General features: G+C 40.5%; 2 protein-coding genes across 4 annotated transcripts in view; both read left to right on the top strand.

Annotated features, from left to right (window-relative positions):
• Positions 1-1839: 1839 nt before the first annotated feature.
• LOC118213148 (anthrax toxin receptor 2-like) lies at positions 1840-31897 on the top strand. Its single transcript, XM_035391872.1, has 17 exons — positions 1840-2564; positions 4808-4879; positions 5421-5492; positions 5755-5836; positions 5927-6040; positions 6146-6214; positions 6601-6681; positions 9930-9990; positions 10091-10186; positions 11468-11537; positions 14276-14354; positions 14499-14594; positions 17919-17963; positions 19088-19183; positions 20825-20995; positions 21184-21264; positions 30070-31897. Exons 1-17 carry the CDS (start codon positions 2419-2421, stop codon positions 30106-30108), a joined length of 1470 nt encoding a protein of 489 aa, XP_035247763.1. The 5' UTR covers positions 1840-2418; the 3' UTR covers positions 30109-31897.
• Positions 31898-60532: 28635 nt separating this feature from the next.
• LOC118213177 (progestin and adipoQ receptor family member 3-like) overlaps positions 60533-62547 on the top strand; it is a 7092-nt gene continuing 5077 nt past the window's right edge. Inside the window, exons 1-3 of one of the 3 annotated variants that reach the window (XM_035391935.1) lie at positions 60533-60736; positions 61414-61639; positions 62239-62401. In XM_035391935.1, coding sequence (XP_035247826.1) covers positions 61455-61639; positions 62239-62401 — 348 coding nt within the window. In that variant the 5' untranslated portion in view covers positions 60533-60736; positions 61414-61454. The other 2 variants (XM_035391937.1, XM_035391936.1) reach the window with 2 other exon arrangements.

Raw genomic sequence — 62547 nt, 5'->3', positions numbered from 1 at the left:
CCACTGGGGGGAGCGACGAGACCGGGGAAGGGACGACCACTGGGGGGAGCGACGAGACCGGGGGAGGGACGACCACTGGGGGGAGCGACGAGACCAGGGGAAGGACGAACACTAGGGAAAGGGTGACCACCGGGGGGAGCGACGACACCAGGGGAGAGACGACCACTGGGGGGAGCGAAGACACCAGGGGAAGGACGAGGGAACACTGGAGGACGAGGGAACACTGGAGGACGGGGGAACACTGGAGCACGGGGGAACACTGGAGCACGGGGGAACACTGGAGCACGGGGGAACACTGGAGCACGGGGGAGCCGAGGCTACAGGGGGCGCCGGAGCTACAGGGGGCGCCGGAGCTACAGGGGGTGCCGGAGAACCGGGCAGGGCAGGAGAACCGGGCAGGGCAGGGGAACCGGGCAGGGCAGGGGAACCGGGCAGGGCAGGGGAACCGGGCAGGGCAGGAGACAGGGTCACAGACCCCAGCTGCAGGGAACCCGGCTGGGCCGGAGACAGGGACACAGACCCCAGCCGTAGGGAACCCAGCTGGGCAGGAGAAATCTCCTGGGCGCGGGACGAAGCGTGAGGCTTCTCCAGGGCGCGGGGCGAAGCAGGAAACTGCTCCCGGGGAGGGTCGGCGGGCAGAGCAGGCGACGAAGGCCCCTGCGAGACGACAGGCAGAGCAGGCGGCGAAGGCCCCTGCGAGACGACAGGCAGAGCAGGCGGCGAAGGCCCCTGCGAGACGACAGGCAGAGCAGACGGCCCCTGCGGAACAGGCAGACCCTGCGGAACAGGCAGAGCAGGCGTACCCTGCGGAACAGGCAGAGCAGGCGGCCCCTGCAGAGGGACGGCGGGCCGAGCAGGGCTTGGCTGTCTGGGCTGGGCAGGAGACAGGGACACGGACCCCAGCTGCAGGGAACCCGGCTGGGCCGGAGACAGGAACGTGGACCCCAGCCGTAGGGAACCCAGCTGGGCAGGAGAACTCTCCTGGGCGCGGGGAGAAGCGTGAGGCTTCTCCGGGACGCGGGGCTGAGCAGACAACTCCTGCGGAGGGACAACTGGCAGGGCAGGCGGCTCCGGCGGGACGGCGGGCTCCGGTTCGCTAGGCGACGAGTTCCTCTCTACCAGAGGGGGCATCTCTGCAACCCCCCGGAGGTACTCGTCCCAGTGCAGGGCCGTAGCGAACAGGACTTCGAAGTCCCCGCACTTGTCCACACCAGAATACATGAGCCCGCCATGGAGGGGGTCCCTCATGTTGTCTTTGAAAAGCTGGCACACGATTGACTGGGGCAGGTTGGCCTTAGCGGCCACGGCACGGAACTCACCCACGTAGTCCAGGAAAGGGCGCGACCCCTGGCATGTCTCGAACAGCCTTTCCGCCCACTGGCTACTGGACAGGGGAGCCTGCCCAACGGCAGGACCCGGGCCGGAGGCCTCCCCAGCCACCACCGGCTTGCTCAACACTGGTGGCATGGCCAGCACAAAACAAAAACCCCGAGGAGGAAAAAGGGGGAAGAGAAAAAAAAAAAAACTCTGCTGGGTCCAGATCTGGCTGGATCCTCTGTCAAGCGGGGGGACGGGAATGGACCCAAGTGCAGAGTAAAAACACAAAAGTCCAAAAATGGGGAAAACAAAAGACTTTAATAAACTAAAACGGGGAACAAAAAGCCTCGCAGGGCGAATTCTACAAACAACAAAAATCTTCAAGAAAAAACAAAAAGAAAATACAAAAACCCAAAAACAAGGGAAAACAGGGCAGGCACAGAAACAGTGAAACACCAACAGGGAAACACAGGGGGAAGACACAGAACCCTGACATTTTGTTTGCATTAAGCTACTTTGCTAAGTTTAGATATCAAGGAAAATGTTCTTTCTTTTAAAGTGCATATTCAGGGTTAAGCCATGAAATAAGGATACCGATGAGACCAGAGTTTTAATTAGCTTAAAGGTGCACGTCATATATTCCGCTGTCCAGTGTGTTTCTTCTGCGCAACAGCACCTTTCGAATACTCCCACGGTCTGAATATCGATCATTTCCTGGCGCATGCTCGAAAGAGAGGGTTCGTGCAGCTTTCATGATCTGTGTGGGTGTGGTGGTCGTCCGCTTAAAAAAAAAAAAAAAGTAGCCAATTTATGGGCACACTTCATACGCTGCACAGTAAAACAAGCATAAGGGAAGAGAAGTCATTGCATCGACGTCAGTTCGGTGATTTCCTAAATTTCGCAGGAAGCAGAAATAACCTTTATATTGTTTCATTGCAGCAGTGGTTCACATGTATGACACGGGGCGGTGTGGAAACGGTGTTGATACTCGTGGTACTCGGCTTTATTACAAAGCATTCATTGGTTCTCTTCGTACTGTATAAAAACGCGGCTTTGCAGTTATCTGCTTAAAATCAGTGATCTCTTCAATTAACGATCGTCATGAGCGAGAAAACAATTCGCGAAAAGAAAAGATGGACTAGAGCGACAGTGGGACTGTTGCTTGTAACTTTATTAAATGTGTCGTTTTGTATAGCAGAAGAAGCGTCTTGCCACGGAGCCTTTGATCTATATTTTGTATTAGACAAGTAAGTACAAAACCCACGTGTTGCTTTGTTGAAAGTAGTAATATGTTTTATATTTTGAACACCTCAAGGCTATAAGCATTAGTGTTTGGAATGTTCGCTGATAATATTCTTTACTTCCACTGCCTTGTATGTCATTGTTGCTTCAGCAGAGAAAAGGTTAAGCCTGAACAGCATTGACTTCCGAATGCCCGGATATGCTAGTTCAATTAAATTAGACGTTCAATACGTCATTGTTTAAATGGAAGAGGATGCTGAAGTTCAAGTTCATGTTGCGGTCGAGGGGAAGTTAAGAATAGAAGTACAGCCAGTAATAAACAATCGATTAATTAATTAATTAAAATAATATTAATTCCTTCGTTAGTTTCTCTAACCAGACCATAACATTACTTATGCTGCTGTTGATGATGATGATGCTGATGATGATTATGATGATGATGATGATGATTATTATTATTATTATTGTAGACCAATATTACCCCAGTAAACTAATTTCTAACATTATGTGGGCTGTAGGGCTACTTCGTGCATATTTCATCCATATAGAAGCTCTCCATATAGATCATAGTTATCCTTACTGTATGTTGCTTCAGAAAAATTGCTTTTATAACCCTAACAGATACTAAATGCACGAGAGGTTATGGTCTTCATGATCTTCTAGTTATGAACTTCTAGATTGTCCATGTCTTTTTGCTGTTCAAAAAATATGATTTTGTAGATTTGATAGATTTTGTACAAGGTATGGAATACCATTAAAAAGTAAGCTTAGAAAATATATTGTCCAAATGACTTAGACATATTTTATTGTTCATCAAGCCATTGTTACTCGTTTTATTAACTTAGTCATTACCCCAATATCATATTTGATATGCAATTCCCTGTGTAGCACCCTGTGACTAATGGAGTTATGAGTGTGACAAGCTATTTCAATAGCACCTAACCTGTCTGTTGAGATAATAACATTGCTTCACAGTCCTGCAATGCTTTCTTATGGTATTCATTCAGTCTTTTACAAATTATTTGAATGAGTGCCGTTTCTTTTCCGGTACCAGGCTTAGCAGCAGTGCATGCAGGTGTTTGTTTTAATACTTAACAGGTGTAAAGTCAGGTGTACCAAAATCATTCTGAAGCCAAATGTGAAATAGCAGCCTTAGCACTTTTCAGCTTGTCACTGTACAGGACTGGACCAAACACTGATTCCTGTGGGAGTCCTTTGGAATGACAATGTGAAGCTGAAATTGAGCCATGCCTGGTTATCTGATTGGAATACCCCTAGATCTATGATGAGATTGAGTTGAAAGCAGTAACCCTGATCTCTGTGCTCTATCTGCGATGATAAGAGGACCTCCTGGTTAACTGTGTTGAATATACTATGCAGGCAGTAATGGGTAAATCTTGTCCTGCCAAGACATGGGGTGTGCTAATTTGTTTTCACCTTAAAATTGGCCACCGATTTCGATCCTAGAAACCAGGTCAGTTGAATTAACTGTGTCAGTATTAACTGCTTTAAGTAAAGGACACTTTGAAAGTCTTTTTTCTTTTAGAAAGTCAGTGCACTTCAAATAGAAACCGCATTTGATTGGTTATTGCTTGTATGTATGTGTAGCAATGTAAATATAGCTTAAATTGTACCTTTTAAAAAAGGCTGTCATGCTCAGCAAAACCAGTCTTCCAATTTGGAATAGTAATTCAGTTTCCATAAAGCGTTTAAAACCAACATATCATAGGCTTGATAATAAATGGCTTTGCAATGAACCATGGGAACTTGAGGAAAGGAAACAGAAATGCCTGTGTAGGCTTTCCTTCCAGAGTTTTATCGATTGTTTTGACAGAGGACAAATTCATGTAAAATAGATTATTTATTTTTAAATTGTGGCCAAATAGCTGGTTGCATGACTGTTGATGTCGATTTTTTTCTATTAAATGGGTGCAGAGATATTTCCACTGACGACATTGTCTTGTCTTGTCAAACAGGATATTACACGTTTTGTGCTCTGAGTGTTGGTCTTGACATCTGCAGATAGAGCAGCAATTGCTCAGCACATTATTTCATTTAATGCACAACAAACTGTAAAAGTTTCTTCTGTATGCTCTCCCAGAGTAAGAGAAGTACATTCGGATTTGGATTGGATTTATCAATCTGTAACACACAGTCTGTCTCTAAGAAAATCTTTGAACAACATATAGTTCAGGTCAAGCCTCCCATTGTGTCACACACTCTGTATGACAGTATCAATGTTTTCCAGGTCTGGAAGTGTTGCAGACAACTGGGGGGAAATATATGGATTTGTTGAGCAGCTGACCAATCGGTTTGTGAGGTAAGCGTCTTCCATTTTGAACAGATACAGGTGCCCGTTCTGAGACATTATTTGGAAAGTACCATTTCCATGTGAGACATTCTATACTATTAAATGTGTTGATTCTGTGTGGACAGAAAAGATGGTGACCACAAATAATAATAATTTTAAAAAAGTTATGTTATTTTTTAAGGTAGTCATTTGTACCAGGGGCACATCCCATCTACAGTACCAGGACAGTTACAATACATTCTTGAACCCAGTAATCTCTTCATTTTTAGTGTTTGGATTGAGTATTCCAGCATAAATTAAATATCTTTGTGGTTTGTAATTTTTCTGTTTTTGTGTCACACAAATGTACGCAAATAAATAAATAAATAAATAAATAAATAAATAAACAAACCTTGACTACCGAGTGAACTGTTTTCACCTTTTGCCAAACAGAAGCTGTCTTTGTAGTTCTCCTGTGCATTTAATTGAATTCAGGTATTGCACAATAACGATAATAAATGTCTAATTGCTTCCTACTGAATGATGTACATGTGCTTGTTTTATTTTCCAGCCCCAGGATGAGAGTTTCTTTTATAGTTTTTTCAGTTCGTGCAGAGGTGATGCTGCCTTTAACCGGAGACAGGTACTGAAAAGATTTCCTTTTGTTTATTTGTCTGATGTTTCTGCCATGTTTGATCACGTATTGTAACAATGGAGCGCACCAATTGAATTGAATGTTAAATGTTGCCTTTGCAACACCTAAGGCGGAACAGTTTTTGCCCGTTTAATCTGGGAAAGTAATGACTATTTCGCAGTGCCTGAATTCCAGTATCAACCGGTTGCTTGATTAAATGTGATTTAGCCAGTGTTCATTTATTATGCTGTTGCACCTCTGTGGTCTGCAGTTATGAAATAAAGCAAGGCCTAAAGCGACTGCGTGACGTCAGACCAGCGAGTGAGACATACATGCATGAAGGATTTAAGAAGGTAGGCCACCAATTGCGGCGAACAATTACTAATTACGATTCTAATTATGTAAACTCTAATCACACTTGAAATTTTTTGTTTCTTGTTTAGGCAACAGAGCAAATTGAAGAACAAAAAAAAAGATCCTCAAGATCATCAAGCATCATCATAGCCTTGACTGATGGACGTCTGGAAGGACATCTCTTTCTATACACAGTAAAGGAGGTACGGGCATGCATATTACTAGTCTGATACGTTTTTGCATGCTTTATGCATTCATTTTGTGACTTGACTGTGCATTTTTATCCGTGTATCTTCCATGCACTATAGGCAGACGTTGCAAGACAACTGGGTGCACGAGTGTACTGTGTTGGTGTAAAGGACTTTGACGAGAAACAGGCAAGAGACCTTCCAGAGTTTTCATGTTTTATCATCTGTCATTTACTACTGTAAAGGCCGCATGTTTGAATGTTTAAAAAAAATTAATATATATATATATGTGACACTGTATATATGATGAGGGATTCCTGTCTGCCCCTTTTGTGAAGGGAGTATCTGTCATTCAGGCTGGTTGTTTATCTGGGTCGTACCATCTACACTTCCTGTTAGTGTTGCATTAATTTGATTAAAGCTTTAGATTCCGGACAGGAAGTTGTTATGTAGATTTCAGGAAGTCTCAATAGCACTTTTCTTGCTTTGGCAAAAGTTCTAATGCAGGTCATCTGAAATATTTCATTTTGTTCTTAGTTTTTAAGGCTAATATTTAAATATTCACTTTTCTACAGCTTGCAGCGATTGCTGACAATAAGGATCAAGTATTCCCCGTTTTAGGTGGATTTCAAGCTCTCAGAAGCATAGTAAATTCGGTAAGCATATACAAGACCCTCCATTCGCACATTTAATACTGCACAGTTAACTAATTCTGAAGAGTTTGTTGACATCATGCATGTTGTCGTACTCTACATCACATTATTAGTTAAACACATCTACAGTCACTTAACCTGAAATAGATCTTTTTTAAGTTTATGTTTTCTCTGGGCAATGCTTTAAGATGTTGCAGAAGGCACAACGCATAAGGAAAAAAGGTCATTGCCCTGCAGTTTATTTTTGTTCTAAAATAGATTTTATTACCTTTGTTTATCTTTAAATGACTTTACAGATAGACTCTCTCACAGCTTTTGAATATGGGTTTATGATTTATTAAAATGAACAAATCTATAAAAATGAATAGTCTTGGATTATACACTTTTTCCATGCTATTTGATCCATGGGGCCTCCTCCTGGCCATTGTTGCTCTGCTTGTCAGTTTTTATAAATTTCCCTTAGTGCAGATTAATCACTTAGGCATTGTTCTCTCAGTTTTTCCAAGCATGTCATGAGGTTAATCTACACTAGAGTCCTGCAATGGAGACCTGCTGCAGATTTGCATTCAAAGGCTAAACTTATTCTGCTGAGAGTGGGAACTGGAAGCATACTTCAGAGAAGTCTTGGCAAAATAAATTCTGCAATGTATACAGTGGATATCAGTGGAATTATATCTTGTAATGATATTGATTCTTCCTTCATCTTTGATCAATCAGGGTAACCTACATTGTGTGTTGTTATATAGTCTCTTAATGTAGTTGAACCATATCTTTTTATACATTCATGAAAAATCATATGTTTACCAAATTCAAGTATGTTCAATACTGCTGAACATAAAGTCAAGACTGCAAAACTAAATTGTTTTGGTCCAACACTGCAACGCCCATTAGGCTCCTTATTTTAATATGGGAGTATATCAAGACTGAATTTCCCAAATATCCATAGAAGTAGCGAGTAATTATTAGAAATGTATCTTTGCTGGGATGGAGATGTAGTGCAGTGGGAATATTTAGCAAAATTCTTTAGACGCAGGTGGGAGCAGGACACATTTGCAGGCTAGGCAGATGATGGAGTGGTCTGGGTGTAAGGCTGAAAAAATGTCCTCAGGGCTCGACTGTATGCCCTATTGCCCACAGAACTCTATATGTACAGAATAAAGATTAACTCTGGCATAGAGTAGCATTCACAATGTTGTATTAAAATGACCATTTTCCAGCGTAGGGCCTTCAAAAGCTCTGAATTTTCTTTTTTTTTTAAATCAACACCTGTATGATTGATTGGTTTTTCAGTTTTGATTTTTTCAAACTTTTTTTTCCATGTTATGCTCTTTAAATACTTACACTTTTTCATGGCACACCATTGATTTATACAGTGCTAACTGTGCACATGGGGCAGTGCAAGGCAGCCGTAAACTTTGTTAATACACATTCCCTAGAGGTAGGCAGTAAAGACCCCACTAGTCATACTGAAAAACATCGCTGAACTTGCACACAAGCACCCAGTGTTTACAGTGACTCTAACTGAATTAAAATCTGCTACAATTCTGTGTGGTAGCCAAACGCATTGCAAGCAGGGAAATTATACATCCGGTTGATGATACACTAAGGTTTGCAATGCTATGATCGTGCTAAGATTGCTATATTCTGTGAGAAAGGGATTTCACTCATGCAGACAAAAGTTTACAAAATACAGCTTTCATGCTCTTAGTTAGCATATGGTATCATTTTACATGGAAGCTAATATAACATACAGTATAGTGTTTGCTGAACCTGTGACTATTTCAGAGCTGAGGTTAATGATCATAAAGTTATACAGTAGGGTTGCAGACCTTGATCCCATGCTTGATTGTCTCCCTACTGATAACAAGGTAATGGACAGTAATTAAGCAGTGATTAATTAGGATAGATCAGACATAATGAGTTTCGTATGGTTTAATAAATTATCATGTTGACTGGACTGGGCAAGGGAATTTTGACTGTGGTATGTAGTCGACATGGGTGTTTTTTGTTTGTTTTTTTAGAGTGGATATCCTTAATTTTTCCATTTCGAGGGATTTGGCAATATCTGTGGTGGTAACAAAAGTTAGTTTTCACACTCCAGATATCAGAGTTCCACTCAAAACAGTGCTGTTATGAATGCATTGAGTGCTAATGGTTTAGGAGGTTGAGTTTATGGCATTGTTTGTCTGGATGTGACCTGGATTGACCCACCCAAGTCAGTCTTAAATCTCAGTGGAGAAGCACCCTGTTAATCAGGAGGTGGATTGCACTCCGGGCCCCATTTATTCTTGAGCAAAGCATGTTATTTAAGTCTGAAATGAATGCAAGGCGTGTTCTCTGTGTCAGAGGCAAAATAATTCAGTCTTAAAGTGATTATTGAAATGCCAACACCAGAACTAACTGTTGAAAGATTAGGTTGGAAGGTTCAGAGGGAGTGTGTCTGATTCAGATCCCTAGAGATCACATCTGTTTCAGCCTCATTGAACAATGTGATTTGCTTTAACTTCAGACACAAATGAGTTTTTCCAGACTTTTTAAAACTTGAAATTTTGCTATGACAGATGTACCCAGGAAAGGGCATCTAAAGTATAGACACCATCTAGTTCATGCATATTTATTATGAAGATAAATAAGAATGTATATGTTTTTTGACCCTTTTGACCAAAAAGCACATGTATCTGATTAAGACTAATATTGAGTGCATGCTCACTTGGTAATTTATCACTTAGTGGATGAGTTTCCAGGATTTGAGATCATTTATGGGCAAGTGTACTGTAATACTTGTACATGAGATATGACCTTACATTTCTGTCTGTTTGATTATTACAGAGTATTTCAGTTACTTTAGTTCATTACAAATTATCAGCCTGGATTTAGTTAGTATATGTCTTTATCTTGAGAATAAATAATATTCTGTCTCTTTCTCACAGTTCTATCAAGGTGCATGAAAAAAGGCATTAGTCCAAACACAATGATTCACTTAATGTAAATGCAAGTTTCACTTAAATACATGTGTTTGTTTCAGTGTAAAGGCAATTGTTTTCAGTGCTTATTTACACCTTTAAAAAGGCTCTTTTCAGCTGTCTGGCTTAATGCTCTCCAAGGCCTCATTAGGGATATTCAAACATGTAGGTAACAAATGTACCACACACACACACACACACACACACACACACACACTCAAGATCATATGCTTTTTATTGTAATATTACTTGATGTTTTACTTCCTCTTTCCATCTCTGCTCTCATAGATTTTAAAGAAGTCTTGTACAGAAATCTTAAAAGTGGAGCCCTCCAGCATCTGTGTGAATGGTATGTAAAAAAAAAAAGCTGTGATTCTTTCAAAGTTATTCATATTTCTACAAATAGTAGATCCTAAAGTTTGGGTATTTGTTATGTTTTCATCCTGCAGAAACCTTTGAAATTGTGCTGAGAGGAAATGGATTTACACTGGGCAATGGCACAGAGGGAGTGGTCTGCAGCTTCATCATCAACGAACAGACCTACCGTAAGCAATTTGCTTATATGGACTGGCCCAGATTCATTCTAACTGTAGTGTATTCTGTCATTACACTTGTGACTTACACAAGTATTGCAACAAGTGTTTTGTTGTAAAAATGAAAAAAAAAAAAAAAAGAAGCCATTTGGAAAAGTAAGCCATTTGAAAAATAAACCGTTTTTATAGATATTATTTTAGAACATGGACTGATTAGTGTGTATGGGCCAGCTTGTTGGGTTCAAAAATGCCCACCCATCCTGGATGCCTTCTTTATTAGTACATGATAGGCTAGTGTATTTGTGTAATCATGTCGTTATGCCATTACTGTTACTAGCGAATGTTTATTTTAATCAAGAATTCCGAGTCTACTTCAAAATGGGTCTTATAATGTACAGTGTCTTGAAAGATGACCCGCGTAGTTTGGTATAGTAGACAAAACTGCTTTACCTCATTGCTTGGCATGAATTTCCTTCCCTATAAAAATAAAATTAGACCATTGAAAGGTGCAGGCATTTGATTTATTTTGGACTTGGGCTTATTATTGCTCTTAAAATAAATAAAAATAGCTCACTTTTAACTATTTCATTAGAAGACCACATGAAACATGGACATTGATCCAGATGTCTTTCTTTTAATTCTATGTAGTCCCACAGCCTGTGTTTTAGATGCTAAAAACAGCCTGTCTGCTTGTGCCCGCATGGGTGTAGGGATCCTCCCTGGATTTGTGGTTTTGAGGGTTCCTTATAATTGTGGACAGGCCACACTGTAACTGTTAAACAAAAAAAAAAAAAGTTTTTTTAAAATTGCAATGTGGTGATACGTGTGGCATGGTGCAGCTGACTCCTAGGAGGGTGGGGGTGCAGTCCCTGCTATGGCACATTCTCAGCTTTGGCACTTTCTCTGTTACCTTCTCTGCTCTCTGTCTCTGTCTGAAAAAAAGCAAAAACATATGAAAGGAAATATGAAAGGACTGTCCCACCCTTTAAAAAAATATTGCATTATATGAGGAGCATTTTTTTTTTTTCACTTTTCATTGGAACCATTCCTCGAAAGAGTCCACAGCACTGAAGGAAAAAAAAAACCCTGGCAGGTCTGCTGGGAAGGGGGTGTCTACTTGAACCTGCGGATTTATTCTTGGAGTGCTCTCATTATTTGCATTATGTACGTCAGCACTGTGCCACGGTTGACTGGCCCTTACTCGTGACGAGGTTCTCAGCTGTTTATACGTGTGGGAAGGTGACTCATTAGGCAGTGAGGCACATGGAGCCCATCTGATCTCTTATTTTCCAGATGAGAAGCCACGCGTGGTACAGGACGATTACCTGCTGTGTCCGGCACCTGTGCTGCATGAAGTCGGACAGTGAGTACCCATTGAGACCTCTGTTTCTATGGCTGTTACTGGGTGGATGTCACAGAGTATATCTGAGTGGCAGCTGTGCAGGCCCTGGACCACAGTCATGACATGTTTCCCCAAATAGCCGACCACGTGCACCACTTCCTTCCTCTGAACCCACGGACTGTGATGGAAAATGCCCATAATGGGAGCATTGAGCCCAAACAGACACTATTTCATTGCACGTCCCATTAAATATGTGACCTTTACTGACCCCATGGTGTGTTCTGGTGGATTTATTCCTCAAGCTGAGCACTACTACAGTGCTCGGGTGAAAACTGGACAGCGCAAACGCTTGCTGATTTGATTTAGTGCAACTTCGTAATCTGAAACATCGAGTCGAAACATGATGCGGTGGTTGAGGTCGTTTCAAAATATTTCCTCTGTATGACCCACTTAAAAGACTCCCCTCTTGATCAGGCACTCCAAACATTATTTTACCTGCCGTTATTTGTGATTCCTTTATTCCCCCAAATTCGGCAATTCGGGGAACGTCCAGTTCGCGAACTATGGCTAAGCATGCTCATGCACGCCCCCTGCTGCTGGCTTGGGAGATTGAAGACGGCTCACGGTTCTCCTCCGAAACTCGTTCGCGTTCCCCGACAGCCGCTTCCTTTCACACCGCAGCCACAAGCCGCGCGTGTGCAGAGCGGGGGTGGTGGAGACCCAATCGTACGTGTGCCCAGAGACCTCCGACATAATGGCTAAGCTTAGTGAAGAGCCTTTCAGTTCTGTCACACGTAGAAGCTGCCGTAAAATGTGGATAACATTTCTCATCTCTATTCACATCTCTATTCACTTAGAAAATATCTTCTGTTTGTTACGTCATTTTACATCTGTTTTGGTTTTCAGTGCTTCGATTTAGGCTACAGATTATTCTCAATTGATTCCATCCAGGAATAGAATGAGGTATACATCACACTATGAATGTTCTGGAATGGGATCCTCCCGTAAATTTGTTACGCTGTGCACATCACATTGCTATGTCTGTGCTGACTGCTGCTGAATCACTTTAGGGCAGGGGTGTCAAACTGAATCCCAAGGGGGCCACAGTGTCTGTGGATTTTTTGTGGTTTCCTTTTAGCCAGTTGCCAGTTAAAGCCTCGAAAACAAGGTGTAGGGGTTCCATAGCTCATCAATGACTTGAATGAAACACTACACCCCAAAAATTCAGAGATCACCCCGAAGACCTGCAGACACTATGGCCCTCCAGGACACCGGTTTGACACCTGTGCTTTAGGGTCTCAGCCATGTTGTTGGCACCATCTGTCCACAGATTATGAAATTTGCACTCCTTTAAAAAAAGAAAACAAAAAAAAAAAAACAAAGTTTTCCAACATTTCTTCCCCTCAAAATTATTACAGCAGTTGTGCCCCTCAGGTAATCTGAGAAGAGTTGCATCTCTCACTGCTGATAGCCTGTGGGTACATTACTTTTTTGTTTTGTTGCAGAAATAGCCATTCCTGTACACCTTCTTCGATTCCATCCAGATTTTTCATTTTGTCACGTTTCTTCATGTACAGCATATAAACTCCCTCCATACCAATGTAACATTATATCTGAGGATACCTTCTGTGATTCATTATATGCACCGTGTGCATTATATCATTAAGCTAATCTTATATGTAAGTGTTCCAATAGAAGGGGGCATTAAATCTCTCCTGTGTCCCTGCCTGTTTTTTTTATTTTTATTATTGTGTCTGGGATTTGGAGTGTTCCACTGCTTATTAAAGGTCCATTTATGGCCTGTTCCTCTCAGACTTCATTCCTTTCTTATGGTACTGGTGACCCACCATTTCAAGCAGAAAGTCACGTTGTTATACTGGATGGTTTTTTTACTATATAGAATACTGTATCATAAAAGGGAATTTAGACAGGCATTGTCCACAGTGAATAGTGTCCTCTTATTGGACTTAGCAATAGATTGTTTAGAAAGCCATTAATATTAGTCAGTGTGTTTAAAGATTACAGCTGGTTGACTGTCTTTGTGGCCTCTGTTGCCATGCAAGTGGTTGGATGACTGACTCCCGATCAGTCCTTGACCCCAGTGCATCAGTTTATCACCAACCATTATCACAACGCAAACAAATGCTGAACAAGAAAGTCTAGGCTTTGGACTCACCTATTTGTGATGTTGTGTTCCTGATGGTACATTCAGTGCGTTGACTCGAGGACAGTCCAGTCATAACTGTTTGCTTTCCAAAGCTGGTGTGAGAAAGTTCCAGTTAATCACTTTGCCATGTCATCTTGACGTAGAGTGGAAGATACAAGTTGGATTTACATGTGCAGTTATTGCCAGGAAACCACATAAACCATAAAATCCAGTGATGCAGGCCAGGTATTAAGCTATACACCTCATCTGCCACTGAGCAAGCCCACTGTTGGGGAACATTGTTTGCAGTGATGAAGTGCACTTACAGCACTGTCCTTATTTGTGAAAAATAATAGAACAGGTGATATATGTATTTTTAAAAAGGTTTTGAACAACCAAATGCAGGAACCTCTTATCCATCTGTTTCAAATGGACCTCTTCCATCATCCAATAATGAGGGTCTCTTACATAGAATGCTGGGATACAAAACTAGAGTACGAACTAAGTGCTTCCTATAATAACTTGGAATACAGTAATATGAACATTTTCATTTACTCGTTGTATGTTTTTCAAAGTAATTTCAAAGTATGTACTGTTTTCTCACATTCAATAGGTCAGTGGATGTTCTGATCAGCTTGAACAATGGCCAGTCCTTCATCACGAGTCCCGTTACCATTTCTGCCACGGCATGCGTAAGTGATGCACATGATCTTCCTGTATTTGATGGCAATGACTTCATTTCCTGTTGTGCTCGCCTTGCAGTGAGACTGTGGAGGTCTGGTGTCTGTCCTGTGCCAATGTGACCTGTCGTTCTCTCTCTCTCTCTCTGGTGTCAGTCAGACGGCACAGTGGTGATAATCGTGTTCCTGGTGCTGCTCCTGCTCCTGGGTCTGGCTCTCATGTGGTGGTTTTGGCCACTCTGCTGCACCGTGGTAAGTGTGTCACTCGGTCATGGGGGTGGGGGAACCGTGGCAACCCACACCGACACGCCCATCTCTCAGCCCTCCTCTAGTTTCGGAGTGCTCCCTGGATTTCTATCTCCATTTTTTTTTTTTTTTTGCCTCTGCATCTGGTACGAATTCTTACATATTTTAACATGTATTTCCTATCTTTTTGTTTATATTTGGTCTCCTTTCTACATACATCTCGTTTTGCAATGTCCTGACCTGGAAATGCTCCCAGTTGTTTCGAAACTTGCCAAACTCAGTACTTTTGACTTTACTTTCACGTCAAAAACGAACGTGAAAATAGAATAAACAGTTTTGACCTAAAGTTCACGATCAGGACGCTGCACATAAAAAGCCCATAAGGACATGTCTTCCTCTGGCTACACCCTACGCAAGCTTCGCCTCAGTCTGCAGTGTGATAAGAAGTAGTAGTGACACCAGTCAAAGGAGAACTGTGGATGTATAAACTTTCTGAGTTGCCTGTGGGGTTTTGAACCTGAACCTGGCTGCAGTTGCAGATAATGGGGAATTCTAATATTAGAGTGGGAAGTTGTTAAATGTAGCCTGGTGTTGGGTGCCAAAAAAAAAAGATTTTAGGACAGTTTTTTTATGATGGTTTGGCATAGTGTTTAAGACAAAGGATCAGGCTCCATGAAGACAAGGACATGGCTCTTAGAGCATTTTCCCTGTGATTCTATTTTGTCTGGATTTAATCATGAACCCAATATAAATTCAACACCTCTTAAGTCGGACAACTTTACGAGCCACCAAGGAATTGAAATAGCCAATGTGAGAGGAAAAAAATACAATAGCATTTTGGCCTATTGAAAATTTGTATATGCAGTACGTTACATTGCACATGTGGATTCTTAATCTCAGGAAAGAACAGAATTCTTAGCATTTAATATTTGTCAGAATTTTAAATAGTGAGAATAAATAACTAATGAAATTGCTGAAACTGTTCTGAAAATGTTTTTTGACACTAGTCGTTTTTGAAATCCCTGTAATCGTGTCCGTTCATCATTAAATCTCAAAAAGGATTGACGAGGGTGCACATAAGGAAAGACTTAAGGAGTAGCCATAGTAACCACCCTCACTTTTTGGTGTGTCTTTATTAGATTACAATTTTGGCAAGGATAACCTGAAGGAATCATGTGAAAAGTGAGGACTTGCTCTCTGGAGAGCTCAATTTTAGCATACGTACCTGATGCAATCGATCATTTGGTGTCATTGGGATTTTCCTAGATAAAACTTTTTAAAAAGTTTTAAAAGTCCTTGGCTAAGTTTAATCACAGTTACTAAGTTTAATCACTGTTACTCTTCTCCAAGTAAAAGTTCATTGTATGAGTTTTGAAATATGTCAAATATTTCAAAATGTTTGCATGTGTAATAGAAACAACTTTAAGGGATTGTGTATTGAATTTTTGACAGTGGCTGCATAGAAAAGGGTATCAGCTCAAACAATTAATAGTCCAGTGTTGTGTGCAGCTCTGTATGGGTTCTTGCCACCTGTGCTCATTAGGAAAGGAGATGTAATGCAGATAACATTTTATGTATCTTAAAATATGTCCTGGTGATTTGACTCAGCTGTTTAGTTACTTTAAACAGGAAATTTTTCAGCTGAACAGTTGACTAAGAGTGCTAATGTGGATCAATTTGCTGAGCATCAGCTGGAAGTCAAATTAATTCTCTAACTGATAATTCTCTATTATTATAATATACATTATAACAGCAATATATCAGGGGTGTGACAGGATCCCCGTTCTTTAATGTGAATGAAACAGCTGTTCTGCCTATGATATGTGCTCATTCTCTGCCAGTTTCAGGAAACTAATTTAGCAAATGCACACCTCAAACTGATGGAATATTCATCTTTCACCAATAAAGAACTGCATCTCATCTGTGAGTGCTTTTCCGGAAAGTCGGGGATCAAAAGATATCGCCAGGCCATCTATATGAGAAGCAGTTCTGTTGAACGTAGTAATGCTGCAGTGTAAATCACAGGATTAAGTGTGCTGAGTATGTAACATTAGTACGGATAATAATTGCTGTATCCATTTCTCCATCTTAAATCAAAGACATTATCTTCGCCCTTAATGATACTATACCTTAGTTTTTTATGGCAGCAGGGTCATTTTGTGGTCAGGAGACTGGGCCAAAAAGTTGCAGGTTTGATCATTAGGTGGGATTAGAACTGCTGTAGAGATCACTGATGCTCTTGAGCTTGGTGCTTAAGGTTCTTTAATTATTATCCATTTGGGTAAAATTGAATTGCCCTGGACAAAGATGTCTGCTAAGCACAGGAATAATGTAACAGCTCTGTGCTACTAGGAATCCCACCAGTGCTGTTCGTGACTTTGTAGCCTGAAATAAATGAACAGTTTACTTACAATGTCAGGGGGCAGTACACACAGTGCATGCAAGTCTGAAAATAGATTTTATGGATATTACATTGGATGAATGTAAGGACCCTGGCAGAGAACCAGTTATTTAGCTGGCCTTTTGGTCCTATCAGGCAAGGTGTTCTTACCACAATGGAGCATGTGATTGGCAGAGAAAAACCCAAGCCCCTCCTCCATGGCTGATTAAGGCTAAATATCTCCTTTGGGTGGAAACAGTGATTCTGGTCCAGTTATTTAATGATTCAAATGGACTGCGAAGTTTACCCTGCAGAATTTGCCCACAGCAAATGCTGGCTGGCTTCTGTTCTCTCAATGGGGGCCCAGTGTAAGTGTACTGTACCATTAGCTCTGTGTTATCCAGCCTGTGCATCTCACTGCTTCCAGCTGTTACAGTGTCCAGGCCCCTTAAGGCAGTCATCACTATTGAAAAATGCAGATTAAGTTAATAGTTTTAAGATTGCGGTTTAAAAACACAGGCAAAGCATTTACATATTTTTCAGAAGTCACATGTGTAGCTTTTTACAATAGAATGTGCAGCAGATTGTTGATAACATCCCGGGATCATACATTACCAGAATAGGCACAGAGGGCTGACATGAATTCTGAGATATATGGATATCTTTACATAGACACAAAATTCACTAACGACTCACACATTACTTCACAAGATGGTATAAAATGCACTTGTTGACGACATTCTCTTCAAATTTATTTCTTTTGCCTCTCAAAATTGAAAAAGAATTGCAGAATCACTACCCGAGCAAGGTGGTCTAAATAGCTTTGACCAGTAAAGCAGGTTCAGGAGACAATCATAGAGAATAGCTTCTTGCCATATTTGTTGTTCTAGCGTTCTGCATTATTCTGAGTTTTCGTGATTATTGATCCTGTTTTTTTTTTTGTTTTCCAGGTTATCAAAGACCCACCTCCCCCGCCCCCGCCCGCCCCAGAACCCGTAAGTAGACCGGAATCCTGGTTTTCATTTTTACACTACATTTATTTGGCAGACGCTTTTTTCCAAAGCGACGTACAAAAAGTGCATTTCATGGTCATAGACAACTACTAAACACAGGTTCAATAAGATACAATACTTATTTTGTACAGCTATTTCTAGCCAAGAACACAGTTTAGTTCACACAGTGAACACTATTCTGACCTAACCTCTGCAAAGCCAACTAGGCAGAAGAATAAGCTACAGTATTAGGACAAATACAAATTACCAAAAAGTGCTGGGATGGGGCAACATGTAACAAGTGTCATAAAAAAGGGGGGGGGGGTGGATTTAGAGTGAAATATACAGCGTGGTGGTAGTTAGTCCATTTTCCCATCGCAGCTGTGGCTGAAATCTCCTTTTGCGCTTCCTCTGCTGTTGACTTCAACTCTTTTTTTGGGACGAAAATCACTCCGGAATCCCCATTCCCCATTGTCTAAGCCGCGTAGCTTTTTCCATCTGACGCACAAGGCGGCTATTCATCTGCCGGGCCTCAGGCACTTCAGCTCAGGCTGCTCGGGCAGACAAGTTCAGACCGTTTTCCGTGGACCTCCGAGGAATCCCGTCCCAGCCTCGTGTTTCAGCTCTGTGTTTACTCCATGTCTCTGTGACATTAGACCCTGTGCAACCAAAATCGCCATTTTAATAGATACACATAAAGAGCCAAGCAGGGTTTTCTCAGTATGAAACATTCTGGGGGGGCTGATATCAAAAAACCAATATCTGTCTTGCCATATTGGGCAGTGCTTATGCTTCTGTGATTTAAATTATAGTGCAAATTCCAACTGCAGGCAAGTAACAGAAAGCAAATAAAGCTATTGTACTTCCCACTACAGGAGGATTTGGTTTTGATCATCTCTGGGAAACAATGTTACATACGTGATTAGTATTGTGATTTGCATTTTAACCAATCTGCAATGCAACCGTTGTGTGGGTTGTCAGTCACAGTTTAACTAACAGTGCTGGAACAGTGCCATTTCAGACTTTCAGATGTGATGTTTTAGGAGCTGATAATCGTATGTTTCTCACACATTTTCATCTTCATCGTGAAGGGCATTAAGATTCCATTTCATTATCTTTAACTGAAGGAGCCTGAGGAGGACTCTCTACCTAAGAAGAAATGGCCCACCGTGGATGCCTCATACTATGGGGGAAGGGGAGCAGGAGGAATCAAGCGTATGGAGGTGAAGCCCCGTGTGTGTGTGTGTGTGTGTGTGTGAATGTACTATACCGTACAGTACAGTACAGGCCAAAAATATTTTTAAAAACTTCAAGTAGAGAAGAATTCAGTTAATTCATGACTGTTTATTGAATAACAAACCAAAGTATGGCCTTTTTTCCATTTCAACCAACAATAACACAAAAAGATGAGATTTAATTTTTTCCTCAATTTTCCTCAAAATAAGCCTTTAATTTCACTTAGAAACAAACAAACCACTTGTTTTTCTCCTCCGGCTGGCATAGCTCATAGCGTCAAAGAGATACACAAGCCTCCTGATCACAACAGGGCGAGAGTCTGCCAGGAGGAAAATCTGAGCTATCTACAAAAATAGAAAATCAAATCATAAACGATTTGCAATAATATGGTGTCCTCAGTCGCTATCACAGTGTCCTTTATGCAAGAGTTTGCCGATAAACAAACTAAGCTCTGATAAACAGTCATAAAGTGTGCGCTAAGCTGCCACTCGTGCGCTAGGCAAAACCGCAAAGTGAAAGTAATTGGGTACGCGGCAGAATAGCTAAACTGTAAATTCAGCTAGAACAGAGCCGTAAACTACGTTCGAAAGCTATGTAAATGAGCTTGAAGAACACAAGGGTTATATGGGGTTTCCCCCAGGCACACAGCAAGGTCTGTATAGAAACAGTTTTGTCGAGATCGCTGTGAAAGAACTTGACTGGCCTGCACAGAGCCCTGATCCAAAACCTTTGGAATCAATTGGAAAGCCAAATGTGAGCCAGGCCTAATCGTCCAATCCATGCCCGACCTCACTTAATGCTATTCTGGCTGAATGGAAGCAAATCCCTGCAGCAAAGCTCCAACATTCAGTACTATAAAAAGCCATTCCAGAAGAGTGGAGGTTGTTATAGCAGCAACGGGTGGACCAACTCTATATTAATGCCCATCATTTTGGATGAGATGTTGGATATCAGGTGCCCACATACTTGGCTATGTAGTGTATATATGTATGTATGTATATATGTATATCTGCACAGTGCTGAAATGCCACAAGGCCATTTGTCAAGTTTTTGCGCAGTCCGGTCAAAGTTAGGCTAAGAGCAAAAAAAAAGAAAAAAACAACAAAAAACTTCCACCTGTTACAGTGTAAGTGGTGTTGAAAGGTAAACTTTGGCCTCAGGGTCCAAACCGTTAAGTGTTTCAAAGCTATGCTGCTGCAGCTGTGGTCTTTGATGATGGATGGCATCAAGGCACAGCGAGGATGAAAGATTGCAATGGCTCCATAGCTAGCTTCATGCATTCAGTTTTACAATTTTGCGCCTGTCACTTCTCAGTCCAGACAACTCTTCTGGCTCCTGACCACAAAGAGCATCAAATCTAAGCAGTCATTCATCTGTTGTTCCACCCGTCCCCATCCCAACTGGCATTGTTAGGACTTTGAGGACTCTAAGAACAAAAGCCCCCAAGTTTTCCCACCAGTTTTTTTTTTTTTTTTTATAAAACTTGACACCAGTATGAATTTAGAATTTTTAATAAAGCAGTTATGTTGTTCATGAATTATTATTATTATTATTATTATTATTAATAGGAAGAGAAATGAGCCATAAAGCATTTGTGATCGTCTCCTGTTCCCTGGGCACCATGGCAGGTCCGTTGGGGAGATAAGGGCTCTACAGAAGAAGGAGCGAGGCTGGAGATGGCCAAAAATGCTGTGGTCTCAATACCAGAGGATGTGGAGGAGCCCATGATAAGCCGGCCTAAACCTAAACCAACACCTATGTACCAACACCATGAGTCCAAATGGTACACGCCCATTAAGGTGAGTCCCAGTGCCATACCTCTGCTTACTCTGCTTATCTCATTTGAGTCCAAATTATATGCTCCAGTTGAATCCAAATAGTGTACTTTTCAAGTAAACAAATCTAAAATATTTTTTCAGTATTTTCAGGTTATTAAATTCTTAAAATGTCACCCCCTTTTGAACTAGTGGTGTGTTTTTGTTGTCAGGGACGCCTTGATGCACTTGGGGCTTTGCTACGACGCCAGTATGACCGAGTTTCTGTCATGAGACCAACAGGAGAAGACAAGGTGAGCCACTTGAACATGGTGCTCAGTGTAGTTAGTCTGGGAGCGAGCACTCTTCAGTATCCTCCTGAGCCATGTGATGGCACATAAGCAATCATGCACACAAATACCTACCGTGAGAGACTGAAATAAAAAGGGGAACACACTGTTGACATGTCAAAACACCGCTCTTCAGCGTGTGCGCTGCGAATGACTGCATTTTAATTTTCGGTAAGAGCAGCCTGGATGTGTGCGCTCAGGCAGAGCTCCCTGCAGTGTCTGCAAACTGCAGAGCCCAGGCCTTCACCAGCAGCGCTGTCATGCCTTGATAACTCTTTTAATAGTCCTGCAGCCAGCAGCTGGAAAGGCTCAACACGCAGTGTGGCAGGCAGGACCTAATATGGGGGTGGAGACCTTGTCCTCGGAGTAGCCAAAACACGATTGCCGCAGCCTTATCGGTGCCATGAAAGGGAGCGGTAACGCTGAGGCACTGTGTGGCCTCCGCTTGGCCTTGACCTCCTGAATGAAAGGTGGAACACTGTGGTCTCAATGACATCCAGCTCCACAGGGTGAAAAACCCGCAGAGCAGGAGCAGTGGGCAGCGTGCTCTCTGTAAGACAATAATAGTAATAATATTAATAATACCAATGATAATAATAATAATAACAATAATAATCAAAGTGGTATTATTGTGCTGTTTCTTATTGCATTAAAATAAAAATGAATTGTCTGTCCTCAGTATGAGCCCACCTTTTTTGATGTGAGCACAAATTTAAATATTTATAAACCGCTACTCCAGTTAGCTCAGCACAGGCCATGTAAGTGTCGGAGGGCTCCCGTGGGTTCCCCACAGCCGAGCCAGGGTAGGCTGGCGCGAGAGCCCCAGCTGAGGGGGTGGGGGGGGGGGGGGTGCCTGCAGTGGCAGACAGGGCCCCCCCCAGGGTCATGAATATTTCAGCCGCCGAGCCGCGACGCTACACGCGCTCGTACAGGTGTAGGGAAGCGGAGCGCTGCGGACATCTGTTCCTGGCGGAGCCCCTGGGGGGTGGGGGGGTTAGGGGGAGGTGAGGTCCTGGCGTAGCCCGCAGCCAGACTGCTGGATCGCCAGCAGACGCGGCCTGGAGCCGCGGAACGGTCCGGGCCTCCCGTTCACCGCCCCGGGGCTTGCCACACCAGAGGCAGAGCAGCGGGCAGAGCAGCGGGCAGACGCAGCTGCGCAGCCAAACTCGCCCGAGGCGCGGATGAAGAGATCCAATGGGCTTTGACCGTGGGAGGGGTGGGGGGGGAGGTATGGGAGGCTGAGATGGAGTGGTGGAGGGGGCGGGGCTTGGGGCGGGGATGGGGCTGGGGGCACCGCAGAACCAGGCAGCATGTGCTTCCCTGCTTCCAGGCAGCAGGTGTAGACAGCAGGTAGGGAAGGTGGAGGCAGGGAGGCAGATTAACAGAGACCCTATTGAAGACTGTGGGGTTTTTTTTTTTTTTTTTTTTTTTTGCATGGCTTCTCAACGCAGCCTGCCAAGCGGCTCAGCGGGAAGTGCTATTGCTTGACAATGGAGCCAACTGCAAATTGTGCTAACAAGCCAATTTATAAGTGATACATTATCATACATTTACTCTCTGTGCCTTTGTGGAACAGCAGGGAGCAGAGGTAGGATGGAGAAGAGCGTCCTAGCCTGTATGAGTGGTCAGAGGGGTTTCTTTTGTGCCTCTGGGTTTGTCTTTTAAGGCCTGAGGTTTGTGTGAAAGGCATAATATTGTGATCTGATCGATCTGATGCTGATACAATCATTGCTGGATCCTGCATATGTGTGAGATCTTTAAGAAACAAGTTTTATTGTCAATGGGGAAAACTGCTTGGAGAAGTAATAATTGAAACAATAAAGCTTAAAAGAATTTACCCAATCCAGCTCCAAGGCAATGCAGTTGGATTGTAAATAATTTATTTTCATGGCCTTAGAATGTATTTCAAGCGGCGTTGCTATCTGTTAGATCTTATGAGATAGACAATCCTTAGCACATTGACAAATTATTCAGATGATAAAGTTTGGTGACTGATTCAGGAAATGCTGTATTTACTTTGCTCTTGTTTGCCTCTGTGTGCACACACTGGTTTAGTCTGAATTACCCCAGCTATAAACTCGTAGTCCTGTCTCCGGAGTGTGCAGAAGGTGTGTGTGTGTGTTGGGGCAGGGTGAATCAGACTATGGACACTGTAGCCTTTGTGCAGTGGGTTGTCTATTGATTGTGGAGTACCTTGTCCCTCCGCACAAAGTATGAGGTAATAGTCTCCCAATGTTTGTTTTCCTTCCCCTGAAGGGCGTGTTGAGATTGAGCGTGGGCTAAGTGAGGGCAGCTCTGAAAGACGTGTAGGGTGTTTCTGAATGGTGGAAACCCCCTCCGCAGGGGAATAAAAGCACGTCGGATGTTATCCTGCTGTGTGCTTCCTCCAGATTTTGTTTGGCTTGCAGATTTAAAAGGTAGATGTCATCGGCCACGCCCCCTGTATTGTAGAAGCACTCGGAAGCCCTTCCCCTGTCTGCTCCAGGACAGTGCCGCTGCGTGGGGCAGACAGGGTGGCACCCTGGCACGGAATGTAGGGCAGAGGGTGGAGGGGGAGGGTTTGTGAGGCGGTGATAGACTTGTCCTGGCAGTGTGCCCTGCGTCGGGTCACGTGCTTTGGAAGGTTGCCATTGCTGGGCCCATGGCCCACAAACTTTTTCTTGGTCTTTTTGACACACCTAACATGTCACCGTGTCATTACGTCTAATCTGTTTCTTAATGTTGAAGGAATTTCCCTAATTTTTGTTTAGATTTTTTTTGTATTCGTCTGAATTTCAGGCTTCAGCCTGTGATGCAACAACATGTCTTGCATGTGTTGCAGTTTGTTTTATGTCAATAACAGGATGAAGGTTGTGTTTCGTGAGAAGTGTATATGAGTCAGTATTATTTTTATTATTTTGCAACTCAGTGATACACTCTGCAGTCTGTGCTCTGATTCATGTTTTACTGAGGTATCTTATCTGCGGTATATTATTTTGCTGAGGTTGAAGAGTGGGTGATCCGTAGTCAATGGGTTAGGCTAGTCGTGGAGAAAAAGAAGCTTCTTATACGTCCAGTTTGCACACAGGTCCTTCTTATGATTTTTGTTAAGGTCATAATTTCATGCATTGTGTTTCTTTAAAATAATTATATTAGTTGTGTTTGTTATGGCATCCTGCTGTCTTTCATTTAATAATAATTTCAGTAATAGGGGCTATTCTTGTGGAGGTTGACAGGTTTCCTGATGATTGTCATCATACATTTGTTTTGCTAAAGTTAGTCCTATGCACCTCATTGGCCAATCACAGAGGGGGCTTGGGGTTCACCCAATAAGCAGAAAGTGGGCAGTTCAGTTTGGCCCTTCTCTCCCCAGGGGGCATGTGACAGCTTTAGCTGTCTACTCGAGTCCCTGCCGATTTATGCAGTGGCCCTGTGCTCTTAACCAGATTAGTTCCCGTTATATTAGCTGCTGAGAGCGGTGCAGATGTCCATATGCCCAGCTTGTAAATTCAGTAAAATAGGCTGTGTTAATCTGTCAGGCTCCCCAAACAGCCAGGCCCTCTGGTAACAGGATTACATTCGCTGGTCGACAGTGACAGGTGTGCGAAGGCGAGCAGGGGTGGGTGATGCGTTGGAGATGCAGTCTAGTTGTGAAGTCCGCAGCGAATCACATTATTCAGAAGAGGTTCTTGTAATATCAATGCAGAATGATACCTGTTTCTGCGATGTTATTCTGCTTGTCGTTTTCCCTTTGGGGAGCTTAGATGACAGCCTTGTCATTCCATTTCCTTTTCCACGCATGCAGTCAGTGTAGCTGGTACCTGCACCCTGATCAGGCTGTTTGCATGGAAGTATTGTTGGTTCTTTGCTTGTGTTTATGTGGATAATTGTCAGTATGGATATTTATACATGAAAATTTTTTGTCACATTTTTGTTCAATGCAGTCATCCCGATTTTCCTTGGATATATAGTACAGTATATTCTCCATTCTGCTTCTGTATTCTGTTCCTTTCAGGGATGGGATTTAAAAAGCTCGTAGGCATCGTTTGATAAGCATACAAACTGCACAAATCAATCTTGCTGCATCAACACTAAGACTACCCACTTTTTTTTCTTTCTTCCTGGTTCTGGGAGAATTAAAAAGGTACTCTTTAATGGGTATATTATATATATATATATATATATATATATATATATATATATATATATATATATGGTGTTGTAATCTGACTGAAGGGCTATATTGCAGATGGGAGTAGCTCTGATTAACTTGCACGTAACTTAGAAGAGCAGTTTTGCACTCGTGACACTTCCCCTGCGCTGACAGCGGCCCTCGTTTAGATGTGAAACCGTCGGCGGCGGGTTTGTGAGAGCCGCTCTGTCACCGGCTGGTGGAAAGAACAAGGGAACGGAGTCGGCGATGACACCCGGCGCTGTCGCAGAGGATGATGCAAACGGCTGCTAACGAAGGCAGGGGGCCCAGACAGGAAGGGGTGGGGGGGGGGGGGACCAGCCAGCGGACAGGCAGGGGGGGAAGAGAGACGTGGGGAGGGTCCCATCTGAGGAGGGTCCCATCTGACTACCACTCGGCACTGTGCAGGTCATCAGATTAGCGGTGAATAAAAGACATTGTACAGATTAAAGACATGGCAGGGCACCGTCTAATACAGTGACTGTTTGATAAATGGTAAATGGACTGCATTTATATAGCGCTTTTATCCAAAGCGCTTTACAATTGATGCCTCTCATTCACCCATTCACACACACACCAACAGTGAAAGGCTGCCATGCAAGGTACCAATCAGCTCGTTGGGAGCAATTAGGGGTTAGGTGTCTTGCTCAGGGACACTTCGACACACCCAGGGCGGGGGATCGAACCGGCAACCCTCCGACTGCCTACAAACCGTTCTTACTCCTGAGCTATGTAGCTTTACGTCGCCTCTTTAATCTGTAAAAAGAGGTAGACTGTGAGAAGGAATGCTGCAATGCAAAAAACCTTGTGCCTATGTTTATAAAATAAGCTTAATATAAAGATGTCATACACTAGTTGAGTTTTTCTCACCCGACAGTCTTTAGTGACCCCGGGGTACAGTTAAAATGAAGAGGCCATGCGTGCCAATGAGCAGGTGATATTAAGGTGAGTTCCTCCGCTGCTCGGAGGCGGGCATCGCCTCCCTCTCTGGAGCAGGGTAGCGTCCCAGCAGCCCTCGGGAGACGCTCTGGGCTTCAGGCCCGGTCCACCTGGGAGGGAGGGAGGGAGACGGCCGCTGTGGCTGAGCCCGGCTCCTGTCAGCGTTAATAACGCGCGTGTGAAGCCTCGTCCCAGCCGCTCCCCTATATTCCCATCCGCCGCATTCCTGACCGATTACTCCGCGTCAGCCTGCATTCCGCGCGCCTTCGCACAGCGCACTGCCACCCGCCAGGGCGTCAAAGCCTGAGTCTACTTGACACTCGCCTGCGGCTAAATGAGTAGCGTTTATGCAATTTAAACATGGTGTAAGGGGGGGGGGGAGGCTTGCTCTGGTTCCCCACACGCATCGATAGAAAGTGAGGCAAAAGCCAGTCATCGAAGGCCTTTCTTTTACACGTTCTTCATTGACATTTTTGTGATTACTTTGACATGTAATCACTGAAGTGTTCCTCGTGTAACATAAACAGCATTGATTTCCCTGCCTTTGGGAGGCAGAAAGTTCCATGCTGTAATGTTCCCAGTGTTTACCTTCTTAAGATACTAGGAAAAGGCTTTCAGTTCTGCAAAAGCAATGGGAGACATAACTCACACTGACAACGAACCACAGCCCCCCCCCGCCTTGACGAAATGTCTTTTTAATAGAAATTATAATAGAAACAGGGGTGTGTGCCCATTCTGGGGCACTGGGGAACTGAAGCGCTGCAAAAAGCCAGTTTGAGTTTGAGATTACGGGTCTCTCATGAGAGCCGAGGCCAGTGCAGTCAGGGCTGGTGTCAGCACGCAGAGACGCTCTCCTGTCCTCACCCTCCAGAAATGAAACGATGCCTGGAGTCGTGCCCGCGCCGTGTTTCGGAACGCATTCCAGGAGTGACTAATCGCTGCCTGTTTTTCATAAGGACCCAAACCCACCGCGGTGGGGTCCCAGTGGCCCAGCACACACGCAGCTTTGCAGCTTCGGGCCAAGTCCGTGCATTCTGGGAAATGTTTTCAGGCCTGGTGAAAATCCAAGGTTTGGCCTGATGCAAGCAGATATGCAAATATTTAACTTTTTTTCCACCAGTATCAAACAAGGACGTGCACCGCACAGTACACGGTATTGAAACACATTTCATTCTTCACATGGTTATTTACGGTACATCCAACACACAAGGAAATAATTCGTGTTCAGCGCAAAAATCCGTATCCAAACAGCTTTTATCCATTTAAAAGGAAAGCAGAATTAGTTACAAAGAGTTAAGGTCGTAAAAGGCCATACAGACTAGTTGATGTCTGTGGACCTGTTTTATACTAGAAAGAAAAAAACATTATAATGAACTGGAGTTACATGACAAAGCAATAATACTTTCCCAGCATGATAATTTATTGCGTATTTCCTTCACTGTACATAACAACATGAGTTGCAGTGTGTGCTGCATGTTTACATTTGTATGTATATGTATTTTATAGCATAGCATAAATGCATTTTTCTCTGCTGAAATCCAAAGTTTTAAGTGTACCTTAAAAACATATTGCAATAAATCACAGGGCATATGTATAAAATAGGAAGTACTGTATGCATTTTTCATGCATTTTTGTTGGGGTAATTCAGTGGAAGTAGTTCTCGGTGAAACCGTGCACAAGTTACGCTCTGTGGATGTTCATGAGTAACCATGGCATTATATTTGGAAAGAGCATAGCTCTGAGTTTTTCTAATGTAAATTTTTGGCGCTCAGAGTGCCGCAGAAATATGGGTCCCTTGAGGTTCGTTGTCTCAAGATGAGCTTCAGTGGATATCTAGAAAACTCATAAAATCTCACGGCCATTTGGATAGTACGCTGGGTAAGTGGAAACATACCTCCATTTCATTTTTGGGTGAACTGCCCTCTCCTTTAAGCCGCAACTGTGTTCATTGAAACATTTTACTATTTTACTACTGGTAGTCTAAATGACAGTGTACACTAAAATATACTCCTCCTAGCCTGTTGAAAAGTCAAGTTGGCTAGTCAAGAAAGAAATACTCCTGGATTATACAAGAGTCCACTGGATAGGCTGTTTGTGTTGGGTATTCGGAAGAGGTGACCCCACTTAACTGCCCCTGTTTGAAATCAGACAGTTACAAGGTGGTATAGCTGCTACAGGGCTTATGTTCACTTATGTGGAGTCATGCATCCTCAGAGAACATGTAGATGCCGTGAGTGCATGATGTCTGCTTCTAAAAGCTGCGACTACCCCTTGCTTATTTAATCTGTAACAGACATCCAAGGGCAGTGCATCTACAGTATGTTGTATTCAGAGGATATACTGGATGAGGGCAGACTAACCTGTCTGGCTTTCTTCTCTCTCCATGCTTAATGGTTCACTTAATGGTGAACGTGGTGAAAAGGCATCGTACTGCCTAAGCCGGTCTTTGACCATAATGCAATTTCATTGCCAGGTCTGTTTACATTTATTTATAGCCATCTCTTGCGCAGTAATCTGTGAATCATCAGCTTCATTGCGGCGGATATAGGGCAAGTTCTTTACTGCTGAACACGATCTGGCCTTGAGATGCCCTCCATTTTAAAAGGGCTTAGTTGTAATTACGACATCATTCTGGGGGATTTTACATCCCGGTAAAGTACGAGTGGGGCTGGCTGTGTACTTTTGACTTAAATTAATATTGGTTGGCAACTGTTTAATTGATTCGTAAATTTAAACCTTAGCCGCCTTGAAAAAGTGGGGAAAAAATAAGGTCGCCACTAGCCATATGACTGTGCCCCACAACCTCTCCCCCCATTCTATTCTGTGTAATAATAGAGAATGGATTAAACTGAGAATATATTAACTAGATTAATACATGGAATGTTCATTTTAATTAGTAAGATGCTGCCATATAGAGGATGATGCAGATAGCTGCACTAGGTTAACTCAATGGTGATATTATTAATATAAGCTGGAATTGAGGCAGGTTATTATACCCAAATATATGCAGCCTGAAGGTTGTACTCACTCAGATTTGGAGGGTGTCTGGGTGAAAGGAGGAGTGGGTAGATGTATTAAAAGATGTTAAAATGGCCATTGACTTATTCAGTTTGTAACTAAAGACGCGGGCAAATTCATAGAATAATTTTAATTTGTGAGGCACCCACTAGGTGACATTGAAAAGATAAAGAATGTCCTCTGTATGTATTGATAGTAGATATTGATCATTCAGTGTGAGACAGCACCACAGTACATTTCCTTCACTGGGAAATGCCCTTTTCATCCCGATGCGAGACTTCAAAACATGGTGAAAAGGAATACATAAGTGATTATTATGTGAGCTGTTGTGCCTTCAAAATCAGCTGGTTGTGTCGTGGAATGTCCCTTTCAGTCACAGAATGGAAATCTACTTTGATTGACCTTTAGATCTTGCTTTGATGTGTATGTCGCTGAACCAATCAGGACAAGTAAAGAAAATTAAGAGAAGCTCAAATGGAAGTTATAATATTTGTTTTTTTCAGACCTGCTTTGTTTAACTGTGTATGGTGTAGCTGTGTCAAACAGTCTTTTGGCTACAAGGATTGTTTTCCTTTGGTGCCAGTCTGGAGCTGCCACTAATAGGTTTTTATTGTGAATGTTCTTTCCTTCTTTTATTTCAGGGACGATGCATGAACTTCAGCCGGGTCCAGAACCATTAGGACACTCACAATGTGGCCTTTGAAATACCAAGTGTACTGTAACTTCCTACTGATGACAACTGAAGAATCGCAAGTTCTGGAAGAACTCAGCCTTAACAAGCACTATACATTTTCTTATATCGGTTTTATACACTAGTAGTAGCCCTTTACCAGAGGACGTAGTTTGCTTTTCTTTTTTTTTAGCTATAGTAGCACATTAAAGCCTTTCTCGTCAGACTTAAACTGATCAAGCTGTGTGGCAAAAGCGAAATAGATGTGTTTTCACTATGCATCCAAGACAAAATAAGATTTTCTTCTATGAGACAGCTGAAGATCCACAAAAGTTTTGAATGATTGGTGCTTCTAGAGAAAAATCTAGTTACTGTTTTTTATTTTATTTTATTTTTTGTCAGTGTTAATTTTTGTTTTGTTACTATATTGTTCTTTGTGTTCTCTGTCTAATTCTATTTATGAACCTGTCATTGTAAGTGTAGTGTACAACACACACATCTCAATACCTACTATAAAAATCTCCTAAACTTCCTTTAACTTTAGTAACTCTCAGAATTGATTCACTATTATTAAAAGAAACAACCCCCAGAAACCTGTACTTTTTGGCTGGACCGCAACAGCGGGGCCAGCCCTACAAACGCGAATGTCTGTGACTGAGTGATGAAGTTACACCATTGGTCGGCTGGATTAAGTGTGTTAGGTCCAGTCATGTACTAGGTTTTGACCAGGTCTTGTTATTATAATTTTGGGTAGATGTCAGTCAACAACCTATAGAGATGTTGTATAACTATAAACATCTGCGCGGGTGGATGTGATTACAGTGAAGCCATCCCATCTCTGAGGCAGGATGACGTTGCTAAAATTGGCAAGCTACAATCTCATGAGAGATGTGCTGATGTCACTGCCTTCTGCACACTAAATTATAGTTTGAGCTTTTTCAGGACCCTACCCATTTTTTCCCCCAAAAATTCAATTCCAGCGCAGGGCATGTACAGGACATCCTGAAAGTATATCATTTATTGCACGTATAAAAACACTGCACTGTGCACCCAGGTTTCTCATTTCCATGTTAGGAGAGGCATCTCAGCCTGGCAGAATGTTTATTTGCCTGTTCCTGCCTGCTGGCCGTAGCAAACAAATGAAGGAATATCTTTCCAGTTCCACACTGAACTAAGCACTGGAATGGTATTGTCATGTACTGCTCTCCCTTTACAGTTAATTAAGTGGTTAAATCATGCAAGGAATCACTTTGTTTTTGTTGTAAAGACAGCTTATACGTTCTAAGGGATACTTAAATCTGTATTTATACCCTAACATGTGAATGTGAACTGGTACATTTCTCTGCATTAATAGTATGTACACCCTGGAATATATAAATGGTTTACCGTTAACACCTTGTACCATTTAATAACGTGTTAGTCTTTATGTGCTGATATTCAACTTGAATGATTATGTTGTTTCCTAATTTGGGTGTTGTTTATTGTACGAAACGGTCATGTATGTATATATAACACAGCATATATTATCTTTGTCACTTCATCATGATAATTCATACAGTAGATAAGCAGATTTAAAAAGACTACGCAGTCGACCATTTTGCACAGCTTAAGAACACGTACAGTAATATTTTAAAGCTGCCTTTTCATATGCTTTTTAATCTTTGTTCAGCAAAGCAGTTTATCTCTTTGCCTACTATCTCTCAGTATCCTCTTCAGTCATTTTAATGGGCATAAATCTGTCATAAATACTTCTCTACAAGAAATAAAACCCACTGGTTTATACCGTGGATAAACCACGAGCGGCATGTGTGTATTACCATTTATACATGTATGTACAGTACACATTGCATTACAGGCATTTAGCAGACGCTCTTATCCAGAGCGACTTACACAACTTTTACATAGCATTTTACATTGTATCCATTTATACAGCTGGATATATACTGAAGCAATTCCGGTTAAGTACCTTGCTCAAGGGTACAACGGCAGTGTCCTTACCCGGGAATCGAACCTGCAACCGTTCGGTTACAAGCCCAGTTCCTTACCCACTGTGCTACACTCCGTCACAATGTACACTGCATAGTTGTTGACAGCTGAACATTTCTTACACATAAGGAGTTTGTTAGACCACTGCTAAAATCTATTAAGGACTGAGTCGTGCGCATCGGATTGTGAAGAGAGGGTTTGGGTTTTGATAATTATCCTCACTCTAAAAGAGCACTTTTCAAGATGTGGATGCTCTGGAAGTGTCTGCCTTCATATTAAATACATAAACTGGCTGGAGAGTGGCTTAGAAGTGGGAAGTGCCTTATTCAGATTTATTTATTATTTATTCTTCTTTAGCTGCTGAGAGTAGACTGTGTTGACATAAATGTTACGAGGTTTGAGTTTAATGCATACTTGTCATCCAATTTTTATACACATATTTCTATATTTAAAAATAATTTTTTTGCAATTAATGATTTGTTTTTAATGAAGCAATTCAGTCCCTGGATGGTCGCTGGTTTTTATTTTTTTCCAGTTTTAAAATGCTTTATTAAAATCATTATTTGCATAAGTAGGCAACTCTCTGTAAAATGTGATGGCTGAATCGACAGGTAATTAAGGAAGCACGATTCTTATGTATTTTTTTTTTTCCCATACCACTTCAATGTGTTTCCACTGATGTGTTGTCTGTGAGATTCTTTTTCATCCATATTTTGTGCTGTATTTGCTCACTCATACATGTAGGTCCACTATCTTAAACTCCGGAGGACTTCCTAAGTCACTGCCAAAATTCAGTCCAGAGGTTTTTTTAAACAGATGCTGTGCCTTAAACTGATTAGATTTTACACTCAATATGCATTTTGAAGAAGACATCAGGAGATTCACACTTCTAATTATTGTACTTTGGATTGCATTGACTGTCATTTGGAACAGTAGAATACAGTTCAGTATTAGACACCAATAGCAATAGTTCCTAAGTTTGTTTGAAACACACCACAACATTTTCATTTTACATCATGCGATGAGTTTGGCAGCATCCTCTTCAGCCGCAAATGTATATTTTAATAATTTGAAGTGCAGTCAAGTTTCCTATTTCAACAGACAGTTAAGTGCATGTGGTTTAGATAAAAACAAGGTAATCATCCTGTCTTGCAAACAACCCCCCACATTTTCCTTGTGGTTCAGAAGTGCTGGATTGCCAGTGTAAACTGTGATGCATGTAATAGTAAATGGTCCTGAGTAGTTCACTCCGCATTATAATAGAGTTGCTGTGTTTTTACAGCAGCTCAAATCCATAGACACTTATGCTTGTAATGCTTGTCTTACTTCAGGGGTTTACTAATAATGCTATGGACACCTCTTAAGACCATCTGAAAAAAATAATTAATAATTGGTGAAAAATCATTTGTCATTGCAAAAGAATGAAAACAATCCCATGAGTTCATCTGTAGGGAGCTCATATTGCAGAAGTATATGCGTGAGGATCAATGAGGAACATTCAGTCTCTTCTTCATTCTAAGAACAACCCCCCCAATGAATATCAAATTAAATATCACACGGATGTGTCAGTTAAGCCCAAAGGACCTTTTGGAGGCAGGAACACTCCAGAATTTGTGGAAATATGTGACCCAGGGTGAACAAATAGAATGATATAAAAGAGGTCTCAAGACTTCCACTGCATCTGTATTGGACGAGAGAAATTATCTTAGACATCGCAATTTGCATCTTTCATCTGCAATCAGAAAGAGACCCATCATGCTCCACATTTTGCTTCCTTCCTTCCTTCATAGTTCAAAGGCTGCAGAAATAAGCAATTAGGACATCTTCCCCTGATGCGCATGGAAGGGACTGAGTTTAAGACCGATTTGAGAATTCAACCCTTTTCTCCCTTGACAGTGAATTGGATCTGTCACATCCTAAACGGTGCCGTTTGTAATCATTTACACAGAGGTGTACAAAGAACTACCCACTGATAATGTGCCCATGGAGAACACCAGAGGAAGTACCATTTTCCTGTCCTATGGAGAAGGCTAAAAGCAAAAACTAGAATTGAGATGTTAACTCTGGACAGCTGGTGCCTTTCTTTACTTACCTCTTAGACATTGTGGCTTATCATTTCTCAGTTACTCTAGTGATTATAAGTCATTTTTAGTAAGCATTGACCTCCTTTTCTTTATTTTAAATTTGGAACAAACTTTATATAGCAGCCAATTGCCTCCAAAAAATCCAGAGTCTTATTAAAACATATGATTTATGGTTTGTTACTGAATTTTGAGGTTTTAATCTCAGCCGACAACTTCAACTGCCTGGGTATTTTAGACAAAACCATCCGAGAGAGGATAACGTAGCAGTGTGTGCATTCTGACCTGCTTTCACAATACTTTGACCACAAATCCATGACTCAAGCCCTTCAACCACCAAAATATATAGCAGTACTTTCTGACCTGTACTGTGTCCCCCAGTATATTTTTTTCTGTTGCTAAGTATTATTAGCCGGTCTGAACTTTTACAGATGGGATTATTACATAGCTGTAAAGTCACTGAATTCTTTTTTCTTTTCTTTTTCTCCTGCTCTGACGGTTTTAAGTAATGTGAATTTTATCGCTACTGCTTTGTCCTAATGAAGGAGCTAAATGTAATTTTTCAGAAAAAAAAGTGATTGGACCCAATAAAGATTGGCCCCATTTATAATATGTGTGAAGTTTAGTAAATATGAGATGCATTTAAGATGGCAGTGGATCTACAATGTGGGAGTTAATATGAGTTTAGACACAATCATTTTTGCTCAAGCTCATGCCTTATCTAAAACTAGGCCCCTTCCCTAACCTACATCCAGCACTGTACAGGTAATGAACACATAAATAGAAACGATGTTCAGTCACTGAAGAGTATATTGGGACACCATGAGTGGCCAGTCCAACCTACATGTAGCGCTGGCATACAGACTATGGAATAGGCCTGAAATTGATAGAAACATTAAAAACTTTCTACTTCTGAATAATTTTCAATGTTTTCTGAAACAGAATGATATATACTAGAGAAATAGAGTAATGAAAACCAGATGTACTGCTCTGGTTCGCATGAACAGTGGCCTACCTGTTCAGGCATTCTTCTCATTTAACAGTTGTTCATTTTTAATTTTCTACTGGTGCAGTACAAAATAAGGTTAGAATGCATTCTCTTAGGTTTCAAGATAAAAATAATTTATCTGAAGGCTGCATATGTTACACATTAAATGTGGGCTATCCCAGATTCTCCTAGCATGCGTTTGTCATTACGTGTTTTATCCACATCAGTTCGAGATCAGTCCCTGCCTTGTGTGCATGTGAAGCGGGTCTGTCACAGAGGTTCAGGATATTCATTCCTCAGTGTCATCCTGCAGTGAGAGGTCATTCTTCACCTCATTGCATCACTGGGGTCGGGGAGTCTTGACAGTCGCAGGACCACACCTCAGAAAATGAGGGTGATGACAACACAGCCTCAAAACCTTGTCTAAACAATGAATGAATGCTCTAATAACAATAATGGAAAACAGCTGGGATACAGATGCTACACCCGCATCTTAAAAGTGGCATTGACGATAAATGATAATGCTGACTTGCCTAGCAGCCCTGTGTTGTTGCATCATGCTTTGGAGATGGTGGCCAAGATGATGCATTCTGTTCTTCTAAAGACTCTGGCAACACACTTGACTCCTAGGAAGGATCTATCGTACTGAAGCTCTAACAATACTGCCAATTTATTTATTTATTTCCCTTTTTGGCCAGTAAGCTTAGATCAGGGGTGGCCAACCCAGGTCCTGGAGAGCCGCAGGGTCTGCTGGCTTTTGTTTTTACTCGGCACTTAATTGATCAATTAAAGCAGTTGATTACACAGGTTACTCACCTCACCTGGTTTATTTTGTGTAAGTGGTTGTTGTATTTAAGGTCAAAACAAAAACCCGCAGACTCTGCGGCTCCCCAGGACCGGAGTTGGCCACCCCTGGCTTAAATGATTCTAATTACGCTGCCCACTGGTAGAGTCTTACTGCTGCATGAACCCCACCCTGCCCCGCCCCTTTACCTATGCAATATCATTGCCCATTGCAGAAGAAATGTATGCTCCTGCCCCTACTTTATATGAGCAGTGATACTCAATCCTGTTTTTTTTCTTATGATCGGCTACAAATTCAGTCCCAAGAAATTAGGTGAAATGTGTTAACAGTGTAATCAAATGCTTAAACTGATAAACTGATGTGCTACTCATGTTCTGAGTAATAACAAAATTAAGCAGAGCCTTTGGCTTTCCAGGACCAGGAGTGAGGACCACTGGCTCAAACATATGTTTTTTCATAGCATTTAAACTTCCAGCCATGTTCACTTTCCATCTTGACTGTACCCCAAAAGAGATCAACAAATTGTTTATTAAAATCTCAATTAGAAACTCTGTTGTATGAATAGTCACTTAACTGTGCTGTTCAAGTACCTATGGTGATCTTTTGAGGATAAACATTAAAATACAAGTTTAAGTCCCTGCAAGTCACATGGTGATGACAAGCTGGTGGTCTCAACTATACTGTATGATCTATGCAGGACAAAGCTTTGAACCATATTATTTAGCGCAGATGAATCGGTGCACTTGTAATACTTAGGGATAATGTCTTATGGAATAAACCAAAAGTTAAGTGTATCACATGCTCCTTACTGTAGGTTTAACAAGGTTGAAAATGTGTTATGCTGTTGCTCTATAAACATCTTGTACAAAAACTCTCAATTCATATTTACTTAACCATGACTTTCAGGACAGAATGTACACCCCTCATAAATTCCTCTGGTATGAAATAATTATACCCTTCATCTTTGCTACAATCAATCAATTCTGTCCATGTTTCAAACAGTATGGTGCCCTGTACACAAGGGATGATGCATAGCTAGCAGACTGGTGCTTACATGCATGAAGGCTGTAATATAGTGATGAATTTATGACTGTGGTTCATGGAACAGCAAATAATACTAGAAGCTACAGTTTTTCTACACAGCCAGCCCGAAAGCATAATATCATTCAATACTGATATGCACAGAAAAACAACTGTATTTTAGTGTTAATTCCACACTTGTATTGTTCTTTAGAAAGTTACAGACATGTTTAATGCATGCTCAGTATTTGGCCTGTACCCAAACCACATTTGTTATCTTTGACTTTGAAATAAAAAATAATAATAAAAAAATAAACAAAGTTCATTTAGGTTATTCTTGACCTCACAAAACTGTTTGCGGTGGAAACATTTGCGGGGAATGTGAGAGAGGGACTTGTGGACTTGTGACAAAGAAACATTTACTGTTTGAAAACATATTCTAAAATTAATAAACTTAGGCTTTCAGAAAAATGTCTGGATAAATAAATGAGCACGTTAATGAAACTCTCTTTCATTTTTATATGATTATTCATGACTTATTCTTCTTGTAGTAAGCAACATTTGCCAACAGTTGTACTATTTTTCCACTTTATGAGATTTCATTATTTTACCATTCCTAACTAAAGTGGTACGTCATTGTGTTGCAAAAGCCTTAAGGAGGATTTTTCATTGGATTGGGTTTCCAGAGGGCTCATTAGTATCCTGGAATACGTTTGACTGGCACATTGCAGACCTGCCTTCCAAAGCTTTTATCCTTAAAAGAACATGCTGTAGTGTGTCTGCTGAATAATGCTGGAGTGCATCCTTACTGTGGTCACATTTTTGTAGGTAGAATATTGCAAGATGCACCTAAATGGTACAATGGACTGCATTTTGTAAAATGGACTGCATCCAAAGTGCTTTACAATTGATGCCTCTCATTGACCACAGTTTCTACCTGGTGATGAGTTAAACAGAGAGTCACTCTGCCTTCATTTGTCTGAAGTTAGTGTCCAAATTCTGGTTTCCTGAGTTAAATCGTTTTCACGTGAGAGTGACAGTATGTTAAAGTTTTGGTTGTTATTTATTTTATTATTTTAGGGGGCTGTTGAGAACAGATGGTTTATTTTACTTTTCTGCATCAAATATGATTATTTCCTGGAGCCAAAAGACACCTGCTGTTTCTTGGACTGTGCTGTGATTACGGATGTTGCTAATGCGCAGCAGGACTTGTTATCAGTTGGTTGGCGTCTAAATAAAGGATGGCGCATCCAGCATATTGACATTGTTGGTCAATGGGAATATTTGGTCTTGGCTGAAGTGCTCAAGGATGCGCTGATGCAGAACAGGTTCTTTGCCAACGGCTCGAGCCTGATCTCATCTTCATCCTCTGCCACGTTTTCCCACCGCCTGGATCCTGGAGATCATTTTTAAAAAAATTTTTATTCATTCCTGTTCCATGGGGTCATGTGATCATACAGGTATCATAAAATCAGCTGTGAAATGTTTCTGCCCTTCAAATGCATTAGTTATTCAAATAGAAAAAAATACAGAGAGTAAGGTCATCTAGAAAATCAAGATCAATCAATCTTCAAAATTGAGGTTAGAGGGTCAGCATGTTTCCCTCTGAATCCAAATTTAAGTGTAAACACCTTGTGTGTTTACAAGCCAATTTTATAAGAATCCGTGTGATGGGATAGAAATGCGATCTATAAAGTGCTGGAAACAGGATAGTATTCACCAGAAACAACATAAACGGAAACATAAAAGTGACAAAGTAACCAAGAAATATATAGCTTAGTTGCACTGATATCACAATTGCAACCTCCCCTTTGATGAAGAGGGCATGTCTCTATCTGGAGCTGAGAAAAGAACATTTGGGACCTTATGTGCCAGTTGAATATTTTTTCATTTTTTGTAAAATAAATAAAATAAAAATAAAAAGTAAAAATAAAAGTAAAATAAAAACCTATATTTAGATCTACCGTAACACCGATTCCATGTATACAGGGCATTATACTGTAAACCATTTTCATTATGTCAGGTAAAGATCAGTCAGTGGATTTAGAACATTCTCCTGAAGCAGCCTCTTAGTGGGGTCTTCTCACATGTCTTCAGAGGCCTTAATCACTGAATATCCATCCCATTCAATCAGCATCTGTCCTTAACCTTAGAAGAAGTTTAGTACTCTTAAAACCTTTTCTGTTTTTGTTATTCAGAGCCATTTTTGTCCAAAAAAAGTATTCAAAATAGTTATCTTAGTTATAGTTATAGTTATCGAACACAAGTGCTACCTGTAACAACATTGCAACCAAGTTAAAATAAAGTACAAATACAAGTCAAAAAAGAAAAAATGGTTTTATTTGCATGAATATAATCAATTTATGTAGAAAAATACTGGACAAAAAATACATGTTCAAGCTGATTATAAAATTTCCAATAGTAAGAGGTGTTGGATTGCTCAATTATGTACTGTCTGTAGGTATGAACTCATACATATAGGAAAGTTTAATAATAATTACTTGTCTAACACAAAAGCAAATTTTTTCTTCATTTTAGTTTTATGTTGATATTACATTTTTACAAATTATATTTATTATGCCAGAAATAGAAATTGGCACAAAACATTGCATTGATCAGTCTGTTTATAAATGCAGTGTTTCCATATTTTGTTATAGTACAGTGTTGTTTTCTGAAAGAAATGCAATTCAAGCTCAACAATACCTAAATGAAAAGGGAAACATGTTTGTTTTAATAGATTACTTTGTAAGCGATGAGCTAAAATCAAATTCATTAAGTGGTCTATTTCTTTGTCAAATCTCTGCTTTTTTATTTTTATTCTGTCCTATGACCGTCATTCAGCACAAAAGCATGATTTGACTCAATGCGAGCTCCTTACCACATCACACAAAACTCGTAATTGATTTTTAAAAATGTAAGTGGCTTAATGTATGATGAAAAATACCATGAATATCACCCTATGCTGAATCAAGGTTTCTTGTGGTTGTGAATATTAATGAGAGAGTACGAGTAAACTCACTGCTGTTGCAATAAACAGGATAACGTCTTGGTGCATAACTTAGTATAACCTTCTGCTGAGTTGCAGTCCTTCAGTCTGATGGCTTATAACAAAGCAGATGATTTGGAAATCTAGTAAAACCATCACAATGTGATTTATTAGCACATTGAGGAAATTGCCCTTGTCCTCAGTGCTTGATGCACATTACACTTCATCTATATGCTACAGACACACAGCTCAATAATAAAAATTGTTGTAATAAACTTGCATAGACTATCTCATCCTGGCTGTTGCAAAACACTGTGCCCTCCTTAAATAACTATTTAACAAGTCCTCTCTGTTCCATGTTAATACACCCAAGATAATATACTAAAAGAAGATGCTTCACCTGCATTGCAATGGTTCACAAATTAACTGCTTTGCTACTCATTTTCATAACTCACTGATTCAAATAATGCATTTTACAGGGTCAGAGTTAAATAATATTTTGTAATACTCCAATGCAGACTGAGGACATTCCTCTTCAGATTTCACCACGGCTCTCCTTTAGATAACCACTTTTTCTCATTCATTATTTGGGTTTCCTTTTGGATAATGTTATGTAATAGCTGTGAAATGATCTGTAATACTTTGCTTAGTTATAATACAAATTGTTGTATTGGGCTATGTATTGAAAGTGCTGTCATTTCTACATGGGGGAACAAAAATGTGTAAAATGTATGCTTCTATCTGTACTTTAACCATGTGGGAATTCTTTTTTTTAAATCTAAAATTGTGGAGTACAGGGCCAAATCAAGAAACAGCTTTCCCAAAAATTATGGATGGCACAGTATATGAAATAGGATATATGGTATAGCAGATAATAAAAATCTACAAATGAAAAGTGAATCAATAACATACCATATGCAGTGCAATAAATGAATTACAGCTTGGCCATGACATGGTATGTAACATCTACAAGGACTGGTGTTTTGACTCCAGCCACACCTGCCTGCAGAATTGTTTATGGGTGTGTGGTAGGGGAAAAATCCTTTGTTTATTTCTTTTTTGTTGTTGTTGTTGTTGTTGTTGTTGTTGTTTTTGGCCTGTATGGCTATCCCCAGAAGGGTGGCGAAGCTGAATAAAGGCTTGCAGTGTGTGTGGAAATGGACAATGAGTCGTGGAGAGGGAGCAGGTGATAATATCAGCGCGGAAGGGGGGGCTGACATTCCCCTGACAGCAGCCAAGAGAAAGGGGGATGTTCATAAACAGTCTTTAAACAATCTGCCTCTCTCCAGTAGGTTTTAGGATTACTTCTCAGGCCAAAATCAAACATCTGTCATGTTAAAATATACAAATTAATTATGCAGCTTTTGCCCATCAAGACCAATAAAACATGACACTGGGCTCCTGCCCTCTGGGGGGTAAATAGAAGGGAAAACAAGAGGGTTTGATTTTTGGTTTGTAAATGAAAAACCTTCCCCAACGGACATCTGGCCACACTTCATTTGTTGCAATGGAATCAGCTTGATTCTGTTGCATGACAGAAGAAGGCTTTTGAACTAGTTTTTGGCTCTTGTATAATAGTATTGCTTTCACTGAATGAGTGAGCATCTAAATACAAATGTAGTATTGTTAGAGGGAAGCCTTATGTTTGCAAAACCTCTCACATGCTACATACTGCATTGTATACTACCGATCCATTTAATAGTTAATGAAAACACTGCCTCGCGTACCAGTATGCACATGTGAGATTTATTTTATTCACCTAGAAGTTTCTTTAGTTTTAGATTCATGATAAGAGGGCAGTTTTGTAGTGAGTTTCTGAAGAACATGTTGTATAGCTCTGCACACATGTTGACAAGTCGAGTTCTGAGGCTCAATGGTTGTTGGATGTGTCTGGTACACTGGTCAGGGTCAGCACCTCAGACCAGGATACACTTCTCACCTCTCTGTTCAAGATTAAAATTTAAATATCAGTCAATTTTGATCTATTAAATACACCATGCAGGTTCAGAATATTCTTCTGTGGACATGCTCTTTTTAATAAGGTACATATTTGTTGTACCAATAAATTTTTGTCTGCCAACAACTCTGTCAAGAAGATAATGTTTTATGCTCACCATACAAGATTCAAATTATATGTGGGCTACAGCAGCTTTGCTTTGCAGTTAGATTTTTCGAATTATTTACATGTCTTTCAATATATGCCATCGCAGGTGGAATTTATGAAATAAATAAGTATAATGTTTTTTTGTCTTAATTCCTGGACTAGATAACTATACTATGTCCAAGAATCAAGAGGTCCATCTAATGCATTAATTCTTTAATGCAGGTGTTACACTTTCAAGTTATATTATCAGAGACTGTTGTTGTTAAATTAAGTGTAACCAATCAGTACCTCTTACAACTGACATTTACCTGCAGGTTCTAAAGAACTGTGCAGAACATTAAGTTTGGGATTGAGTCCTGATTTATTTAGCTACAGATAATGAAGGTTATAAGGAGCATACTGATTCTTCAGAGGAGATTTCACTCAAATAACTTTTTTTTCCAGTTTTTATGATTAGATTTCTGTAAGATGTCAAATTATTAGGGCTGAAGTATATATTTTTAGTTTGATCTATTCAAAATGTTTATATTTGATATATGATACTTTCTTTTCCCAAGTGTGGCAAATCTCATTGACATTCTCATATTCCCATTGTTTTTCAGCCTTTGAGCAATGTGTTTATCTGATTCATTATTTAATTATAATTGGCCATTTCAGCCAATCTGCAATGGACTTCATCAGCTTCTGCTTATCTGTGAAATGCTGTGGGCTTAGGTGTAATGTACAGTTATGTAAGCAAGTGTTGCTGTTCACTGTTGGTGTTCTTCTGTGCTGAACTGCCCATACCAGATTGCTACAATTGGCTCATAACCCATGGCCAAAGTGTTCAAAAGTGACTGAACTGTTTCCATGAGAGAAAAGTGCACAGTCCAATTATCTTTTCTTATTTGGGCTGGAATAAAGATCCGTCTTGTGGTTTATGAAATTTTGATTCCTTCAAAAAAAAAAAAAAAATACAAATTTTTTTTAAAATTATATATATATATATATATATATGTGACCCAATCTCAATTTCCAGCATTGTTGAATGGATGAATAGACCTTTAATCTTCAAAGAAAACATTGTATATACAGGTACTAGTATGTACAGTAAGTGCATATGAATATGTGCATCCATTGTGTTTGAAATCTGTGTAATTATGCGCTTGTATGAGTGTGTGCGTGTGTGTGTGTATGCGCCTGTGTGTGTATGTGCGTGTCCGTGTGTGTGTGCGTGTGTGCGCATGCGTGCACGTGCGCGTGTGTGTGTGTGTGTGTGTGTGTGTGTGTGTGTGGTGTAGGTGTGTGCATGCGTGTGTGTACGTGCGTGTGTGTGTTCATGTGTGTGTGTGTGTGTGTGTTCATGTGTGCGTGTGTGTGGACAGCTGTCATTAAATCAGAGACAGCAGAATAGGCCGATCGCCTGTACACTTGTGCCATGTCCCTGCAGTGCCACAGAGCTGAGGGAGAGCTGCTCCTCTAGTCTTTCTGCTAGCATATGCACTGACAGGCCCTGCACTCCATCTCCCAGCTGCCTCTCTGCTCTGCATACAGCCCTGTACCACTTAACCCTTTCTTAACTCCTCATCTCAGAGCTGTGCGATTCTACAACAAGCGGTTTACCCTTGCATGGTGGTTGAAGCTATGGTCATGAATAAATTGAAACCACAGAATGACCATGTAACTTTTAAAATATAAGGCAATTCTCCAAAAAGCTGAAAAAGAGAAGAGATTTATCACCTGTGTACGTAGAAAGGGGAAAGATTGTGATCAACTTTATGTGTTCCATCTGTAAAAATTACTGCAAATATACTGAAGTTATAATCATGTATGAGGTAATCAGAAGTATAGGAGCACGCATCCTGTACCCGTTTCTCCTGGTCAGAGTTACGGTGGGTGCTGGAGCCTATTCCACCTATTTATTTATTTATTCATTCATTTATTTATTTATTTATTTATTTATTTATTTATTTATTTATTTATTTATTTATTTATTTATTTATTTATTTATTTATTTATTTATTCATTCATTCATTCATTCATTCAGTTATTCATTTATTTAATTATTTATTTTTGGAGTGGCATCAAATACAATTTCTCAAGAAGTGAAGACCATAAATGGGATTTTAATATATTACGGTTATGCACAGAATGTCAGTGGGTAATAAAAGGCTTTATACCAACTTTCATGGTTCTCAATCTGTCGCCCTGGTTCAGTTTCACATGTTATGTTTAACTTGAGAGTTTTTCAGTGTCTTTCAAAGGAGGATATGCTACCGTGGCACTTTCTCATAGAATTCCTGATTAAGAAATTTAGGGATTTAGACTGACCTTTCATGCACACATCCATAATAAGGAATTTTATTATATTTCAGCATTGTGTCATCTCAATATGAAGCAGACATTGGCATCTTCCATTGCGCAAAACGAAAAAGTTTTCTTGATCAGCTAAAGTTCCAAAGTAGGCCATTATACAGCATGTGACTAAGAATGTGATTCCATCCCCCCATTTTGCACAGCTAGCAGCAAAACTGGTCTTCAGTTCTTTAGTTCTTTAGTTACAACACAGTTCCTGCACCCTGTGCATAGAAGCATGTAGTAGCACATGTACTGCCATAAAGACCATAAATTCTATTGTCCTTCTGCATGTTCATTTTTATGCTCAAATTGAGGATTTTGTGTAATTCTTAAACTGTGCTAGTTGACAGCCACACATTTTACTTTCCTGAGAAACAAGCAGAATATATACTGTTTGACACTCTCTCAGTAGTCATTTTCTACTTTGCGTCATTTGGATTTATAATATTGAAATCTGCTTTCACTTAGCAGGTGGCAGTTTAGTAGAATGTAATATGATACATCTTAATTGGATCATTATTGTGAGGTAGCATTATTTAATATTTCATATGTCCATTTAAGGAAATGCTCAGGTTTCAGCTGTCAGCCACAAAGCCTCATCCAAAAAGGTGTCTGCTCAGGCACCGCCATTCAATCCACCTTCATTTCTCATCCAAAATGGCTTCCTACCTCAGCCAATAAGCTTTTGCTTCATAGACCCTCATATGAAGCCATTTTGTGGCTGACGGCTTCAGTCAGTCCTAATGTGAACACAGCAGCAGTTTGAGGGGATCATTTCAGTTATCTAATGCACAATCTTTGTTTAACCCAGAGTGGGCTTATGAATCCCAACAGCCCACTTTAAAGATAACCCTTCCCCAATGTAATTCCCATCTGATTATACTCTTAAGTTATCAAATAGATAAAATATGCATTAGAGAATATCATTTTTTTCTGCTTGATTAGTAAAGGCATAAACCTGTCTAATCGAAATCTCTTCTCCTCTGAAGTACAATCTGCATTTCAATAAGACCTTTAGGGAAATTCATCCATTTGTACAAGCTAAGTTTAGGTATTTTCATTGAAATAAAATCTGTTTACACAATATCAGACTAATGTAATAGATGAAATTTCTTAGCACAGTTATAACATGTTTCACTGTTATGTACTTAGGTAGTAAGACTGCACCAGGCAAGATCAAAAGAGCACAGAAATGTATTTGAATCCAAAACAAATACGTATTTGACCCAGGCCTGAAAGGTACATAATTCATCTTATTTTTACTGAGATCTGTTTTACATATAAATACAATACATTTACATATTTACATATAAATACAATTAATACATATTTTTTTCAGTCTCTGTGACAACCACTCTCATAATCATTTTAACTAAATGGACATTTACCCAAAGATCTAATTCTCATATTTTTAATCAACACATTAAAGAAGTCTGAAAACAAACATTGGATACAACATTAAGTCCACCATGTCCTGTGAGTAATTTCTGAGTTCACAGAAGGAACCTGTCATCACTGTTCTAAAGAAACAAGGAATTGAATGGCTTTTCTGTTTTTTTACTTTTTCTCTGTTGCAAATTTGGAGAGTCTAGTGGCATGTGCGTTATGTTATTTACATCATAACTGCAACGTAAATATTTAGATGCGGATAGTGATTCATGATGTTCTTATCCGTGGTGTGGTTGTGGGTATGACAGAACAAAATGCACTATGGGATATGAATATAAATAAATGCTTGAAGTTTTTAATGAATTAAATCAAGAAGCGATTAAACTGACACAGTTTAATAGCCTTCTGATTTAATCTGCATATAATATTAACAAATTTTCTTTCACACACTGCCGTGATGCAGTGCAAGCTCATGGGGAAGAATATTACTGAAACAGCTTGCCGTAAAATATATCTCAAATGAATCACCTTGCTTTTCCCACAGTCTTTATTGTTTGCAGTGTAAGACTGGACTCACCAAGCTTCTTATGAAAAGCAGAGGAAGTGTTCAATGGCGTTTTTCTCACAGTCTTCTTACTGTGATGTCTCAGTGCTATTGTATGTACAGTAGTTCCAGTTCTCCTATTGCATATTTTAGTTTTTAGGTTTTGTAATTCTGCCTCAATGTGATGAAATGGCTGCATTGCTACTAAGCAACCAGCAGTCTTTGACTCCTGTTTATCACTGGGTGCTTCAGATTGTCTAGGGAAGTTCAAGAGTTCAGTTCAAATGAGAGATACAGTGACAGTCACGTCCCCTTCTCTCTCGCCCTGGACTCTCTTCATCCATCAGCCTGCATGCGGTTCCAGCACTGTCGAGCCAGGGATCCATCCGGTAGACCTATTGGCAGTTACCGTGAGATTATGATATCAAACCTCTCTTTGGTTTTGGTCCAGCTGGTTTGGAAATAATCTGAGGGTTACCCTCTATTAACTGACCGAACTGTGTAGTTTTGCCCTGCGGAAGGAATCTTACAGTGGCTAACATCCCTGTATATGAACTGTTTCTCTATCATTTTAACACATTCAAAACATGATTCCCCTGCTTTTAGCTTTTTTGTGATGTAGTCAAGAATTTTTTTAGTTAATTACGTTTTGTTTTAAAAATTCATTTCATAATAATAACTAGAAGGGGACATTGACCTAAATTACATATTCAAAGTTGACGTCATACTGATTTGTACATTGAATTAAAAACATTGTATTTATTTAGCATTTGTACAGAGTAATTTCATTTACGTTAAAATATTATCATGGCACATTCAGTAATTTAATTTAAAAAAAGAAATGCTCAGTGATCTGATGTTGCAGTAGGTGCATCAACTACATAAATACAATAAATGCAACAGTAAAACTACATTTTTTATTTGAGGATCAAATGCTATCCAATGTAATTTCACAGAGCCATTTCATGGATATCCTATTTAACAACATAGCTGTAAAAAGGGCTCAAGCAGTAAATACAATAATTGAAGGGTATTTCCTTTCTGAATAAGTGATCTTTGTGTGTGATCTTTACAAGGCAATTGGCATCGCATTCTCTGCAGGAGAGCACGAGCCTGTCTGAACTCTCGGAGGGTAACGAAGGTGGTCACAGTGACGAGTGCTGACCAAAATGTGACTGGCCACTCCAAATTGGGGGAAAAATATTAGAAACAAAGAAAACTGTGTTCTTTCATTTGTCCATAGTCTTTCTTGTTAAATTTTGCACGAGGTTAACATAAAAGGAAAAGATGGTGAAAGCGACTTCCCCCCATGTGACAGAATACACCCGAGTCTTACCCAATCCGGATGGAAAGATGGCTGAACAAAGTTCATGTGACCGATCTCAGATGAGTTCTTATGCTTGATCATAGCTGAGTGTTTCAGGATTTCATGAGCGCTTTTTAAAATCTCTTGTGCATAGGACCTCAAGAATAGAGACTTGTGTGTCATAAACAGGTTTTTTTGGCCTTTCATTTTGACAAAATAATCAGTATGACTACAATTTGTACAGGAAATAAAATTATATTTAAATGCAGTTTTTCAGTTTATGGTGGAGTGGGCAGTTGTGTAATGGTGTAATAGTTAACAACAAAATGAGTAGACATGAATATGGCATGGACATGAACATAATTTCTTCACCTGAACAATGTAAAATACCTTAATACAAGTGCATTGAATTGCTTATAAATGAATGATGCATTTTTATGTACCATGTAAATCAGTGGTAACCAACCCTGTTCCTGGAGATCTACCGTCCTGTTGGTTTTCATTTCAACCATAATTTGGCACACCTGACTCTACTAATTAGTAGCTCAACAAGACCTCTAGCTGTTGAATGAATTGCGCTTTGTTAGGGTTGGAGTGAAAATCTACAGGATGGTAGATCTCCAGGAGCAGGGTTGGTTACCACTGATTTTAATTATAAAGACTGATATTCACCTTGTCATGAGCAAAGGAAAGAGAAAGTGTAATACTACAGAACGCCTTTTGGGGAACAAGGTTCTGATCAGGAGGGTTCCTGCAGACCTTCAGTTGCGTCAATAAAATTTCCACATTATTCGAATCATCTTCTTATAGTCCAGTGTAGTGAGTTTAAGGTTCATCATGCACATCAATTTGATCTGAGAAGAATGGCTGCCTGGATTTGTCCAAAGAGAAGCATTCTGCAGCAGTGGCAGTCCATGGGTGTGTTCTGTGGTTCAGCAGTATTCCCCAAAGTCAGAAGCGTGGGTAATCGCAGTCAGGAGGTTGTTATGTGACCATCTGCCAGGCAGTGCATTAGCCAGGGCAGATCAGTGCAACACGCGGTTGCTGTGTCCTGGTGTTGTAGGTTCTTGAATGGGGTTAGTTGTACTGTAAGTGTTGTGGGTTTCTGATGTCATTGTCAGCACAGAGGCACCCATAACAAATAAGTTACTAATGAATAGAATAAAATACACAACGATGTATTTCGCATAGTTACTGATTTTCCACTTATAGTCTTTTTTTAAAAAAAAACAAAATAAAAAAGCAAATGAAAGCAGGCCATTTATGAGTCACTACCATACAAATCACAAATTGCTTCAGTTCCATCTACCAGGATGGAGCATGTTTAGAATGATCAGATTCTGCTCAGACAGCTCCATGAATCTAGAGGCAGAAGTCCAAACACACTGACCCAGGAAGTGAGTGTGGGAATGACAATTATGACATACATGGAGTAGTGATGGGCAGTGATGAAGTTTTTATAATGCCAGTTAACCTATTACATTGACTGTTTATAAATCTTATCGATACATTGCATTGTTGTTACATTGTTATTGCCCTCTCCATTATTAATCCACAATCACTGTTAGTTCTTGCACTTAGATAGAGGTCCTAACCAGCAAAATACTGATCACAAATTTGGCTTTTCTCCAGTCTTCTCAACCCCATGCTCTTCACAGATCACTACTAATGATGTCATTGTCTCCCATTGGCATCTGGAAGCAGGGTGACTCAGTAGCATCGCTCAAAGCCAAGTGTACAGATGTTTCTAATTGCTTACCATTACCAAGAACAACAGCTGTTTACATCTATCAGTAAAAAGAATCTGTAAAATCACAACAACTATGCCGTATTAACATACAGTAACGTATCCTATGCTTTCAGCTTTCAGCTGAACTGTGGTGCCAACGATCTATTCTTGAAGCCGCAAGCTATTCTTCACTTCCTCCAGGTCTGTGATGTGTGACCTGCCTTTTCCTGACAATGAAAGCAAAAGGGACCAGGACTTTGTTATTCAGGAATTCATTTATTACATTCTTGAATGTTTCAGAAAGAGTCTTTTTCTGGAAAGATACATTTCTGTGTTTGGTTTTGGCTTGAGAGAGGATATAATGCACATGCATTTAGTGCTCAGTCCATTTTCATTGTCATATAATGAGTTATTCACCTAGCGTAAAAGGGATCTTATTGTTTTATTTTGCGTTTCTATTTATGATCGCTTCCACCTGCATTAAGTTAAGCTGTTAAGCATTTTACTTTAACACCTTTAACATTATTCAAATGAAATAAAAGGTGTATTATTAAACTATAGGTTATTGTGTAAAAGCAGATGATGGCATTGGTCTCTAAATGGTCAATGTTTATAATCTGAAGACTGTTATTGCTGAGAAATTCATTTATTCTTTAACAAGTTTCTTGCTGGGGTATAATGCTTGTCCCGTGTAGGCCGAGCAAAGTCACACCACATCTGAACCATCTGCTGAACCGCGACCATGTCCAAGACAGCCGTGTGGCCAAGTGTCCTGACAAGCAGAGACACCAGCTGAAACGTGTGAACCATGGACCTGATTAGGAGAGTGTTCATTTTACAAGGGCTTTAAAATCACACACACACACACACACACACACACACACACCACCCACATGCAAAGTTTTCTAGCCGAAAAGGCCACTTCTTGCTGTGAAACCTGATCAGTCAGTCAGCATATAAAAGTGATATTCTTGGACATAAGACTACGTGGCTCAGAATATCCATCCATTGGCAGTAAACAGTATTTACAGTATATGCATTATCATTGTGTACTAACTTACTCTTGGCATTTATACCTTCTCAAAAACTTTTTTCAGTATATTTTATTGTCTCTTTTTTTGGGCAATTGGTTTTGGGAGCAGTATGAATACAAGTACATACATATCACACACATAGTTCTGCAGTGAATAATATTGGTCTGATATAGATAAATAAAACAAAACATTAAATGTATTATAATAAAAAAATAGCAGCGAGTATTTTAAGCTAAAAAAAAAAAAGTAAATATTCATTGAAACAAGATAAAGGATGGATAGTAAATTTTTATAATGAGTAAAGACATTGCCTTGCTTATAAAGGCAAACTGGGCTCTGAATTGTACCATAAGGGTGATTAAAACCCATGCTGCAGAAACACATTAAGCAGCATTTCGTGTTTTTTTATCCTATAAACTGGGCTAAATGTGTGTATCACAGACCAGGATTCTAAAACATTGCTTGGTCTGTGCAGTAATCACCACAACTAATGAAATATATATTTTTAAATACACTGAAAAGTAACACAGAGTTTTTGAATCCAGACTTAAATGTATGAAATATCTGGAACTTGTAAAATGAGTCTTCCTGGTCATAGGATCATTTTACATTGCTTCTGGGTAGAACTTTGTGAAAAAGCTCTTTCTTTCCCAACCAGCTGCTCAGTTTATCAGATTCAGTGTATTCTGTAAAAAAAAAAAAAAACAGCCAAGAGACTAATCTCCCCCAGTATTCAGAAGAATAGCACATAAATACACTTTGCTATTTGCCAACGTAATTGCAGTTACTAATGTAGAGTGTTTAGCCCTTGCTAATATTAGTTGCATGTCCTTAAATACCTTATGGCAAATGACAGAACACTATTTTTTTCTTTTTCAGCAGGTTAATGTTAGGCTAATGGTGACTGTATATGGTACCTATCTAGAGGGCCATTATACTAGTACTGTATAAATTGTAAATCTTAAATTATTGTAATACTACTCTTTATAGGTGGAGACATCTGTGGTCATACAATCTGTTCTGTAGGTTGATATGCTACTTTGATTACCATGACGTTTTGAGCATAAAAGTTTTTTTTTTTTAATGAATGACATACAGGTTCCCCAGAGCTAAATTGTCTGATATTATTGTTCATAATTTCAAATTGATTTAAATATTCTGCAGTAAGTAATCCCTGATAATTTCATTCTCAGCATATTGTATGCTTAGAAAGAATCTAAAGGGAACTAGATGTAGTTTCGGATGAAGGTGAAAGAAACCATGCTAGTTATCCAATATTAGGACACATCTGTGTGTACCATACATCAACACCCAATTTGGCCTAATTAAATGTACTTCTCTCATAACGCAGCTGGTTCCCACAATGGTACTCCTGCACTGATGGGGTGAAATAGGCAAGATGTTCATTTCAAACGAACTCATTTAAATCTTAATCTTCCCTTTGCCCTGTAGTAGCATGTCGTTCATGGCATGGCATCTTCCGGAAGGTTCTTGCCTCCGTTATGACAGCATATTGGGGCAGCGCTCGCCAGCTGCCAATTGCCTGGGCCTTCTGCCGCCATTATCGCGAGGAACCTCCCTGCCTTATGGCCAGGCAAGCTGTGAAGGGGGCAAGTCCACAACCAAGGGTGCCTTTTCTATTCAGGGAATGGAAAAAAAAGAGGATTCATCTGCTAATTTGTGACATATACCATGCATTTGCAGGATTGGCTCGCCCTCTGTGCCAGCACCCTCACCATAGATCTGTAATACTTTCTGACCTCGTGTGCCAGTGATGCCTCTGTCACGCATGCTCATTTTGGTTGTTCCCTGGTCTATTTGGGAAGCTTGAACAATGCACATGCATGAGGGTAGTCAAGACTGGGGCGGATTGTTAAAGATTTTCTTGTTAAGTTTATGTTTTTAAAGGCTCCCTTTGAATTTCCAAGATTACATCGCATATTTATGCCATGCATACTGAATGATTACTGGGAACAAGGGACCCCTACTTGTACCCCTTTTTCAGACAATGTGTACTTGTTACTGAGAAACTCTTGAGAAAATAATTGTGAACTTTACATTGTGTGTATGTGTGCACGATTGTCTGTGTGTGTTCAAATCCATGCATTTGTGTGTATTTACATATTCATATATACAGTAGTGTTCCAAGTTGAGACCAAAAGCACATTTAGTTTCAATGTATGTGTTTTGCATGACACTCATTCTCAATGATTTCATTTTCAGCTGACAATGCTTTCTGTGGGGGTCTGTGGAGTTGTCGGGTAAGGCTAGCAGATATTTCCTGCACTATGACAAAGTGTTAACCTGCTGACAACTGCCACATTACACTTTTGGTGATCTCTTCTGCATGTCCCGGAGGTAGTCTATGGAGTACTCCATCACTGACTGGATATGCCATTAAATGCTAAATCCTAAGGTGTGAAATAAAATCACACCAATCATATTTTAGTACATATGAGAGAACAAAGAGTTGCATGACTTCAGTTTCAAGTGTTAATTTTGGTGAAAAGGTTTGGCTTCATGGTGTATGCTTTGAGTGGTGGTGGTGTGATGTTAACAGGACTGATCAGATCTTTTATGCTTATTTTCAGACATGGCCTATAGTGCATATGGGGCTTTGGCATCCACTGGGCCTGTGTTACTTCCATAAATGCAATGCCACCCAGAGAGTCCATGTGAGAGAACTCAGCTAAGAGTTAGGTGAGAAAAAATAACTGCACCAACATGTTGAATCAAGGGGGAAAAGCCTTTGTCCCAAACATTATGGAGCTCACTGTACCTTGGTAAACTGTAAAAGAAATTTGAAACAGCTAAACAAGAACTCCTGAAGGTGGTATTAGGGTTGTGGTGAGGACACACATTCCATTACCCATTTATTACTCGACTTGAAGTGATTTATGTCTGAGTTTATAAAATCTGGAAGCTGGGAATGAGCCATGTTGTATATCTGAACATCTGGCTTAGAATATGAACAGTAAAATATTTATATGCCCTCATTATGTATTATTGGACTTCCATATACACAGGACAATTTGTGTCACAAGAATTAAACATATTTGTATTTAGATACTTTGACTTTGTGATGAAAATCACTGTTAAGCCTGAAATTTCTCTGTGCTCTGCTCATAGAATATCCTGCAGTGACAGTCAATGTCTCATACAGTACCTCTTTTTGGGGATTTATTTCTATTTCTCTACTGTCAAATTCAGCCTGTGTATTATAGTAAACATCAAAGTTAAATCTAAGCTACACAAGTTATTTTTTGCAGTAGTATGGGAAAAGTGGTAGCAGTGCCTCATAAATGTCATGTACATGTACAGTACATACTGCTTCAATATTGTGTGGAAACATACAGAAAAAAAGTATATGTTTATTTTATTTTTAAAGACAAATATGAACAGTAGTGTTACATGAAATGTTGCTTCTTTTCAAGCAAGTTGCATGAACACATGGGTCAGATGGTTCTGTTACCTCCTCGTGTAGACCTGGTGGAGACAAGGCAGAGAGATCGAGGAACAGAGCCTGACCTGTTCAACATCTGTGGTGTTCTCCCTCATTAGCCCCATCATTAGCCCTCATTAGCGATTAACAGGGACAGACACGCATCCAGTCACTTAACCTCCGTACATCCAGCTCAGGTGTGGGACCCACCGTCATTAATAGTCTGTAACCCATCTGAGTTTTGGAGTGGCACAGTGGTGCAGTGAACAGCTCTGTCACCTCACAGCAAGAAGGTACCGAGTCTGAACCCCGACGAAGGGCCTTTTTGTGTGGAGTTGTGCATGCTCTCCCCATGCCTGCGTGGGTTTACACCAGGTACTCCGGTTTCCTCCCACAGTCCAAACACATGCAGGTTAGGCTAATTGGAGAGCCTAAATTGCCTATAGGTATGAATATGTGAGTGAATGGTGTGTGGGCCTGCAATGGATTGGCGGCCTGCACAGGGTGTATTCCCGCCTCTCATCCACTACATGCTGGGATATGCCCCACATTTTTCTGTTTTCACTTTCCTCTGACTTGAGTTTCTTCAGGTTAAAAAGGTACTCAGTCATCTTGCTTGTAATTTCATGAAGCACTTGTGCAAAAGTTGTGTCATTTCATGATCATGATCACTGATGAGTAATCACTTGACCAAACCAAATCGTTCCAGACAAATATAATGCATGCCTAAAGAGAGCGATATATTGAGATTTATCTTCTGTGCAAAAAGGCATGCAATGAATGGATTGTACAGATGGGATGTTTAATTCCTGTATTTTATTATTCTGCTATTCAGTTTCAGTAGTCCCTGCAACTTGTTAAACCTGTCTATTAACCATGTATGATTGTTCAATTAATTATTCAAACATTCTCTTTCAGTAGAATATGGCAATATCTTTGCTGATGTACTCAACAAACTGCATTGTTCCAGTAAAGCTTATGACTGTCTGTATTTTACAGCATCACATGTACAGTAGTTCTGTTTATAGTCGGTAATAAAAAACAATTAAATATAAAACCTTTATCAAAAATTTTGGGAAATGAAAACACCTCACTGAAGCACAGAACCAAGATTCAGTACTTTAATTTAGTAGAAAAAAACGTGAGCTCCATTCTCCTGATGCCAATGCCCATGCCAGGCATTACGGGGCACCTGCTGCCAAGCTCCCTCGAGGAGCTGTGTCCTCGTAGGGAACTGCTTCTACAGTAGTTCTGGGTCAAACATCGTTCAGCAGGATTATCAGCTAACAAACGTGCAGGCCACCAGGTAAGAGATGTCCCGTGCTGTATAAATACGGAGGCCCGTTTTCTCCCGGGGTGGGGGTACGGGGGATCAGGAAGCTTCACGCGGAGGAGATCAGAGATTCACGCCTGGCCCTGTCTCCAGAAGAGCGGGCGAGGGAGGATGGAGCCTGGATCAGCTGGTGTGATATCTCCTGCTCGCGCCAAGCTGTCGGATTGGCTGCGGGGCTGGAGGGCCATCTTGCTTTTCTGGCAGCCGAGATGCTCAAACAGTTTGGTCAGGGGGGAAAAATTCACAGTAATAAGGAGAGGACATGTGTGGGTGAGTTGTGTGGTTATCGGCATGAGTGAGTTTTGGAAGGGAAAATGAATGTAAGAGACACAGAGGGTAGTTTTATTGAGGAATTGTCCATGGAATCAAATGTTGCTACGCAGCCTCGCTTGGACAATTTTCCCTATCATCGAGATAATTTAGATTAATTTAGTCTCCTGATGATTTTGTCATCCCTGAAGCTTCCCTGAACATCGTTCTTTGTGAGACAATGTTGAGCAGACACTGTTCTTGGTCGCTTCCAACTGCAAACCAAGAGCCCGCTCCTGCTGTAGGTTTCTGTAATCCAGGTGCCAATGTCTCCTACCCAGCCAATTGGCCCAGAATGGGATGGTTGGCCCTATGCAATTTGAGAAAGCCCAACAAGTTGTGTCACCAAAAATTAATTAATCACTGACACGTGAAAATTATTCACGTTGATTTAACCCAAAACTTAATGTCAGGTTGTACTAGCATTCAAAGATTTGACTGCAATTAATGGGAAATATCTGGGCAAGCTCCAGCTAAACTATTTATATTATTAAATCAATGTTGCAGGAATAAAAGCTGGGGTCTTAGCAAATTTTTTTAATTAATTTATTCATTCCAACTGGATATGTATATGTTCCTGATAAGCAATACATTTTTGCATTTATTTTATAAACAAAATTGGTGTTGCCTTTCCAATGTTTTCAACATAATTAGTTACTGCTGTCCTCTGAACTGTGCTACTGTCAAAAATAATCATCAACCCTCCATGGGGCAATTGGGCGATTGTGACTCTAAGTATAAATGCTACGTTTCTTTTTCGGATAACGGACATTAAAACTCTCGATGCTTCGCGTAGCACCTATCGGCGCTGTGAGAACTGCGGGCCGAGGGGAGGCTGGTGGAGGGAAAGTGAAGTTGTCACATGGAGACAGCGGAGGTGCACCCGCGGAATGGAGACAACACACCCCACGCCGTTTAGGTTCCAGACCATCTGCGGCCCCAGCTGGAGCACCAACGATGGTCTGGCACGTGTACCATACCATATTTACCGATCTAAATACAAACGGCCACCGCCTGATTGTTTCACAATTCATTAGTCCGACAAGCTCCCCTCTCCTGCTGGACCAGCTGTTACTGTGCAAACCTTTGTCACTCACTCGTGTTACTCGATGGGAAAATTAATGCTGTTGGTAAAACTTATTGATTTGTGGCAGGACCATTTTAAAGATAGGCGATAGCCAGACATCCAGTTTAAATAAGAGCACCGTGAGTGCTGGATTCATCTGAGAAATCGTATCATAGAACCAAACTTCACAGAACAGGAATAGAAGACATTCATGGATGATCAGCAGACACTCGCATGGGTTTTATGGGTGACCTCTACAACAACCCTGTTTCATTAAAGAATGAGACCAGTTTTGGAAGCATGGTTCTATCACTTTTCTAATAAATCATGACAAACCTTCATATTCAATATTGGTGTGTGTGTGTGAGAGAGAGAGGGGGGGTCAGAAAACAGCTGATGAACACAGCTGATGAGAGAAAGAGGCAAAAAGCAAAATCATTAAATCGGGGTGCATATGGTTGCATATTGTAAGGGGACTTAATTGATCTGGCTGCACTGAGACCATAGATTGCGTTGGTTTTCTGTTATGCTCGGTCTCTATCAAGAGTATACTGTTCAGGCAGTTAGAAAGAGCAGCAAGCATATGGCTATGGTGGTACCTCTCTGCTGCTCTGATGAAGATTTCAGATTTCATTGTCAGAATGCTTAATAAAATGAATAAAAATAACCATCCAATCAAAGCATTTTACTGAAAGTGGCCAGTCCACTTGACAAGATTTATTCAGACATTTCTGACAAATTTATAGCATCATTCCACTAATATCAGTGATGTAACCAAGAAGCTATAACACATTTTGGGTAAATACAGTAAAAGCCCAGACAACAAGCTAATCAAGGCGCTCAAGCAAAATGCAGCTGGCCTCCTAGTTATTAAAGAGCAAGAAGAACACTCCTGCCTGGATTGGTAACAATGTGGTTAGGTTTGCCTTGCCCAAAGCAATGTTTTTCTTTTAAAAAAAAAGGGGGGGATACAATCATCTCCTATGCCTACACATGATCCCTATTAAATCATATTACATTTGCCAAGCTGAACATAAATTTCTAAGATTCTCATCAGGCTCTCTCACATTGAGGCCTCCTCTGACTGATATTGGCTCATCAGACTTAATCTAGGGTGAAATTCCCTTGTCTGTGTTAAATGGATTGCGGCCGTCACAGAAGTGGAGATATTTATTTTTCTCTGTGCTAATGACCTATCCCAAGGACCCGCCCACTGATGGCTATTTACTAGCGCCCAGATGCTCTGGCTCAAAAAGAGCTTTGATGTCAGTGGAGGGCTGTCCATCACCCGCATCCCTCACTGAATAGTGTGTGTCCTACTGATGTTGACACTGTGACTTTAGAAGCCATTAGCGACCAGGGGTTTAGCAGATGCTCTTATCCAGAGCAACTGACTCAACTTTTTACTTAGCGTTTACATTGTACCCATTCACAGCAGGATATATACTGAAGCAATTACTGAAATAACTATTCAAGTGAAGCAGTTATCAAACCTTCATCAGCACCACCATCAAACAATCACTCCATTTATATTACATTTTATAACATAACGTAGCATAAAAAGAGGTTTGGCAGAAGTTTGTCTTTGCTTTTTATATTTTTTATTTCACCACCAGTAATCTGCTGTGCCATTCTACTAGATTCTGTTAATGATGTGTTATATCCTCTATGAAAATATTTAATGGTGCACTGTTGGGTGTCTGTAATACATTTTAAACAAGCACCACCCCCCCACCCTCCCATTTTCCTAGCCCCCATAGGGAAATGAATCCTGAATGCATTATGTCCAGACGGACATATCAAGCACAAGATTAACATCCTCCTGAAATCACCCTCCTCCATCCTTTCTCCTCCCCTTCCAGGATAACGTTCATTTACATAAACAGATAATCTCAGATAAGAACTTCCATTAGCCAAAGGTGAAATGGATCAATTTTCTCTGCCAGGATAAATCTTACGCCTTACACCCACAGGGTCATTATACAAACCGCATTTCAGAAGTAATGTCTTTGAAAACCAGGCGACAGCAGCCATTTCCAGCTTTCCAATTAACTTTAAGAAAAAGCTTATTCTGTGGACAATCAAGCACATTATTGCACAATATGATACAGTCCATAAAGATCACAGTGGTTGATGAGGGTGTTGGAGAGAGCTCAGCATATTCAAAGAAATGTTGTAGCCTCTTGGTTACCGCTGAGACGTCCCTGTGACTGCCATGCAAGTGTGCCATTGAGGCCAGTCCAAACAATGAAAGTCCAGCTAAAAAGCAAACACATTTTCTCACTGAAAGGACACAGGGGTGTGAGAGCACAGGGTGTGAGAGTACAGTGTAACCCAGGCATGACGACAATGGGGAAATGCTTATTGTTCTACCGCAATAAACAGGTTTGAGTTTGGGCAAAATCCTCGCTGAGTGTTTTGTTAACTTGACATTATTATTAGCAGCAGCAGCAGCTGTAGCAGTGGCAGCATCAGTCACTCAACCAAAATTTATTCTCCATGGGGAATTCCTTCAAAATAAGTGTAAAAAAACATACAATGGTTTATTTCTCGGGTAAACTGGGAGAAAACCTGGATTCCTGATGACTGAAATGTGTAGTTCAGCATCATATTACTGTAAGCATAATTTTCATTACAGTATGTGCAACATGATGCTGGTTTACATGACAGTACTATGCACTTCAATTTTTTAAAGTAACATTTTAAATACATTTTACAGTATGGGCAGTCATTTTGTATAATTTGATTTTGCCAAATACAAGTCATGTTATTTTGATGAATTCAATAAATTTTCTGTGTTTGAAGCCAAATATGCTGCACATGTCAAAAGTGGTATCAAAAGATACAAAACAGAAACCATTTGAAAAGACAAGTGTCATATCTTTTGCTGCCTCGACTGCATACATATAGCTTGTATATAGTGCCATTCATGAGAGGGATTTTATGTTGATAGGCTGCCGGAGAAAATAATTCCAGCTCAACAGTGTCAGTGAACTGATGTTGTTGGTAGCCAAAATGGCCACAGGGTGACACCTGCAGGATGAATATTTTCTCACAATCTGCCATCACAACGTCCATATTCACATTTGAGTGAAAGCTGTCAATTCATGAGAATTGGTGGGTAGAGTAAAATTGATGCATTGGGAAAGTGAAACCACATTCCCAATGCGTGACTATAATGTATGGTCGTGAAAAGAGGTACAATTTTCAATTTTCTCTTCTTAAAATTCTGACTTCAGAGGTAGTCCTATAGACTGTGGGTGGCCTACAGCAGATGGTATACTAATAAAATAAATAAATACATAAATAAATCCCTATCTTCAAATGTACAAATGGGAAGAGGAAATTTACTTTTTATTAAAAAGAAATTAATACAATGGCAATCAAAGCTTGTGACAGAAGGGAAGCACTTGGACTAATGAAATAAAAATTAAATCACTAAGTGAACATGCAAAATTACTTAACCAATTATACAGGGCCATGAACAATAAATACTCCTTCTCTGCAGATGCAATAGCCACGTCATGACCCAGACATAGCATATATATTTCATCACACATCTCTTATTGATTTAATGAATAGCCTGCAAATCATGCATCAGTATCAGAAGTAAATGCAAAAAGCAAAAGAAGCAACCAAATTGGTTGACAAACTATGGTATACTCTTCAGAAAATCAAAATGTGTGTTTGCAGATGTACACTACATGACTGAAAGTATTGATAAAGCAAAGCATTCTGATGTACTGGCTTGTACAGTAATGGGATGATCATCTTGTGGAATTTTGGATTTGTCACATCCACTCCAGCTTCATCCCGAACAGCTGCCTTGTGTATGAATACATTTATGAATAAAAATGTAATCTTCACATATAAATGCATGAAATCGTGCGGGAATCAGGAACGCATTAAACCACTCTTCCACTCCATATCAGTAGGTGGCGGTAGTGCAAGTTATTTACAATCCTGAAACACCATTGAAAAACACCATGGTCGTGTTGGCCAGTTTGCTTGCTAGCTAGTAGCTAGCTAGTGAGTTAGCTTAGTGTAGTTAGGGAGGATAAAGTTGTTTGAGTTAATAGTCAATTTATCAACCAGGTGTCTGGGAGTTATTAAATGATTTCGGGTCATACGTATACAAAGGCTACTGCATGTGCATACAGTTTGTACAGACTAAGTAAGGTAAGTTCATTCTTCTTCCAAAATCCGGTGATACAGGAAGATGCCACTGTGAGTTCTAGCTGGTTAGCAAACTAGACTAACGTTGGTTTCGTAGGTTTCTGTGGCATGGCAAGGCAACGAGAAGCCAGCCAGCTAATTATATAAGCTCGTCAAGCGAAGTAACGTCATTTAACTATATATATGTAACAAACTGTGCTGCTAGTTTGCCATATTTTGTCAACCCAATTATAGTTGCGTACGCTGCTGCTCTTGTAAGCCAAGTATTGTAGGCTAACCTTATGTTAGAAAAGAACATTATAACATTGTCTTTATTAGAATCTTAGCTTGCTGGTTAGTAGGCTACCTGATCCCAACGTTATCGTTCATAACGTGCTTGCATCGAGACGACCGTAGTTAAGAGAAAAGCGCTCAATCAGTTGCTCGGGTTGCTAATTGTCGCTTAGCTACATAGAGAATGAATGGACTTCCGGCAACTGGTCAACCAAATCGCTCACTGTGTTAACGGGGTTAATTGTTTGAGATGCAAGTTGTGGAAAACGACGGTGTGATACCTTAGCTAGCGATTTTGCTATTGCTAGCATATCCATTAACATTGCGAACTTAACGTTACACTTTAAAGGTTTCACGCGAACAAGAAGGTGATTTAGCATCCTGTGTTGTATCACTGTGTTTTCCAGCCCATCCGTGTGCCGTACTGTAACTGACAGGTCGGATCACCATGCCTCAAAAGCTTTTGAAGAGTGCCCATTACATAGAGCTGGGAAGCTACCAATACTGGCCTGTGCTTGTTCCGCGGGGAATCCGTTTGTACACATACGAACAAATTCCGGTCTTCTTGAAAAGTAACCCCTACATCACAGATGGATACAGAGCTCACCTACCGTCAAAGCTTTGCATTAAAAGGTGAGTGATTATTGTTCTTATTATTTTCGTTTAAATGCCTCTATAAATGTCCCCAATTTCTTTTGTTAACCAAAAATAGTTTTTCCACTGTCAGGCACATTTGAGTACTTCCTTGCGACCCGCTCAGCCCCATCCAGATTTGGAGCATCAAACAAAGACTGTGTCAGGTTATGTTGCCCTTGACCAAGGCACTGGCCTCTGGAATTGGAATTGTTCCCCGGACTCTGTATGCCCCCTGCTCCTAAGTGACTAGGATGGGTCAAATGCAGAGGGAAAATTACCCCACTGGGTCAATAAAGTATAACCTAGGTATAACTAAACCACAAGTGGCCAACTGATGGCCAAAACTAATATAGTTAAGCAACTTTTACACAGTTGCAGTTCTGTCTGACAGTCAGTTATTAACATTTTGCAAATGCACTTTCAAGACGAAGCTAAGTTGCCCAAAGATGTGACTAGGTCTTCTTTGCATCCATGCTGGTTCAATTGTTGAAGCAATTAGTACTAGGGAAGATAAGGATTCTGCTCCTGAAATTATGATATTTCTTTCAATGATTTTGGAATAAGTGAGGTACTAATTTTGGGCTTTCTGCTTCTAGCCTCTTCATCCTGTCCAATGAAACGGTGAACATCTGGAGTCACCTGCTGGGCTTCATCCTCTTCTTTTCCCTGGGGCTGTACGACATGACCGCAGTGCTGCCTACAGCTGGGGCCTCCAGAGAGGACTACGTCATCTACTCCATAGGGCTCTTCTGCTTTCAGGTGTGGCCCTGCGCTGTGCACTGGGCCTTGCTTTGCATCACGTTGTTGTTTCCATGTTCCCTGAGGAGAACTGGTTTAATGCCATAAAGAGGACTTGGAAATTGGAGATAATGTATAAGTAGTCTTGTACACTGGTACATTATTTG

The sequence above is a fragment of the Anguilla anguilla genome, chromosome 14, assembly GCF_013347855.1.
Source record: "Anguilla anguilla isolate fAngAng1 chromosome 14, fAngAng1.pri, whole genome shotgun sequence".
In the NCBI taxonomy this organism is placed as follows: domain Eukaryota; kingdom Metazoa; phylum Chordata; class Actinopteri; order Anguilliformes; family Anguillidae; genus Anguilla; species Anguilla anguilla.
The sequence above is the reverse complement of the archived record's forward strand: the minus strand, read 5'-3'. Positions and strand labels throughout refer to the sequence as shown.

Excerpts from the sequence above, each read along its gene's own strand:
- LOC118213148 (XM_035391872.1), top strand. The coding sequence starts at position 2,419 with ATGAGCGAGAAAACAATTCGCGAAAAGAAAAGATGGACTAGAGCGACA. Across the intron at positions 6,682-9,929 it reads TCAGAAGCATAGTAAATTCG|ATTTTAAAGAAGTCTTGTAC; the intron begins GTAAGCATATAC and ends CTGCTCTCATAG. Across the intron at positions 11,538-14,275 it reads GTGCTGCATGAAGTCGGACA|GTCAGTGGATGTTCTGATCA; the intron begins GTGAGTACCCAT and ends CACATTCAATAG.